This window comes from Bos taurus, chromosome 26 (genome assembly GCF_002263795.3).
Source record: "Bos taurus isolate L1 Dominette 01449 registration number 42190680 breed Hereford chromosome 26, ARS-UCD2.0, whole genome shotgun sequence".
Lineage (NCBI taxonomy): Eukaryota > Metazoa > Chordata > Mammalia > Artiodactyla > Bovidae > Bos > Bos taurus.
The window spans coordinates 1,368,644-1,440,732 of NC_037353.1; the positions used below are offsets into that span (position 1 = coordinate 1,368,644).

Sequence of the window (72,089 nt, forward strand, 5' to 3'; positions counted from 1 at the left end):
AAATAAAGAATGTAATTGTTTTGCTTACTAATGTAATTGTTTTAACATAAAATAATAATTCTGCACATTAGTGATTAAGCCTAAATGAAAAAATATTAATCTACCCCATCATATGGAGCTATAGTCCTGACATACTGAGGTACTTTCTATTTTCCAGTTGGGCTGTCACTACTTCTTATCTAAGCCCTGTAATTTGTCTGAAACCTCCACTCAGCCTGCTAACAACTAAGGCAGTGACTTTGTTGTCTCAAAAGAAGTAAAATGCACCCAAATAACATGTATGAATAGCTTAAAGTAAGCACTTAAATAAACCAGATACCAAAATATCATCATATGCATGTGATAGCAATCTTATTCATTTAGTTACTATTAAAATAAGGGGTATTTATTACTTTAAAAAGAATAATTGAACAGTTGAAATTTTCACTTGTTGATGTTCACAAATTATTAGTAAAGGCTAATGTGTGCATGTTTTAATTAGAGTTCTGTTCAGAAAATTAAGAACATGAGAAAGGATTTTCATGGGTATTTTCTATCATCTTATTATTCACTGTTATTTATTTAAAAATACTGTTTATTATGTGATGGATACTGATTACAAAAAATGCTTCAGAAAGGTATGTTTCCCCACTCTTGAGACACTTTCATTCTAGTGAGTAGGAAGGGAAAGATGGAGTCAACAGAAAGGTTGTCAAAGGAGCAAGTGATTTCAAATGGTGATATGTACTCTGAAATTAACAAAGCAAGGTCCTATCAGTTCAGTTAAGTTCAGTCGCTCAGTTGTATCTGACTCCTTGGGACACTATGGACTGCAGAATGCCAGGGCTCCCTATCCATCACCAACTCCCAGAATCTACTCAAACTCATGTCCATTGAGTCAGTGATGCCATTAAATCATCTCATCCTCTGTCATCCCCTTCTCCTCCTCCCATCAATCTTTTCCAGCCTCAGGGTCTTTTCCAAAGAGTCAGTTCTTCGCATCAGGTGGCCAAAGTATTGGAGTTTCAGTTTCAGCATCAATCCTTCCAAAGAATATTCAGGACTGATTTCCTTTAGGATGGACTGGTTGGATCTCCTTGCAGTCCAAGGGACTCTCAAGAGTCTCCTCCATCACTACAGTTCAAAAACATTGATTCTTTGGTGCTCAGCTTTCTTTATAGTCCAACTCTCACATTCACACATGACTACTGGAAAAATCATACCTTTGACTCGATGGACCTTTGTTGGCAAAATAATATCTCTGCTTTTAAATATGCTATCTAGTTTGGATATAACTTTTCTTCTGAGGAGCAAGCGTCTTTTAATTTAATGGCTGCAGTCACTATCTGCAGTGATTTTGGAGCCCAGAAAAATAAGGTCTGCCACTGTTTCCATCATTTCCCCATCTATTTGCCATGAACTGATGGGACTGAATGCCGTGATCTTAGTTTTCTGAATGTGGAGCTTTAAGCCAACTTTTTCACTCTCTCCTTTCACCTTCATCAAGAGGCTCTTTAGTTCTTATTCACTTTATGCCACAAAGGTGGTGTCATCTGCATATCTGTGGTTATTGACATTTCTCCTGGCAATCTTGATTCCAGCTTGTGCTTCATCCAGCCAGGCATTTCTCATGATGTACTTTGCATGTAAGTTAAATAAGCAGTGTGACACTATATGGCCTTGACGCACTCTTTTCCCAATCTGGAACCTATTGTTCCATGTCCAGTTCTAACTGTTGTTTCCTGACCTGCATACAGATTTCTCAGGAGGCAAGTCAGGTGATCTGGTATTCCCATCTCTTTAAATATTTTCCACAGTTTGTTGTGATCCACACAATCAAAAGTTTTGGTAGATGTTTTTCTGGAACTCTCTTGCTTTTTTGATGATCCAACAGATGTTGGCAATTTGATCTCTTGTTCCTCTGTCCTATGAATGGGAGTAAAAAGCAGATGAAGGTACTTTTTGTTGGTAAGTTAAGAAAAGTATGTCTGACAAAGTGGGTGACATTTATAATGATAAATAAATGACAGCAGGAAGCAGCCTGGGGGGTGTGGCCTTCCAGGCAGAGCTAAAAGACAAAATAAAGCCTCTAAGGCTGAAAGGCGGAGAAGGCGATGGCACCCCACTCCAGTACTCTTGCCTGGAGAATCCCACAGATGGAGGAGCCTGGTGGGCTGCAGTCCATGGGGTCGCGAAGTCGGACACGACTGAGCGACTTCCTTTTCACTTTTCACTTTCATGCATTGGAGAAGGAAATGGCAACCTACTCCGGTGTTCTTGCCTGGAGAATCCCAGGGATGGGGGAGCCTGGTGGGCTGCCGTCTATTGGGTCACACAGAGTCGGACACAACTGAAGTGACTTAGCAACAAAGGCTGAAAGGATCTTTGTGTATATGAGAAACAAAATTAAAGGCAATATGTCTGTATATAGTGTGGGCTTCCCTAGTGGTCTATATACAGTGACAAAGGACAGCAGAAAGTTTAGCAAGTGCTAGGTAAACATGAATTTGGATTTTAATCTAAATGACCGGAAATCATTGGAGGTCATTGATGTGTTGCATTTTTGCTATATTGGTGTTAGTTACTTTACACACTTGGACCTCAGTCACCAAGAATGGAGTCAGTCATATACTTCAGTAATCAGTGTGAAAAATCTCTCTTGATTGATTTATTAATCCTCATTCCTCTTAAACTTCCATTATTATTTTTCTCACCCTACTTCTCCACTCTTAATTCTCCAGTTAGATTGCTAAATAGTTGTTATTGTTTAATAAAAACAATGAAGATAACTCGATTTCCAAAGTTAAAACTTATCTGTGTAAGAGAATACAAAGGCAAGCCACAGAGTGGGAGAAAACATTTGCAAATTATTTGTCTTAAAAAGTATTTGTATCTAGAATATGTGAAGAATCTTTAAGACTCAACTGTAATAAAACAATCCCTTTTTAAAAATGGGCAAACAACTTGAATAGACACTCCACAACAAAAAGGTTTGAAATGACAGATAAGCATATGAAAAGATGCTCAATATCATTAATATTCAGACAAGCACAATTTAAAACCACCTAGAGATGCTATTACATAATGTCTATTACAAAAATGTCTAAAATGGAAAACAAAAGTGTTTGTGTGGAAAACTTGTGCGGATGGGGAACTTTTGGAACACTCAGATGTTGCAGTTAGGAATGTCAAATGGCATATTCTCTGAAAATGATTTGATAGTTTATTACTAAGTTAATCATACACATACCATATGATTCAACAATCCAACACTCCTAGAGATCTTTCCAAGAGAAATGGAAAGTTATATTCAGGCAGAAGTTGCTGTGCAAATGCTTATCGTAGCTTTAGGTATAATCACAAAAAATTGGAAACAAATCCAAATATCCTACAATAAGTGATGAGCCTATCAATGTCCTTAAGTCAAAGATCATCAGTAATATACCTATAGTTGAACAAATTGGGTTTATTATTTAATAAACACACCTAGACCTTAGGTCTTGGTTTCTACTTGACAATGAAAAAAACACAGGTGGTTGATTTCAGGACCATAGCATAGAAAATATAAGATGGTTCTGGAGTATTTTTTGGTAACAGAATGTAAGGAAATGTTTTTAAAAATGAAACTATTTTTAAAAGGGCTCCAGAACTAATTTTAAAAAGCTCTCATGGCCAAAGCTATGACTTGAGCAACAAAGATAGTAATGGATTATAAAGCAAAGAATAAAATAAACACACAAGAGTATTACCAAACTGAGTTTTGGCTGCTGGCCACTTGAAAGCCAATACTGAGAGACAAGTTTTGATGGGAAAGGAAAAATTGCTTTATTCACGAGGTCAGCAACATGGGGAGAAGGCAGACTCATGTCCAAAAACTAACTCCCCAGATTCTGCTCGAAGATAAAAGTTTTTTTAAAGGAAAAGGGGAACAAATCTCAGTTAATCATTGAGGCAAGAGGTCATATTCTTCATCATTTTCCATTGCATGTAGATTTGTTGACACTTTGTGATCTTTCCTTAGATAATATCTTGTTTACGCAGTTTGCTTGTGAGTTTACTGAAAGGGAAGCTGGGTGAAAAATCTAGTCAACCGTTAACTATTCATTGTTCATTCTTACTTCTTAAAGAAAAGAATCAACATGCTAAGCAAGGCATTGTGTGATCAAAATTTTTATAAGCTGTGCTAGGGCTGGAGGTTTGTGGAACATGGAAGCATCTTGAGTAAAAGTTAAGTTAAAATATATCTTCAGTTCAGTTCAGTCACTCAGTCGTGTCCGACTCTTGGTGACTCATGAACCGCAGCACGCCGGGCCTCCCTGTCCATCACCAACACGTGGAGTCCACCCAAACCCATGTCCATCGAGTCAGTGATGCCATCCAACCATCTCATCCTCTGTCGTCCCCTTCTCTTCTTGCCCTCAATCTTTCCCAACCACAGGGTCCTTTCCAATGAGTCAGCTCTTTGCATCAGGTGACCAAAGTATTGGAGTTTCAACTTTAGCATCAGTCCTACCAATGAACACCCAGGACTGATCTCATTTAGGATGGACTGGTTGGATCTTCTTGCAGTCCAAGGGACTCTCAAGAGTCTTCTCCAACACCACAGTTCAAAAGCATCGATTCCTCAGTGCTCACCTTTCTGTATAGTCCAACTCTCACATCCATACATGACCACTGGAAAAACCATAACTTTGACTAGATGGACCTTTGTTGGCAAAGTAATGTCTCTGCTTTTGAATATGGTGTCTAGGTTGGTCATAACTTTCCTTCCAAGGAGTAAGTTTCTTTTAATTTCATGGCTGCATTTACCATCTGCAGTGATTTTGGAGCCCAAAAAAACAAAGTGTGACACTGTTTCCACTGTTTCCTCATCTATTTGCCAGAAAGTGATGGGACTGGGTGCCATGATCTTAGTTTTCTGAATGCTGAGCTTTAAGTCAACATTTTCATTCTGCTCTTCAATTTTCATCAAGAGGCTCTTTAGTCCTTCACTTTCTGCCATAAGGGTGGTGTCATATGCATATCTGAGGTTATTGATATTTCTCCCGGCAAATCTTGATTCCAGCTTGTGCTTCCTCCAGCCCAGTTTCTCATGATGTACTCTGCATATAAGTTCAATAAGCAGGGTGACAATATACAGCCTTGATGTACTCCTTTTCCTATTTGGAACCAGTCTGCTGTTCCATGTCCAGCTCTAACTGTTGCTTCCTGACCCGCATATAGGTTTCTTAAGAGGCAGGTCAGGTGGTCTGGTATTCCCATCTCTTTCAGAGTTTTCCACAGTTTATTGTGATCCACACAGTCAAAGGTTTTGGCATAGTCAATAAAGCAGAAGTAGATGTTTTTCTGGAACTCTCTTGCTTTTTCCATGATCCCACAGATGTTGACAACTTGATCTCTGGTTCCTCTGCCTTTTCTAAAACCAGCTTGAACATCTGGAAGTTCAGGGTTCATGTATTGCTGAAGCCTGGCTTGGAGAATTTTAAGCATTACTTTAATAGCATGTGCGATAAGTGCACTTGTGTGGTAGTTTGCGCATTCTTTGGCATTGCCTTTCTTTGGGATTGGAATGAAAACTGACCTTTTCCAGTCCTGTGGCCACTGCTGAGTTTTCCAAATTTTGGTGAAGTCTATTACATGTTAACTTTTAGGGAGCACTTAAAAATATGCTTGGTTACACATCATTTGATTTCTATGGGATCATGCTGAGAAAAGGCATCAAGTTCTTTGAGTGGAAGATGTTGACATGTCTGTAGCATCTCTTTGCTGACAACATAAGTTGCCCACTTACATATATGGGCATAACAAGTTACATATATGGGCATAACAAGTTTCAATTACTTTGCTGGCCACAAAGATGCAGATTATTACAAGAAATAATGTTATTCTCATTCTCTTGAGGCCAGTTCTTGGAATTTTGCTAGCCATAGATTTATAACTGCTCAACATGAAGCACTTATATCATGGCTACAGTCTAGTCATCATGTGGTTAGCTTTATCTCTCTGGTGGCAGTTATAGTATCTGTAAAACAACTCAGGAATATGCACAAGACACTGTTATCTATATCCTTTAGAGAGGAATTGGAGACTCTGTGATTCTGTTGTCCTAATCAATAACTGCTTGAGCCTACTCCTTTGTGACTCAGGAGAGGCCTGGGTGACTTCAGCTTTTCTACAAAGAAGGAGAAGCGGACAAGGAGGGGCTTTTGTACTTGGGAGGGCCCCACAGGGTTCTGCTCCATTTTGTGAGTATATATAAGTAGCTGAATAAGTAATGGAGAATTGAAAAAAATTCCTGGAGAGAATTTCTAATTAATAAATATGTAATAAGTGAGAAAATTAAATAATCACTCTTATAACACCATAATAATCACCATCATAGGCAAGATCCTACTAAAAGAGCATGTAAAAATTAAAGCACAAACAGGATATGTGCATAGCTTGATTTTCTCCCTTGAAATATTTACCAATTAGAAATGGAACATGTATAGTATCATATGTGAAATGAATTGCCAGTCCAGGTCTGATGCATGATACGGGATTCTCGGGGCTGGTGCGCTGGGATGACCCAGAGGGATGGTATGGGGAGAGAGGTGGGAGGGGGTTCAGGATGGGGAACATGTGTACACCCGTGGTGGATTCATGTTGATGTATGGCAAAATCAATACAATATTGTAAAGTATAAAATACAATAAAATAAAAAGCCCAGGAAAAAAGAAAGAAAGAAAGAAATGGAATAATAGTAAATTTCCACAGGAGAATCCTGCCAGTCACCACCTTAGACAAATGATCAAGGTTAACATCCCCAATAATACATAATGACATCATGTATTATGTATGTCATAATACATGACATTATGTATTATGACATACATTTTAGGTATGTCATATGATGACCTAAAAATGGCACATTCCCACTGTATTATCCTTCCATTAATGCAAAATTTAATGAGAAATTATAAGAAAACATCAGACAAACACACTTAAATTGAGGGACATTCTACAAAGTCCAGTGCTCTTCAGAAGTGTAAAGGATATGAAAGGCTGAAAGAATGTCATGAGTTAGAAGAAATTAAGGAGACAGGTAAATGTGGTGGCATCTTGGAACAAGGGAAAGGATGTTAATGGAGAAGTGGTAAAAATTGGAATAAATTCTGTACTTTGGTTAGGAGTACTGTACAAAGGTTAATTTCTTGGTTTTGATAATTGTATTATGGTTTTGTAATTCTTCTCTATATCTGAAACTCTCTTTCTCTCTCCCTATATTATGTATATGTGTGTGTATGAGATACAAATATATTTATATAGGTATCTCCACATACCCATAGACACAGGGTCCCTATAACCAGGCTGATAAGAAGTGAGCATAATTGAATCCAGAGGGAAAGAGGAGAGGTTTCCAATGGTAGTTGTTAGTAGCTGATGGCAGCTAACATTTTGAAGCTCTTTACTATATGCCAGACACTTGTAATTACTTCATTTAGCCCACATAACAACACTGTGAGGTAAACATCTTTATTTGTCTGCTCTAACAATGGGTAACTAAGGAGAAGCAATTTTAAATTAGTTGTCTAAGATCACATAATTGTATTCAGATTCACTTCATATGATTCTGGAGTCAAATACTTAACTGCCAACACTAGTCACCTGAATTCACAGCGATTTGGTAGAAATACACAGACTTCCTTTTTCTAGAGTTCATAGAGACATCTTGGTCTGTGCATTCTTTCAGAGTTCACATTTCAGTAGATTATCCCTTCCAGCTCCTTTGGTTCCTGTTAACTACTATACCAATTCATAGCTTATATGTTGCATTAAAAGATGCTGAAATTTTTCATGAGATTTCATTAATTGTATTTGTTCAGTACAATAATTATCTTCCTATAATATTAGTGTAATCAGGTACAGACTCTACAATACTAGAATCAGCATGGCAAATCCTAGAAGACTTCTAAAATGCAAGACATTATAAAACAAAACATTGTAAACACTGCTAAAATTAACCTCTAAAGAATAGTTCTTGTTCAGCTGCCTTCTTCATGTACAATGAAATATAGAAGATATAACATTTCTGAAGTAAGTGCTCATTTTTATCTTCACAAGGCATAATTTTCCTTAAATAGCTTAGTTAAAATAGTATATTCCAATGTAAGTCTATTTGGGATCCTTTTCTGCATCTGCTCTTACAAGCTAATGTGGGCCAATACGTCTGTTTTTGCTTTGGGCCCTTATTACCAAACCTTAGTATTTGAGTGAATATTTGCTCAGAGTACTGATTTTAGTATTGATTATTTTACAATTGATTTCCCTTGAAGCTTTTGCTTCCCTGCATTAAATATGTCCCCTGGCACTCTTAACTCAAGATATTAATTTTAATCATTAAATATACTCAAATATAAATGGAATACCCAAGCTTTGCAAAATGTTTGTTCAACTTCTTGGAATAGATTTTTCTTTTCACTCTATTTATTATTTGGGCATTGGTAAATATCTTTAGTTTTTCTTGGCTTTGGTATGAAAAAAAAAACTGCTCGTTTGATAAAAAAGTGACTAATATCTGTTTTATTTCTCATACTACACTGGTAATCTGACCTCTGTCTAAATATTTCAGAACATACAATTTTGCTATTTAACTTGTCATACCTGTTGTTTATTTTATTTACTCTAGCATGGTCAGGAGCAGCAATAGCAAGTAAAATTCATCTATAGAAAGAGGGTTTGCTATTCGGGAGTGACAGTCTCATCCCAGTTCAAGTGACAGGAGTGGCAAGATCCACTGTGATGTGTATCATGATTGGGAGGCCAAAATGGCAACTTGCATGTATTAGCCATCTATGGAAGTGTCTAGAATGTTTATATTTTCATATTTAAAATCTCACTTCTGCATTATTTAAATAGGACTTAAATGTTATAGTCTAAACATGTCAATTTTGTATTATGAAGTATGAAATTTGAGATTTCTAATAACATTAAAAAATTCCACTGTGCTGGGGGAAATAGTCAAAGAAATGCTGTGTCCATGGTCTGAGTCAGTCTTTGAAGCCTGTTTGCTGCTACTGTTAATAAAGGGGGCCAAATGCAGTTATTATTTGAATGAGGGAAATGTCAGACTGTCAGGCACAGCATAGGGCACCACACAAGCCAAGTCCAGAAAAAGAATGGGGAAAAACTGCCCAAGTGGGCCATACCCTGGATATTCAGTACCAGAATCCAAAAAGGAGTGTCATTTATCTTTTCCTAATGATAATCTTTCTCCACCGGATCTTAGCTGACTCTGTTCTTCTTCTTGATGGAAGGTGATTCATTTATCTCTGTTTTCCTTCTCTCTGAACCTCCCCATCAGTACTGATGTTAGGTTTTCCTACCACAGACACTAGTTATTGTGTTGTTCAGTGAGTGAGGGACAGTGTGAATGTATACAACTGGAACCAAGATAGAACAGGCATCATTAACTCCTCCTCCTGTCTCCTCTGTCCTATTCTCATCCTTTCCTCCCTCCCTCTTTCTTTCCTTCTTTCTCCTTCTTCATAAAAAATGCCAGTGCTATTTTGGTTTGGGGCTTTAAAAGCTGCACATGAAGTTGAGATATACTGATCTATTTAATGCGTTTTATTTTTCATGTGCATAGCCATTATTTAAAGTATTTTGAAGATGAGAGTTATATTATTAGTCAAACATCTACGGTCATTCAAATGTCGGTGTGATGTACCTTCATCACCAGCATCCTCATCAATATTCACTTTCTTTTTCTGACTGCAGGTGTTAAAGCTAGGAGGAAACAGATTCTGTCAGAATTGTGGTGTAATATGAGCAACTTTTACTAGCAGTCCAGTTTTTTAAGGCCAGGTGGTTCAACCCCTGGGTTAGGAAGATCCACTGGAGAAGGGATAGGATACCCACTCCAGTATTTTTGGGCTTCCCTTGTGGCTCAGCTGGTAAAGAATCCACCTGCAATACTGGAGACCCGGGTGGGGAAGATCCCCTGCAGAAGGGAAAGGCTACCCACTCCAGTGTTCTGGTCTGGAGAATTCCAAGGACTCTATAGTCACGGTGTCACAGAGTTGGACACGACTGAACGAACGGCTTTCACTTTTCACTGGTATTTTATTAGGGATATATGCTCTCTGTTTTGTTCTGTAAAAAGGTAAACTCAAGGAATGGAAATGGGAACCATTTTTTTCTTCTTTTATTTATCTCGTCTGAGTCATTTCATTGAGAGATTGCAGAAACCTAAAAGGTCAGTTACTTCACTTCCTCCCAATGCAGTATTGAAGTGCTCACTAGTACTTGTGTTTTTGATCCAGTTGATATTATAGATTTTCAGGAAGTGTAGTATTTCTGCTTCTTTGAGAAAAATGTTGTATATTTAGTGTCTGAATCTGGACTTAATCTTTGAATTTTTCTCTCTAGGATTTGACAGTTTCATTACCAGCATATATTTATAAAACTTATATGTGTGTCCAGATTTGTGAGCATAGAAAAGAAGTACAAGATACAGACTCAAAGCAGACACAATGTGCATCATTAATGACAATTCACAATTATAAAAAATGAGATTTATAAAATAACACTTCCATATAAGAATAGGTGGACCCAGGATTCAAACATATGTTCACTGGCTTGTGGTTCTATATTCTTCTGTTATAATGTTGTCTCTTAGGAGGGAGATAACTGTTAAGACAAAAACCTTAATGTTACCTTAATTATAACTTTCATTCTGTTAACCCTGTGCCACTCTTGCAGAATCTATGTCTAGAGACCTTGGCTTGTTTAGGGTCAGTAAAACTATGAGCTGACTAGAATGATAGTTTTTCAAATACAATGATGATGATTTGATCTTTTTTGGTTATGATGTGGTTTTTTGCAACATTTATTCAATATGTGGCCAGATCAACAAATACTTAAAACTATTGAGAACTATTCTAATTTATGATTTTTAATTAATGATTTTCAGGATGAGATAAATCTAGAAAAATTTTACTCTTAAGGTTTAAATGAGTAGCAGCTGAAATTCTTCTTTATTGAATTTGTTTTTTATATTTATAAGGTGATATTGGCAGGATAGATCCTTATTAAATAAATATTGGTTTCAGAAATGGATAACACCTAAAATAATTTTGTGAAATAAAAATATTAAAAGGGTTTTTGATTAATGGGCACTAGGTTGAAATGGAAAGTGGAGGCGGGTCTCTAATGCTTGGATTTCCCAAGTTTGGACAGGAGGTGTACTGGGCCTGTGAACACGAGGGAACGAGTTTAGAAAAATGCAGAACTATATCTCATCTTTATGGATTAATCTAAACAAAATAATCTTGGGAAGCATATACTTTTTCTAATATTTGAAGACAGATCTTAAATAAAACAAGAACAGTGGATATATAGTATATAAAGAGTTACTTTTAAAAGAAATAATGCTTTTGGGGTGGATTGTAGAAAATAAATTTTGAAACTGCATAAATAAATCTCATACTTTTAAATTCGCAAATCTAATTTATGGTATTAGAAGTCAAGACAGTGATTACTCTTAAGGATGCGGTGACTGAAAAGACAAGAGGGAGACTTTTGATGCTGTCATGCTTTGTTCTTGGTCTGAATGCTATATTCACTTTGTGAAAATAATGATTTGTACATATTTGAGTACTTTTCTGCATATATGTTATACATCTCAATAAAAATTTTTATGTAAGTAAGCAAAAGTTAATATTCTTAGAAATGTATTTTGTTTTCCAACTAAAATTCCCAATTTTTCCCAGATTTAATGGATGCATTCATAATACATTAAAAGGAGCATAGATTTTGTTTTATTTGAATCTGGTAGGTGATCTAAACTTTTTTTTTTAATTTTATTTTAGTTTTAAACTTTACAGTATTGTGTTAGCTTTGCCAAATATCGAAATGAATCCGCCACAGGTATACATGTGTTCCCCATCCTGAACCCTCCTCCCTCCTCCCTCCCCATACCATCCCTCTGGGTTAAGAATGTTATTATATAGATTAGTACTCTGTTAGAAATTGCCTAATAGAGAATGAGAATCATATTATCTGAGTTCTTGTCCTATTTTTACTATAATATTAAATTACTATGAGCATCCATTTGCCTGTTGATTAGATGAGGATGGTAAATCTTGTCCTGCAACAAAGAGGATATTTTATGAAGCTCAACTGAGATACTGCAGTGAAAAATACTTCATAAACTAAAGGGAAACAAATGCAAAATGTTTTTATCAATCTGAAGTCAAAAATGAAGTCAGCAGTACTTTACATTTGTAAAAAATATGGATTTATGTTAGACTATTTTAAACTTTTATTGTTAGTGTCTTCTGTTATAAAAATATGCAATGCACCACATTTCTGTGGGTTCATATAATGTGTGAGACCTAGCTCTTGCTAATTTTGCACTTTTGGTGCTCTCCTACTTTATGATTCTGTGGTATTGGAAGATTAAGCTGACTGATGGAGGGGAAAAAAAAAAAGCGAAACACTGAGCATCTTTCCTTTTTTTAACTTTGTTGTTCTATTTATAGTCTCTACTTCCTGTGTGTATATTAAATAATACTATAATGAGTTGTGAGGCTTTTAAATAAATTGATGACTCATTCAACTTTGCCAAAGGGCCTGAATATTTTCTCTCACCCATGATATTACATTGGTGTCTTATGCTATTTTATCAACCTGTTCAAACTTCGTTGTTGACCTAATGAAGGAATGTTAATCCCTTTCCTCTTATTGCCATTTGGTAGAGGCATGCTTTGCTCAAACATAATATATTCCTTACTGAAGAATTTTATTCTAAATAAAGATGAAAACTTGTACGGAGGAAATAACAAATAAGCACAAAATCAAGGAATTTTGAAAAATATTTTGGAAAGACTAAGCAAATTTTATGCACTGGAAGTCAGTCTAATTTAGTTTTAGGCAAAAATGACTCTCTCTCTACCTCTTTCCCTAATGCATGGTCTAATTCTCTCCCATTTTTTAGAGCACCTAATATAGAAAGCTAAACCAAACCTTCTCTTCCTTTCCTTGCTCTATAAATTGCCTATTTTCTAACAACTAACAAAATGTCTGATGACATAGCTAAACTATGCTAAGATACAAAATGGGACATTGTGCCATGCCAAGCCAACAAAATGTACTTAGTAAAGTGTCTGCAATAGTGGGATAAGAATAATCAGAAACAAAATTACATAGTCCAAAAGAATTGTTTAATCTAGTTTAATCAGAGAAGAAGGCTCAGGGTAGAGTAGTTTATGGAAGTTTACCTTTTAATCTTGAAGGTAGTTTTAACTGACAGATATATGAAGTAAAATTTTAAAAGTTTATTTATTTAGTGGAAAATGTTTTTAGTTTACACTGTTTTGAGGAAACAGTGTAACAGTTAAGTAGTGTTAGGATACTAAAAGGGAACTAGTTCCACACTAGAAGGCAGTCAGTCCTAAAGCTAGGGATAATGGTGGATATCAGGAGTTTCAGGTGTGCTGCACAGTAATTCAATGTATTTATAGATTTACATATAAAGTTGTTATAAAACACTGGATATGTTCTCTGTGCTATATGTTGAATCCTTGTAACGTATCTGGTTTATATTGAGTAGCTTATCAGTTCAGTTCAGTTCAGTCAGTCCAGTCACTCAGACGTGTCTGACTCATTGCGACCCCATGAATTGCAGCACGCAAGGCATCCATGTCCATCACCAACTCCTGGAGTTCACTCAAACTCATGTCCATCAAGTAGGTGATACCATCCAGCCATCTCATCCTCTGCCGTCCCCTTCTCCTCTTGACCCCAATACCTACCAGCATCAGGGTGTTTTCTAATGAGTCAACACTTTGCATGAAGGGGCCAAAGTATTGGAGTTTCAGCTTTAGCATCAGTCTTTCCAAAGAACACCCAGGACTGATCTCCTTTAGAATGGACTGGTTGGATTTCCCTGCCATCCAAGGGACTCTCAAGAGTCTTCTTGAACACCACAGTTCAAAAGCAGCAATTCTTTGGTGCTCAGCTTTCTTCACAGTCCAACACTTACATCCATATATGACCACTGGAAAAACCATAGCCTTGACTAGAAGGACCTTTGTTGACAAAGTAATGTCTCTGCTTTTGAATATGGTGTCTAGGTTGGTCATAACTTTCCATCCAAGGAGTAAGTGTCTTTTAATTTCATGGCTGCACTTACCATCTGCAGTGATTTTGGAGCCCCCAAAAAACAAAGTGTGATACTGTTTCCACATCTATTTCCCAAGAATTGATGGGACCAGATGCCATGATCTTAGTTTTCTGAATGTTGAGATTTAAGCCAACTTTTTCCACTCTCCTCTTTCACTTTCATCAAGAGGCTTTTTAGTTCCTCTTCACTTTCTGTCATAAGGGTGGTTTCATCTGCATATCTGAGGTTATTGATATTTCTCCCAGCAATCTTGATTCCAGCTTGTGATTCCTCCAGCCCAGCGTTTCTCATGATGTACTCTGCATAGAAGTTAAATAAGCAGGATGACAATATACAGCCTTGACGTCCTCCTTTTCCTATTTGGAACCAGTCTGTTGTTCCACGTCCAGTTCTAACTGTTGCTTCCTGACCTGCACGTAGGTTTCTCAAGAGGTAGGTCAGGTGGTCTGGTATTCCCATCTCTTTCAGAATTTTCCACAGTCTATTGTGATCCACACAGTCAAAGGCTTTGGCATAGTCAATAAAGCAGAAATAGATGTTTTTCTGGAATTTCCTTGCTTTTTCCATGATCCCGCAGATGTTGGCAATTTGATCTCTGGTTCCTCTGCCTTTTCTAAAACCAGCTTGAACATCAGGAAGTTCACAGTTCACGTATTGCTGAAGCCTGGCTTGGAGAATTTTGAACATTACTGTACTAGCCTGTGAGATGAGTGCAATTGTGCGGTAGTTTGAGCATTCTTTGGCATTGCCTTTCTTTGGGATTGGAATGAAAACTGACCTTTTCCAGTCCTGTGGCCACTGCTGAATTTTCCACATTTGCTGGCATATTGAGTGCAGCACTTTCATAGCATCATCTTTCAGAATTTGAACTAGCTCAACTGGGGGGACGCCTGGGGCGGTGCGCGCAGGAGGAAGCGCGGCCGGCCGCGGCCTGGGAACAGCCCAGACGCCCGAGTCGGGAACGCCGGCCGCGTCTCTATCTGCCAGGTGCCCGGGGTTGGAGGCGCAGTCCTGGGCCGTGGCCGTCGCGCGCCGGCCGGCTTTTCCTCCCGCTCACCCCGTCCGCCCGGCCTCTCAGCGCCCGGGGCCCGTATTAAAAAAAAAAAAAAAATGAACTAGCTCAACTGGAATTCCATCACCTCCACTAGCTTTGTTCATAGTGATGCTTTCTACGGCCCACTTGACTTCACATTCCAGGATGTCTGGCTCTAGGTGAATGATCGCACCATTGTGATTATCTTGGTCGTGAAGATCTTTTTTGTATAATTCTTCTGTGTATTCTTGCCACCTCTCTTCTTAATATCTTCTGCTTCTGTTAGATCCATACCATTCTGTCCTTTATCGAACTCATCTTTGCATGAAATGTTCCCTTGGTATCTGTAATTTTCTTGAAGAGATCTCTAGTCTTTCCCATTCTGTTGTTTTCCTCTATTTCTTTGCATTGATCACCGAGGAAGGCTTTCTTATCTCTCCTTGCTATTCTTTGGAACTCTGAATTCAGATGCTTATATCTTTCCTTTTCTCCTTTGCTTTTCACTTCTCTTCTTTTCACAGCTTTTTGTAAGGCCTCCCCAGACAGTCATTTTGCTTTTTTGCATTTCTTTTCCATGGAGATGGTCTTGATCCCTGTCTCCTGTACAATGTCACGAACCTCAGTCCATAGTTCATCAGGCACTCTATCTATCAGATCTAGTCCCTTAAATCTATGTCTCACATCGACTGTATAGTCATAAGGGATTTGATTTAGGTCATACCTGAATGGTCTAGTGGTTTCCTCCACTTTCTTCAATTTAAGTTTGAATTTGGTAATAAGGAGTTCATGATCTGAGCCATAGTCAGCCCCCAGTCTTGTTTTTGCTGACTGCCTAGAGCTTCTCTATCTTTGGCTTCAAAGAATGTAATCATCCGATTTTGGTGTTGACCATCTGGTGATATCCATGTGTAGAGCCTTCTCTTGTGTTGTTGGAAGAGGGTGTTTGCTATGACCAGTGCATTCTCCTGGCAAGTCTGTTAGCCTTTGCCCTTCTTCATTCCATATTCCAAGGCCAAATTGGCTTGTTACCCAAGGTGTTGCTTGACTTCCTACTTTTGCATTTTAGTTTCCTATAATGAAAAGGACATCTTTTTGGGGTTTTAGTTCTGAAAGGTCTTGTAAGTCTTCATAGAACCATTCAACTTCAGCTTTTTCAGCATTACTGGTTGGGGCATAGACTTGGATTACTGTGATTTTATTGAATGATTTGCCTTGGAAATGAACAGAGATCATTCTGTCACTTTTGAGATTGTATCCAAGTACTGCATTTCGGACTCTTTTGTTGACCATGATGGCTATTCCATTTCTTCTAAGGGATTCCTGACCACAGTAATAGATATAATGGTCATCTGAGTTTAATTCACCCATTCCAGTCCATTTTAGTTTGCTGATTCCTAGAATGTTGACGTTCACTCTTGCCATCTCCTGTTTGACCACTTCCAATTTGCCTTAATTCATGGACCTGACATTCCAGGTTCATATGCAATATTGCTCTTTACAGCATCAGACCTTGCTTCTATCACCAGTTATATCCACAACTGGGTATTGTTTTTGCTTCGGCTCCATCCCTTCATTCTTTCTGGAGTTATTTCTCCACTGATCCCCAGTAGCATATTGGGCATCTACCGACCCGAGGAGTTCCCCTTTCAGTATCCTATCATTTTGCCTTTTCATACTGTTTGTGGGGTTCTCAAGCCAAGAATACTGAAGTGGTTTGCCATTCCCTTCTCCAGTGGACCACATTCTGTCAGACCTTTCTACCATGACCCTCCCATCTTGGGTGGCCCCACATGGCATGGCTTAGTTTCACTGAATTAGACAAGGCTATGGTCCGTGTGATCAGACTGACTAGTTTTCTGTGATTATGGTTTCAGTGTGTCTGCACTCTGATGCCCTCTTGCAACACCTACCATCTTACTTGGGTTTCTCTTACCTAATCGTGGGGTATCTTTTCACAGCTGCTCCAACAAAGCGCAGCCGCTGCTCCTTACCTTGGACGAGGGATATCTCCTCATGGCCTCCCCTCCTGATCTTGAACATGGAGTATCTCCTCTCGGCCCTCCTGTGCCTGCGCAGCCACCACTCCTTGGATGTGAGTAGCTTATAACTTTATTAAATAATACCCTGCCATAACTATTGGACTTCCCTTGTGGCTCAGCTGGTAAAGAATCTGCCTGCAATGTGGGTGATCTGAGTTGAGAAGGTCTTCTGAAGAAGGGAAAGGCTGCCCACTCCAGTGTTCTGGCCTGGAGAATTCCATGGACTGTACAGTCCTTGGGGTCACAAAGAGGTGGACACGACTGAGTGACTTTCACTTTAGGATTTCACTTTCCTAACTATTAGGGGAAACTTTCAAACACTTGTGGAATAATGTAAATATACTATATGGCATAAGACCTCATATAGAGTATATATTTAATGTATATCTGTGAAATGAATGAGTGAAATAAGATGTCATTTGCAATTTGGGGTCTACAATGCATCACTGTAGATATCCAATGATTTAAAAAAATAAGGCTAATTATTAGACTTATTTGTGTAACTATTAAAAGTATAGAGATACAGATTATTTAGTACCATACTCATAGTACTAATTCAGGAAGTCAGAGTTGGGCCCTAGTGTGATTCCATTGGTTTAGAAGATTTTATTTCATTGAATGATTGATTTAGCTACTTTCTTCCCATTTCCATTATAAGAACTAGTGTCAAATTCTGGTGATATGCCCATCAGAACCATATTTCAAACTGTCCTTTGCTGCTGCTACTGCTGCTAAAGTCACTTCAGTTGTGTCCAACACTGTGTGACCCCATAGACGGCAGCCCACCATGCTCCCCCATCCCTGGGCTTCTCCAGGCAAGAACACTGGAGTGGGTTGCCATTTCCTTTTCCAATGCATGGAAGTGAAAAGTGAAAGTGAAGTCACCCAGTAGTGTCCGACTCTTTGCCAACCCATGGACTGCAGTCTACCAGGCTCCTCTGTCCATGGAATTTTCCAGGCAAGAGTACTGGAGTAGGGTGCCATTGCCTTCTCTGAAATGGTCCTTTATTAGGTAGTTATTTTGTTTCCACTTTAGCCACTCCTTTGATGATTTAAGAGTTGATTCAAATATATGCTAAAGGATCTGTGAATAGTAAATTGAAATTTCTCTTAAGAGGCTTCCTTTTGAAATGTGAGGGAGGGTATGGTTTGCCCACCAATTTGACAGGAAATAAAAGTAATGAAGGGTTTCCCTGGTAGATCAGATGGTAAAGAATCTGCCTGCAATGGAGGAAACCGAGGTTTGATCCCTGGGTCAACAAGATACCCCGAAGAAGGGAATGGCAACCAACTCCAGTATTCTTGCCTGGAGATCCCCATGGACAGAGGAGCCTTGGTGGGCTATAGGCAATAGGATCACAAAAAGTCAGATGTGACTGAGCAATTGACACTTCAAAGGTAATGAATACAGCCATATTTTATTGTATTTAACATGAACTGAACTTGGGATGTCTGGATTAAAAGGTGTTGGGAATTGAGTATTATGAAGACCTAAGAATGAACAAGGAGATCAAAGCAGTCAATCTTAAAGGAAATCAACCTGAATATTCATTGAAAGGACTGATGCTGAAACTGAAGCTCCAATATTTTGGCTACCTAATATAAAGCTAACTCATTAGATGCTGGGAAAGCTTAAAGGCAGGAGGAGAAGGGGATGACAGAGGATGAGATGGTTGGCTGGCATCACTGACTCTATGGACATGAGTTTGAGCAAACTCTGGGAGATGGGAAGGACAGGGAAGTCTAGCATGCTGCAGTCCATGGTGTGGCAGAGTTGGACGTGAATGAGTGACTTAACAACAACAAGAATGAACAAACCAAAAGAAGCAAGATTTAAAGAGCGATCATCAGACTGGTTAATACTATCCCTAATAGAGAAATTTAGTGATAATTATTATACTACTTCAGAAATGAGGGAACTGAATCCTAGAGCAGTTGTGTGTTTTATTACTTTCTCTCTTCGATCACACAGTTAGTGCATGGTAGTGGTGAAATTCAGAGAGCAATTAACCCATTTTCTTTACCACTGACTATCTCCCCTGCTTATGATAATACTTTTTGCTTAATATAATGCTTTTACATTTTTAAAATACAGTGCTGGCAGTGATGATGTAAAATTTTAAAATATTTATTGAAGGCATAATGAGAATTTAGAAAATATTAAGATAGTGCTAAAGTAAACTTTGAAAATGCTAACATGGTGACTCATACCAGAAATGAACACGTGTCAAATTTTTATTTAAGTAGTAAGAACTCAATAAAATGTAGAAGTTGATTCCAAGAGCATTTGAGGAACTGGCTATTTAAAGGAATAAGTTAAAAAGAGTATTTTAGAGAAGAATTCCTGCTGGTTTAATTGGTAAAGAGTCTGCCTGCATTGCAGGCAGCCTTTGACTATGTGGATCACAATAAACTGTGGAAAATTCTTCAAGAGATGGGAATACCAGACCACTTGACCTGCCTCTTGAGAAACCTATATGCAGATCAGGAAGCAACAGTTAGAACTGGACATGGAACAACAGACGGGTTCCAAATAGGAAAAGGAGGACGTCAAGGCTGTATATTGTCATCCTGCTTATTTAACTTATATGCAGAGTACATCATGAGAAACGCTGGGCTGGAAGAAGCACAAGCTGGAATCAAGATTGCTGGAAGAAATATCAGTAACCTCAGATATGCAGATGACACCACCCTTATGGCAAAAAGTGAAAAGGAACTAAAAAGCCTCTTGATGAAACTGAAAGAGGAGAGTAAAAATGTTGGCTTAAAGCTCAACATTCAGAAAACTAAGATCATGGTATCTCGTCCCAACACTTCAGGGCAAATAGATGGGGAAACAGTGGAAACAGTGTCAGAATTTATTTTTTTGTGCTCCAAAATCACTGCAGATGGTAAGTGCAGCCATGAAATTAAAAGACGCTTACTCCTTGGAAGGAAAGTCATGACCAACCTAGACACCATATTTAAAAGCAGAGACATTACTTTGCCAACAAAGGTCCTTCTAGTCAAGGCTATGGTTTTTCCAGTGGTCATATATGGATGTGAGAGTTGGACTGTGAAGAAAGCTGAGCATCAAAGAATTGCTGCTTTTGAACTGTGGTGTTGAAGAAGATTCTTAAAAGTCCCTTGGACTGCAAGGAGATCTAACCAGTCCATTCTAAAGGAGATCAGTTCTCGGTGATCTTTGGAAGGAATGATGCTAAAGCTGAAACTCCAGTACTTTGGCTACCTCATGCGAAGAGTTGACTCATTGGAAAAGACTCTGATGCTGGGAAGGATTGGGGGCCAGAGGAGAAAGGGAGGACAGAGGATGAGATGGCTGGATGGCATCACTGACTTGATGGACGTGAGTTTGAGTGAACTCCGGGAGTTGGTGATAGACAAGAAGGCCTGGTGTGCTGCAATTCATGGGGTTGCAAAGAGTCGGACACGACTGAGCGACTGAACTGAACTGAACTGCCTGCATTGCAGGAGCCCTGGGTTTGATGCCTGGGTCTGGAAGGCCCCCTGGAGAATGGAATGGCAACCCACTCCAATATTCTTGCCTGGAGAATTCCGTGGACAGAGGAGCCTAGTGAGCTACAGTTGATCGGGTTACAAAGAGTCAGACACTACTGAGTGACAGTCACTATTCACTACCCAAGATGGCAAAGTAAAAGAACACAGAATTTATCTCTCCCCATGAACATATCAAAAATACATGTACATGTGGAGCAATTCTCACTGATAACTAACTGGAGGGTGGCAGAAAGACTCCTATACAATCAAGACTCTAAGAAAGATCCGCCTGGAATCAGAAAGGAAGAAAAGTAATCAGGTCAGGGCTTGTGCCCCTGGGAGTGACTCAGAGGAAAAGGGAGATTAAAGCCATGATTGTGGGAGGAGAGCATAAGGCAGAGACTTCCATGAGGAATGAACAGTTCAAGCTTCCTATTGACCCTGGAATTCAACAAAGGGAAGACAAGCCACCTTGGCTGGTTGGAGGGCCAGCAGGAGTAGGAAGAGGGTTATGGGAAGCCCAGACCCCGCTTGTGAGGAGTGCAGAAATGCCTGTTTGCTGCTGAATGCATAAGAACTAGTGTTAATCACTCAGTTGGTTCCCTGGTGCCTCAGATGGTAAAGAATCTGCTGAATGCTTACTTCCTCCCAGAGACGAGAGGAGAGGAAATTGAAATAGAAACTCCCCATGCCACGCTGTGTTTTAGTGGGGCATTTCAAACCATTCTATAAGGAAGATCAGGAGAACTGGTGTTTATGTATTGGAGATAAGTAAAATAAGGTTGCCTAGCAACCTGCAGAGGCAGAAAATCCTAGTATCCTGGTTGCTAACTTTAATTTCTTTCCACTTGGCTACAGGGATTAATCCAGTCTCTTTTTTCCCTTCTACTTGTCCCTGTCTTGAATATCTTAATTTAAAATGACATCATTAATATTAGTATTTCTTAAGTATTTTATATATTAAATTGTTCATTAAAGAGATTAGGACACAGTGATACAAAATATTCTTTTTTAAATCCAGATTTTTTTTTTGTATTTGGCCATTTAAATTACATTATTTTCTCTATTAGTGACTTCACATTTTTAATTAAATGCATTAATTCCTGAGTAGAGATTTAAATGGCCATTAATTCTTAGGATATCTTTTCAGCCTATTTAGTGTGATGTATGTCTCTGAGTCTCTAAGAGAAAAAAAAAAATCATTGCCTGATTTCCTACAATGTTTAAAATCACATTTATACACATTTAATACATATAATATCCATAAATCAACTTTAAATATTTTACACTGAAGGGGAAATATTTTGCAATGTTCAGCATGAGATTTCTGAGAATTTAATGCCATTTCAGAAGATGTTTTCCGGAGACTTTCTTCCCATTTTTGTTGTAGTTCAGTTGTGTCCAACTCCTTGCCACTCCATGCACTGCAGCACAGCAGGCTTTCCTGTCCTTCACTATTTCCCAGTGTTCACTCAAACTCATGTCCATTGAGTTGGTGATGCCATCCAACCATCTTATCCTCTGCCGCCTCCTTCTTCTTTTGCCTTCAATCTTTCCCAGGATCAAGGTCTTTTCCAATGAGTCAGCTCTTTATAGCAGGTGGCCAAAGTATTGGAGCTTCAGTTTCAACATGAGTCCTTCCAATTAATATTCAGGGTTGATTTCTTTTAGGATTGGCTCGTTTGGTCTCCTTGTAATCCAAGGAACTCTTAAGAGTCTTCTCCAGCACCAATTGAAAGCATCAATTCTTTGGCACTCAGCCTTTTTTGTGGTCCAACTCTCACATCTGTATATGACTACTGGAAAAAACCATAGCTTTGACTATATGGACCTTTGTCAGTTAAGTGATTTCTCTGCTTTTTTTGATACGTTGTCTCGGTTTATAATAACCTTCCTTCTAAGGAACAAGTGTCTTAATTTTGTGGCTACAGTCATTGTCCACAGTGATTTTGGAGCCCAAGAAAATAAAATTTGTCACTGCTTTCACTTTTTCCCCTTCTATTTGCCTTGAAGTGATGGAACCAGATGCCATGATCTTAGTTTTTGAATGTTTAGTTTTAAGCTAGCTTTTTCACTCTCTCTTTCACTCTCATCAGGAGTCTCTTTAGTTCTCTTTGCATTCTGCCATTAGCATAGTATCAACTGCATATCTGAGGTTGTCAGTATTTCTCCCAGTAGTTTTGTGTCCCTTTTGTGATTCATCTGGTCCTGCCTTTAGCATGATGTACTAAAACAGGGTGACAATATACAGCCTTGACATACTACTTTCCCAATTTTGAACCAGTCCATTTTTCTATGTCTTGTTCTAACTGTTGTTTCTTGACCTGCACAGGTTTCTCGGGAGACAGGTAAGACCGTCTCGTATTTCCTTCTCTTTAAGAATTGTCCATAGTTTGTTGTGATCCACACAGTTAAAGGCCTTTGCGTAGTCAATGAATCAGAAGTAGGTGCTTTTTTGAATTCCCTTACTTTCTCTATCATCCAACGAATGTTAGCAGTTTGGTCTTTCGTGCCTCTGCCTTTTCTAAATCCATCTTGTACATCTGGAAGTTCTCAGTTTGAGTACTGCGGAAGCCTAGCTCGATGATTTTGAGCATTACCTTGCTAGAATGTGAAATGAGTGCAATTGTACAGTAGTTTGAACATTTTTTGGCATTGCCCTTTGATAAGATTGGAATGACAACTGACCTTTTCCAGTCCTGTGGCCACTGCTAATCCCACTTCTCTGAAAAGTAATGTTTGTAAATAAGGTCATTACTTTTCAATTCCTAACAAAAGGAAAATCTATAGGAACTGAAATTAAGGCACCCTTTAACAGGGAGTTAAGATAAAGCTGCACTTGAGTCATGAAGCTTCATGAAAACTATTTCAGAACAGTCATTGCTTCATCTAAATACAATGAGAAACAAGGAATCCAAATGCAAATAGATTCCTAAGAATAGCTAATAATTTTTTTCTGTAGCCAAATGGACATTTTAGTAAGTTTATTTTTCAAATTTTTACTTCTAGATATGTTGTCAGTAATTTTGCACTATGAGTTATGTAGATTATAATTTACTTGCATATCAGTTCAGTTCAGTTGCTCAGTCATGTTCTACTCTTCGCAACCCCAAGAATTGCAGCACGCCAGGCCTCCCTGTCCATCACAAACTCCTGGAGTTCATTCAAACTCATGTCCATCAAGTCGGTGATGCCATCCAGACATAACAAACTCTGTTGTCCCCTTATCCTCCTGCCCCCAATCCCTCCCAGCATTAGAGTCTTTTCCAATGAGTCAGCTCTTCGCATGAGGTGACCAAAGTATTGGAGTTTCAGCTTTAGCATCAGTCCTTCCAAAGAACACCCAGGACTGATCTCTGTTAGATGGACTGGTTGGATCTCCTTAAAGTCCAAGGGACTCTCAAGAATCTTCTCCAACATCACAGTTCAAAAGCACCAGTTCTTCAGTGCTCAGCTTTGTTCACAGTCCAACTCTCACATCCATACATGACCACTGGAAAAACCATAGACTTGACTACAGGGACCTTTGTTGGGAAAATAATGTCTCTGCTTTTCAATATGCTATCTAGGTTGGTCATAACTTTCTTTCCAAGGAGTAAGCATCTTTTAATTTCATGGCTAAACTCACCATCTGCAGTGATTTTGGAGCCTCCGAAAACAATGTCTGACACTGTTTCCATTGTTTCGTCATCTATTTCCCATGAAGTGATGGGGCCAGATGTCATGATCTTCGTTTTCTGAATGTTGAGATTTAAGCCAACTTTTTCACTCTCTTCTTTCACTTTCATCAAGACGCTTTTTAGTTCCTCTTCATTTTCTGCCATAAGGGTGGTTTCATCTGCATATCTGAGGTTATTGATATTTCTCCCAGCAATCTTGATTCCAGCTTGTGCTTTTCCCAGTACAGCATTTGTCATGATGTACTCTGCATATAGTTAAATAAACACGGTGACAATATACAGCCTTGACATACTCCTTTTCCTATTTGGAACCAGTCTGTTGTTCCATGTCCAGTTCTAACTGTTGCTTCCTGACCTTCATATAGGTTTCTCAAGAGGCAGGTCAGGTGGTCTGGTAATCCCATCTCTTTCAGAATTTTCCGCAGTCTATTGTGATCCACACAGTCAAAGGCTTTGGCATAGTCAATAAAGCAGAAATAGATGTTTTTCTGGAACTCTCTTGGTTTTTCCATGATCCCGCAGATGTTGGCAATTTGATCTCTGGTTCCTCTGCCTTTTCTAAAACCAGCTTGGACATCTGGAAATTCATGGTTCACGTATTGCTGAGGCCTGGCTTGGAGAATTTTGAGCATTACTTTACTAGCGTATGAGATGAGTACAATTGTGTGGTAGTTTGAGCATTCTTGGGCATTGCCTTTCTCTGGGATTGGAGTAAAAACTAAATTTTCCAGTCCTATGGCCACTGCTGAGTTTTCCTCATTTGCTGGCATATTGAGTGCAGCACTTTCACAGCATCATCTTCCAGGATTTGAAATAGCTCAATTGGAATTCCATCACCTCCACTTGCTTTGTTCATAGTGATGCTTTCTAAGGCCCACTTGACTTCACATTCCAGGATGTCTGGCTCTAGGTGAGTGATCACACCATCATGATTATCTGGGTCATGAAGATCTTTTTTGTACAGTTCTTTTGTGTATTCTTATCACCTCTCCTTAATATATTCTGCTTCCGTTAGGTCCATACCATTTCTGTCCTTTATCGAGCCCATCTTTGCATGAAATGTTCCCTTGGTATCTCTAATTTTCTTGAAGAGATCTCTAGTCTTTCCCATTCTGTTGTTTTCCTCTATTTCTTTGCACTGATCACTGAAGAAGGCTTTCTTATCTCTCCTTGCTATTCTTTGGAACTCTGAATTCAGATGCTTATATCTTTCCTTTTCTCCTTTGCTTTTTGCTTCTCCTCTTTTCACAGCTATTTGTAAGGCCTCCTCAGACAGCCATTTTGCTTTTTTGCATTTCTTTTCCATGGGGATGACCTTGTTCGAGGTCAGGGGTGGTGGCCGAGAGGAGCTACCCCACGCCCGAGGTCACAGGGCTTGCTGAGAGGAGCTACCACACATCATAGGTCAGGGGAGGCGGCTGTGAGGAGATATCCCTCATCCAAGGTAAGGAGCAGCAGCTGCGCTTTTCTGGAGCAGCCTTGAAGAGATACCCCATGTCCAAGGTAATAGATAACCCACATCCAAGGTAACAGAAACCCAAGTAAGAGAGTAGGTGTTGCAAGAGGGCATCAGTGGGCAAACACACTGAAACCATAATCACAGAAAACTAGTCAATCTGATCACACGGACCACAGCCTTGTCTAACTCGATGAAACTAAGCCATGCCGTGTTGGGCCACCCAAGATGGGAGGGTCATGGTGGAAGGGTCTGACAGAATGTGGCCCACTAGAGAAGGAAATGGCAAACCATTTCAGTGTTCTTGGCTTGAGAACCCCATGAACAGTATGAAAAGGCAAAATGATAGGATACTGAAAGGGGAACTCCTCGGGTTGGTAGATGCCCAATATGCTACTGGGGATCAGTGGAGAAATAACTCCAGAAAGAATGAAGGGATGGAGCCAAAGCAAAAACAATACCCAGTTGTGGATATGGCTGGTGATAGAAGCAAGGTCCGATGCTGTAAAGAGCAATATTGCATACGATCCTGGAATGTCAAGTCCATGAATCAAGGCAAATTGGAAGTGGTCAAACAAGAGATGGCAAGAGTGAATGTCGACATTCTAGGAATCAGCAAACTAAAATGGACTGGAATGGGTGAATTTAACTCAGATGACCATTATATCTACTACTGTGGTCAGGAATCCCTTAGAAGAAATGGAATAGCCATCATGGTCAACAAAAGAGTCCGAAATGCAGTACTTGGATGCAATCTCAAAAGTGACAGAATGATCTCTGTTCATTTCCAAGGCAAACCATTCAGTATCATAGTAATCCAAGTCTATGCCCCAACCAGTAATGCTGAACAAGCTGAAGTTGAATGGTTCTGTGAAGACCTACAAGACCTTTTAGAACTAACACCCAAAAAAGATGTCCTTCTCATTATAGGGGACTGGAATGCAAAAGTAGGAAGTCAAGCAACACCTGGGGTAACAGGCCAATTTGGCCTTGGAGTATGGAATGAAGAAGGGCAAAGGCTAACAGACTTTTGTCAGGAGAACGCACTGGTCAAACACCCTCTTCCAATAACACAAGAGAAGACTCTACACATGGATCTCACCAGATGGTCAACACGGAAATCAGATTGATTATATTGTTTGCAGCCAAAGGTGGAGAAGCTCTATACAGTCAGCAAAAACAAGACTGGGAGCTGACTGTGGCTCAGATCATGAACTCCTTATTGCCAAATTCAGACTTAAATTGAAGAAAGTGGGGGAAACCATTAGATCATTCAGATCAGATCAGATCAGATCAGTCGCTCAGTCGTGTCCGACTCTTTCCGACCCCATGATTCGCAGCACACCAGGCCTCCCTGTCCACACCAACTCCCGGAATTCACTCAGGCTCACGTCCATTGAGTCAGTGATGCCATCCAGCCATCTCATCCTCTGTCATCCCCTTCTCCTCCTGCCCCCAATCCCTCCCAGCATCAGAGTCTTTTCCAATGAGTCAACTCTTAAATCAAATCCCTTGTTACTATACAGTGGAAGTGAGAAATAGATTTAAGGGACTAGATACGATAAACAGAGTGCCTGATGAAGTTGCATTTCAAAGCTATGCTAAATCGGGTAGGAGTAGCTAGCATGACAGAGTTTGATTCCCATAACAGAGTGGTTTGGTTAATCTGTCAGATGGCCCAAAGCACCATTGTACTGATTTAGAGATAGTAATTTATATAGTTTAAACTCTTCTCTATGTGTGCACACTATGTATGTCTGTGCATGCATGTGTTCCTATTACCTTCTGGTATTTGTTTTCTTCCAGATTTACAGATTGGTTTCTAACTGAGGTGAGAAAGGGAAAATGAATGATGTAAATGTTCATTGCCCTCAATACTTTTTATTCTTATTAAACAGTAATTATTCTTTCCTACTTCAAATATACCATCTGCTTAAATCACCTTTCAAAATCCCAATTAAGCTGATAATTACCCATCTAAACAAAATAAATATCTTACCCAAATTTCAAGAGACTGAAGGAAAAAGCGAGTAGTGTGAATATGCTAATTTACACTTTCCTTCATCAGATTTAGAAGCCTTCTTCGTAGGTGTAAGAAATAGTGATAGGTCATATATATGTTTGTAATACATCTAAGAACTAATATGCCCTATATGTTAAAACTCTCATATAGTCTTCATCACATATCAATGAGTAGCTAATTTTATTCTCATCCTATTTTATTGATAAGAAAATAGATGTTTTCAAGTTTTTTTAAGTATCTTTTATGGGGACATCTGGTGCTGTTGGACTGCAAAATAGGCACTGTGGCAAATAGTACTTTCCTAAAATGGCTGAAGTGGCATTTCTAATAGCCTATAACCTGAAAAACCTTGCTCTTCCTCACCAAGAAGTAGACTCTATACTAACTTCCACTCCTTCTAGAACACTTGGTAGGCTTTGATTATTCCATCCGATAAAGTATAACTGACAGAAATAATGCTTTTTTTTTTTTTTTTTTAACACATGAGACTGCTGCTGCTGCTGCTGCTAAGTCGCTTCCATCGTGTCCGACTCTGTGCGATCCCATAGACAGCAGCCCACTAGGCTCCTCTGTCCCTGGGATTATCCAGGCAAGAATACTGGAGTGGGTTGCCATTTCCTTCTCCAATGCATGAAAGTGAAAGTGAAGTCATTCAGTCGAGCCAGACTTTTAGCGACCCCATGGACTGCAGCCTACCAGGTTCCTCTGTCCATGGGATTTTCCAGGCAAGAGTACTGGAGTGGGGTGCCATTGCCTTCTCCGACACCTGAGACTAGATTATACAAAAGACAGTTTCCATTGTCTCATTTTGTGTCAGTACAGTCACCCTAGGAACCCAGCCTCCTTGGAAGAAATTCAGGAGAGATGGCCTAATAGGTGTTCTGGCTGAGAGTCACAGTAAAGGATTCATCTGACAGCCAACATCAACCTCAAGAGCGAGCAGGTTTATGCTGAGTGACCAAGTTTTCAAATGATTCCAGCCTCTTGCCATCAAGTCATCTCCTGTCTTTAAGTCATTTCATAGAAGGCCTCATGTTTCATGGAACAAAGAGAAGCATGCCCAATATATCGTGTTTAATTTTCTAATTTAAAGAACCCATGAAAATGATAAAGGGTTGATTAAGTTTTAGGTCAATTTGTTTGTGTGTGTTAGCTGCTCAATCATAACCAACTCTTTGATATCCCATGGACTGTAGCCCTCCAGGCTCCTCTGTCTGTTGGATTCTCCTGGCAAGAATACTGGCTGCTGCTGCTGCTAAGTCACTTCAGTCATGTCTGACTCTGTGCGACCCCATAGACAGCAGCCCACCAGGCTCCCCCGTCCCTGGGATTCTCCAGGCAAAAATACTGGAGTGGGTTGCCATTTCCTTCTCCAATGAATGAAAGTGAAAAGTGAAAGTGAAGTTGCTCAGTCGTGTCCGACTCTTGGCGACCCCATGGACTGTAGCCTACCAGGCTCCTCTGTCCATGGGATTTTCCAGGCAAGAGTACTGGAGTGGGGTGCCACTGCCTTGTCCAAGAATACCGGAGTGGGTTGCAATTCCCTTATTCAGGGGATCTTCCCAACCGACCCAGGAATCAAGCCAGGGTCTCCTGCATTGCAGGCAAATTCTTTACTGTCTGCACCACCAGGGAAGTCCTAGCAAATGGCTAGGCCATCTAATTTCAAACTAGCATTTTGAAATATGAGAAAATATGACTGTCTCTGTCAAGGAAAGTGAGGCATAAGCTATGTTATAGCTCCAATTTGTAAAGATTAAGAATATTCCTTCAATCATAAAAATTATATAAATACTTATAGGCTGCGTAACTTGCAATGTTTGGGAGTTCTGTCTTCTCCTATAGACATTGTATAACTTCTGATTCCTTCATGACTGGGAAATCGAAGAGAAGAAAGAAAATCAGGACCAAGGGAAAACCATTTAACATAGCTGAATCTTTTTATCATTATTTTTCGACTATCAAAACATCTAGCTAGGCATATTTCCAAACAATGACTCTCTTCTCATTGGAAGGTTTGATGGATTCTTTATAGATTTCCAACCTCCCCCACAAAGTGGAATCTGTTGCATTACATATTTATTTGCATAGATGGCACCATATCCCAGTGATTTCTTATAATCCCTTGAAATTTATTTCTGCCTGTTGGCATACCACAATCTCTCTCTGCTGGAGTCACCTCACCTTGCCACACAGACTTCTCAGACAAATTGGTTCAAGAGGGAATACCACTTGAGTTGTCTATGCTGACCCATTTAAGATGTTATGAATTTTTGTCTAATATCCCTCAAATTTTAGGATGCTTCAAATCTCTCTCTCTTTAACTGACAAAATTAGTATTAGCATTGAGTAGTCTTAGTCTATGTTTGATCTTCTACATGTCAACGGTCACTTAGTTTGAGAATAAGGTGCTGGTCTTCCTTCTTATAGACAAATTCTTTCAAGTGGTTTAAATAAAGCCCCCTTTTCTCTAAATTGGTAAAAAAGTACGCCCTCATCTCATGAGAAACACAGACATACTCAGTCATAAGAGGGAATGGGGCAAATGCCACACATCTTATTTGGCAATGACTGTATTTAAATTCCTGGAATATCTGAAGCTTTTCCTCATTTAGGCTGAGTCAATAATGAGCTAAATGTTGAGATGCTGGTTTTTTGCTGCATCTTAGCAAGTAGTTTATTTAGAGCAGAGGGATACTTTGGAATCTGTACTTTGGACCGTGGTTATTAGTCAAAACCAATAAGCAGGAAAACTCGCATTTTTAATGTATCAGTAATCTTACAGTACATGTTGTTAGCCAGACTTTTCTATACTTTGAACTTCTACAGTGTCAAAATAGAATTTGAATACTTTTTTGTTTATTGTATTCCTCCTCTTGCCCCAAAAAATTAACTTTTTTTTTTTTTTTTTCTTTTTTGTCTTGGAAACAGTTCAACCACTGCTACCTGAAAGAATATGAGGAAAGTAAGGTGTCAGGAGAGCATGAGCTTTCTCCTGGGTGTTGACGGACACCAGATATCTACAGATAACTTATCTACAGATAACTTACAGAAGTAACTGTTGACAAAAATGAAAAAGATAGTTTGGGACAATATTATTGATCGTCTTTAACATAAAACCCTAAATGTCTTTGAAATTTCTATTTGAAAATAATTTCAAACTTAAAGTTACTAGTACAGGAGCATATTTTACTCTTTGTTATTATCTTACTCATTTTGCTTTATTAATTTTGTTCTATTATTATTATCTATCAGTTATACTTTATCTATCATCTATCTGTCTCCAGCTGTGGTAGGCAGAATTCTGAAGATGTTCTCCTTCCAGACCCCAGATTACTGTTTCTTGGTCATTCACTTGAGCATTAATATAGATACTACTATAAGGAGATTTTGCAAGTGTAATTAAACTCCTAAGACAGTTAACCTTAAGATACAGATTTTATCCTGGTGGGTTTTATATAATCATATTTTGGGTCACAAAGAGTCAGACATGACTGAGTGACTGGACTGAACTGAACTGAACTGATGAACCTTTTAAAAGTCAGAAGACAGATGTGATAGAAGATGGGACAGAGTGATTCAAAATGTGAGGACTCCATATGCTGTTGTGGGTTTGAAGATGCACAAAGAAATGGGAGCGGCTTTTAAAGAATCGGAAGTTTTCTAGCATATACCTAGGGAGGAATGAACCTCAGACTTACAACCAGAAGAAACTTAATACACTCTCTCCATATAGTGTTCTTCTTTTTTTGAATCATGAGAAGAAATTATAAATATTAAATCCTTTAGATAATGTTGCTAGGTAGTTCTAAAGAGTAAGATTACTTTCTTAGGTAAGAATATAGTTACCAATTTAAGAAGACTTATCTTTGATACAATAATTTTATCAAATATGTTAGTTATAGTTTAGTTTTTGACCAAATAATGTCCTTGGTAGCAATTTTGTTACTCTAGTGAGAGTCGGACACAACTAATGACTTAGCATCAGCAGCAGCAGCAGCAGTGAGAATCCAGTTTCAGATCAAGTATTACATTTAGTTGTCACATCACTTTTAAGCTAGAGTGTTGGAGTGGGTTGCCATTTCCTTCTCCAATGCATGAAAATGAAAAGTGAAAGTGAAGTCGCTCAGTCATGTCCGACCCTCAGCGACCCCATGGACTGCAGCCTACCAGGCTCCTCCGTCCATGGGATTTTCCAGGCAAGAGTACTGGAGTGGGGTGCCATTGCCTTCTCCGATATTCAAAGGCTTTCCTTTTGCTTTATTAAATTGTTATTTTGAATAATGTAATCACCCTTTAAAATGAAGTACTCCTAATTTTGAATTTGTCCGATACTTCCTTATGATTATATTCATGTTTTACTTTCCTGGCTAGAACGTGATACAACATATAAATGATACTATATACTTTTTAGATTATGACAGCTGAATTTACACAATGTCAATCTGCCCCTCATTGGTGATATTAGTTTGATCATCTGATCAAGGTGTTGCCCTTGACAAAGAGTAGTTACTGATTTTTCCCTTGCAACTAATAAGCCATCTGTCAGGAGACTTTAGAAACATGCAAATATTCTGCTCACTTAGAACATTTGCTACTGAGTTTGGCATCTATTGATGATGCAAATGTGACATAATAGTTACTTTGGTGATAAAGTCATGATTTTCAACTTTAACACTCTTTCCATATTCACCAGTTAGTATTTGTACTGTAAGGAATATCAGTTTCTCTTCTACCCTAATTTACTTTATATCTATTACTAGTAGTACAGATGTATATTTTTCTATCTTTCTCCCTATAGCTTATAATTTATTATGCTTATTATTTTTGGAGAGGAAACTCAAATTGTCTGAGATGTGTTTAGTGGAAGCTTCTTTAAACTGGCTGCCATGTCTATGGGATATGAACCTATCACTTTTTTGGAGAATTTTTTATTTTCTGACATACTAAGATGACCAGATTAATTTTTGTACCCTGACTCAACCTAGAATTAGCCCTTATTCCAAAAATACAATGGAACCTTAAATAGTTTAACTTGAGGGATTACACCCCTGAAATTCTTCTGTAAGAATATTAATCTTTAAATAAAGTTTGAATTAGAGTGCATTGTAGACAAAATGGGAAGACAGATTATAAGACTAGAAAGTATTATTATTTTTTTTTTCTTTTCTGTAGATCTTGGTAAAATATTTCAGTGAATTTTACTTTGGAAGACATGATCAAACTATCTCTTCCTCCTCTCCCTTATTTTATCAAAGAAAGATTACTTCATGGCCTTACTCTGGTAGTTTCTTATAAAAATGCATGATATGTGAACATAACTCTGATATCTCTGCCTAGCTGTATACAAAATCAAAATAAAGATTTAAAGACAAATCTTTCTAAATAATTATGGAGTTAGTGGTCTTCAGAGAAGAGCTTTATGAAGGCAGTAAGTTCTTACTAAATCAGTGATGCAATATGAATCCTAAAATTAGTAAAGAGGTCAAACTGATGGATCCAGATTTATAACCTTTTGTATTGAAGCTGATATGATTTAATATGGAAGTCAGTGTTCAGTAGGCAATATTGAAAAATTTTGCTGCATGAATTTTTGAGGAATGTCAACAGGATTTGATAAATTGTTTATACTTAGAAACTGGAAGTTGAGGCTTAATTAGAGGCATAATCATACCATTTTAGGCCACCCTCTGCTTTTGTGGGTTCAATTGTTGGCTTTGGAAGAACACTGGAGGAGGAAGTAGCAACCCACTCCAATATTGTTGCCTGTAAAATTCTATGGATAGAAGAGCTTGGCAGGCTGCAGTTAATGGGGTCACAAAGAGTTGGACATGACTGACCACATGCACTGCTTTTGATGACAAATGTAAACTTCTTGACATTTATCTCATGGTCATACTTAGAGATATGTCTATTTCCTTACTGTTAGAACTTTTCCTACTGTTGGGTGGGAGACCAACACAAACTCTATCACTGATTTACATATATTGTGAAATAATTATCACAATAGGCTCAGCTAACACCTATTGTTTCATATACATACAAGAAAGAGATAAGAAAAATTTTATCCCTGTGATAAAAGCTCTTAGAATGTACTCTAACTTTCCTATATACCACAGAGCAATGTTAGCTATCATCATCATGTTGTGTATTACATCCCTAGTGCTTATTTATCTTATAACTGGATGCTGTACCTTTTGACTGCTTTCTTCTAGTTTGCACCCCCACACCTTAACTGCAAATCTAAATTTTCTCTATGAATTTAGTGGTTTTGTTCTGTTCTTTTTTTAAATTTTTGTTGGAGTATTGTTGGCTTACAGTATTGCTAGTTCCTACCATACAGTAAAGTGAATCAACTATTAGTGTTGATTCTGAAGTCTAGAGGGAACTGGAGAAGGATAAATCAAGGGTTATCTCATTGATCATGGGGAGAGTTATTATATAGAAAGACATTGAACCTTCTAAGCACCGTTTCTATAAAGCGTAGTACAATTGGATTAGGATTAGATACAAGAACAGACAAGAAGTTAATATATTCTCAAAAGACCCATGAGGATATAGAGACCTGATTTTAGCACCAAGATATTAGCTTTAGAAGCCTCATGTGAAAAATGGAATGTTAATAATAGTTATTACTAAATGGTTTAACTGTGTGCAGACACAGCATGAAACATTTTAATTTATATTAAATCATTTGATCCTTAACCTTAAGAGGCTAGCACTAGTATTATCCCTATCTTAGAGATGAGTAAAGAGATACAGAATGGTTAAATATGTTCCTCTAATAGCCACAGCTGTATGATTTGATTAGAACCCTGGAAGTCTTGACTTTGAACCAGTTCAACATTTTAACTTGTTAAAATCACATACATGTTTTAAACAGTTGTTCTCCAGTGATTCATACTAGGCCTCTAAATCAAGGTTTAAAAACTCAAAATTTAACATGGATACCATCTCTAAGAAAATGGAAAAAATATCTGATAGTTCCATGAAAAAAAAGTGACAACTTTGGACAGGTTGCTTGTCATTCAGTTATAGTTGGAACAAAAATAGACAACGTATTTAGGTGCAAAGCAGAAGAAAAATCAGAAGAAAATGGTGGCTTTTCCTGATTAGTGATTAGTCATTTGGTACAGAAAATGTAAAAATAGACCAAAATTAATAGTATTAGGAGGGTGCAATTCTTATGTGATTTAGTAGAATTATGGGTTCAGAATCTGAACTACATGGTATGATTAAAAACTAGAGTATGTGAATGATCAAAATACCAGAACATGCAGTATGCCCAGAAATAAAGAAAACAAGCATGAATCCTAGTGTCTGAACTTGGAAGATGACTTTCTCTTGAAAAACAAAAAGGTAGAGACCCCACAATGTAGACAACAAAAAACTTAGAAAATGATTTTTTCGTATCTTTGTTTAAAAAAATAACAAGCAAATAGAACTCAAAACTCTAAGTTGATAGGCAAATAAGAGTATGGATAGCAACTTAAAATGTCACAGACTTTGTTTGTATCCTTATTCAGAACTGTTAATTTGGTGTACATGGAACTATGATGTTTACTTCTGAATTGGAGCAAGCTCAGTAATGGGTTATCAGTGAATGTATTAATAATAGTAATATCATTTATCAAATGTTTTCTCATATCAATTTTCATACCAAACACTATGCTTAGCATTTGTGTACTTCATTTCCTGGGTCAGGTCCTCTTCTTGAGAATTACAGTTATTTAATGAAAGTTCAATATGGCCAAGCTATGAATGAGCTCATGGCCACATAGCTAGTAAATGAGAGACCCTACTCCTGACTTCAAAAATCATGTTTTTAAGCACTACATATTCTGGATTCCCTTTTCAAAGTAATTTTTCCTCCAGAAAAAAATTTATATGTGTATACTATATGTGTGTGTTTGTATAAATACAGGTAGAAAGATAGAGTGACTTTTGAAGTACATAGATTTTATACACTTGTAAGAAAAATGTAGCGCTTCCCAGGTGGCTCAGTGGTAAAGAATCTGCCTGTTAATGCCAGAGGCGCAGATTCCATCCCTAGGTCAGGAAGATGCCCTGGAGAAGGAAACCACAATCCACTTCAGTATTCTTGCCTGGGAAATCCCTTGGATAGAGGAGCTTGGGGTTGGGGCTACAGTCCATGGGGTCGCAAAAGTGTCTGACACGATTTAGCAATTAAACAAGAAATGTGTAAGTTAGTAAAGGATACTTGTCTTTAAGTATCCTTAAATATGTAAGCTTGTAAAGGATATACTTGTCAAGCTGGATTTAGAAAAGGCAGAGGAACCAGAGATCAAATTGCCAGCATCTGTTGAATCACTGAAAAAGCAAAAGTGTTCCAGAAAAATATCTAATTCTGCTTTATTGACTATGCCAAAGCCTTTGACTGTGTGGTTCACAACAAACTGTGGAACATTTTTAAAGAGATGGAAATACCAGACCACATGACCTGCCTCCTGAGAAATCTGTATGCAGGTCAAGAAGCAACAGTTAGAACCAGACATGGAACACAGACAGTTTCCAAATTGGAAAAGGAGTATGTCAAAGCTGTATATTGTCACTATGCTTATTTAACTTATATGCAGAGTACATCATGCAAAATGCCGGGTTGGATGAAGCATAAGCTGGAATCAAGACTGCGGGAGAAATATTGATAACCTCAGATATGCAGATGAAACCACACTTATGGCAGAAAGTGAAGAGGAACTAAAGAGCCTCTTGATGAAAGTGAAAGAGCAGAGTGAAAAAGTTGGCTTAAAGCTCAGCATTCAGAAAGCTAAGATCATGGCATCTGGACCCATGAGTTCATAGCACACAGATGGGGAAACAGTGAAAATTGTGAGAGACTTTATTTTGGGGGGCTCCAAAATCACTGCAGATGGTGACCGTAGTCATAAAATTAAAAGATGCTTGCTCCTTGGAAGAAAAGTTATAACCCACCTAGACATCATATTAAAAAACAGAGACATTACTTCACTGACAAAGATCCATCTAGTCAAAGCTGTGGTTTTCCCAGTAGTCATGTATGAGTGTGAGAGTTGGACTATAAAGAAAGCTGAGCACTGAAGAATTGATGCTTTTGAACTGTGGTCTTGGAGAAGACTCTTGAGAGTCCCTTGGGCAGCAAGGAGATCGAACCAGTCAATTCTAATGGAAATCAGTCCTGAATATTCATTGGAAGGACTGATGCTGAAGCTGAAGCTCCAGTACTTTGACCACTCTGATGCAAAGAACTGACTCATTTCAAAAGACGCTGATGTTGGGAAAGACTGAAGATGGAAGGAGAAGGGGACAACAGAGGAGGAGATGGTTGGATGGCATCACCCACTTGATGGACGTGAGTTTGAATAAACTCCAGGAGTTGGTGATAGACAGGGAGGCATGTTCACAGGGTTGCAAAGAGTCGGACACAACTGAGTGACTGAATTGAACTGATGCAAGAAAGAATGTCCAGAATTATCATGAGCAGTACTGCTGGAAATGTGATCATGGACTGCTACAAACTATGAAATGTTTGTCAATGGCCCTTAAAATGGGTTAAGAAAATGAGACCACATTTAAAGACTGTTATTGAAATTAGCGTTGCTATGATATACTGGCATGTAATCATTTTTATAGTAATTTATTTTATTACATTTTCCAAAGTCAGTCAAGCCAGTGGGCACACACACACACACACACAAGTAAATTCTTGATTGTAGAGTTTAAAAAGTAATAATCTAGAAAATAAAAAAAAAATTAAGTTTAAGCTAAGGGTTTTCCTGAAATATCTGGATTGAAGAATATTTTTAAAATTATATATGGTTCTTTGTCACTTAAATTTTCTGGATGAAAATTTTCTTATTTTCAATTTTTCTCTAATTATCTTTCTGTATATGAAAAATTGTTACTTACTATCTGCCAGATTTTTTTTGGCGTTTTCTCAACTCAGTTGTCTGAGAAAAAAAAATCAATTTTTATTTCAATATTAAAAAAAGGTCATTGTTACCCTTCAATGTTACCCTTCATTGCTTCTTCCAAATCTAATTCAAAGTCTGCATCATAGTGTCAGGAGATCAGAGAACTAGTTCTTGTCTAATTCACAAGCTCTTTTGCAATTTAGAACTTAAGAAACATCAAGGACATAGAGTTCACTGAGAAAATTAACCAATGTCTTGTGAATAAAGCATGGACATAAAACACACCACAGTATCAAATTGAGTTAGTTGGCAAGATGGGAAAATCAATAGCATCTTGGCATGTTAATCAAAAATACTGACTGATTTGTGGCATCATGCTGAGCTCTAGGCATCAGTTACTATGTTTTTTCATTTTTATTATATAATGCTTACTTTTTTTTAAAATAAAAAGTATCACTTGACCATAATACAAAATCTTAAAATTATAGAAAGCTGTGGTGGTTAAAATAAAAATCCTGTTCTTACAACTCTTCACAATATTGTATCCAGTCTTACTATGTAAGTATTTCTTCTTTGTCAGTTGGTGTTATTTTATTACATCAATTTTGATAGTGATTTTTAACCTGCTTACCATATAGTCATTTTTTCTCATGTTATCTAAAAATCTTCAAAAATGTAACTTTAAAGATAATTCATAGTGTTTCATAGTATTTTTAACAATTTCCTCATTGTTGATTGTTTAGTTTTCTATTTTTTGGAGCAAACAACACTACTGTATATACATATTTGTCTGCATTTCTGTCTGTTTATTCCTTATGATTGATTTCTAAAACAGTGCCATTTTATGGAATTGTATTTGTTTCCTAGTGGGACATTTCATTTTATATGTATTTTGAAAGTCATATTTTTCTGTTTTTTCAAGTATGTATAATACCTAGTTTGGTTCATTGCAGAATAGACATCAATTCTTTTAGTTCATTTCTTAAATTGGAAACTGTACATTCATATAATGATATAAAACATAATACAGAAATGCAACTTCAAAAATACTTGACCAATACTTCTGCCTACAATCAGTCCTCCCCAAATATGTAAAACTTTCAATTATTTCTATTTTTAGTTTTTGTGATTATCACCATAATAGTTAATGGTATTCTTTGCTATTCACTTGTTGATCTGAGAATGTGAGCATTTCCTATAGATTCTTGCTATGAGAGATGAGGATTTCTTTCTATATGGTCCTCCATCCCCACCTACTTATTCTGACAGTTGATGTTCTTGCTTTTTATTGTTTATCTCTAACTCTGTACAATGAAGTTAGGTAATTTTAAAAATTGTATCTTCTAATGTGGCTAGCTTCATGACTCCCTACCATGTAAGATGTGTATGTGTATGTGTGTGTTACTCAGTTATGTTCAACTCTTTGTCATCTCATGGACTGTAGCCCACCAAGCTCCTCTGACCTTGGCATTCTCCAGGCAAGAATACTGGAGTGGGTTGCCATTCCCTTCTCCAGGGGATCTTCCTGACTCAGGGATCAAATACAGGTCTACTGCATTGCTGGCAGGTTCTTCACCATCTGAGCTACCAGGGAAGCCCAAAGATACAGATATTTGCCCTAGTTTTCTATCCTCTGTTCTTTGTACTTTTAATTTTACAGTTTCAAGAAGAGGTTAGTATTCTGTATGCACAAAATTCAGTTTCCTGAGCCCTCTCTGTATGTTGATGCCAAAAGTTGTGAAATAAACATATTTTATTAATATGAAAGAGTTGGATGCATGTAAGATAATATAAAATATATTAAAGGAGATCTAACATATGTCACATGTGAGTTCCTGAAAGAGAAGGCTAAGAAGATGGGTCAGAGGAAAGGAGCAAAGAGGCAAGGAAGGGAAGTGTCAAGAGCTAAACATGACAGGAGTCTGCAGGTTTTATCAAACTTATTATGGTTTTCTAGGCCCTTTATATTTCTGTTAGAAATTAGGTATAATTTTTTCAACTTCTAGGGGGGAAAAAGCCTATTAGAATATTGATTGAGATTGCATTGAAGCTATAGATTGATTTGGAGAGAATTTTTTCTCAGTAAAATTGATTTTTTTAAAGTCTCATGAGCATAATATTTATTTCCACTTATTTAGATCATCTTAAATTCCTCTTCACAAAGTTTGAAGTTCTCAGTATACAGGTCTTTCCCATCATGTGGATGATCTACCCCTACATATCTGATAATATAGCTTCTATTATAAGTGATAGTTCTAAATTTCCACTTGTCTGTTACTAGTTATACTACTGATTTTAGAAAATAGATCTTTAATTCTGTAACCCTGTTAGACTCATCAGTTCTAGTGTTTAGTTCTTTGGTTTCATAGTAATGTAATGAAATGTAATATTTTCTACTTTGACAGTTGTGTCCTCTCTAAAGACAACTTTAAATCTTTCTGATTCTGATGCTTTTTATTTTTTTCCTTATTGCACTGGGAAGTACCTCCAGTACAATGTTGTATGGTGGTGGTTTAGTCACTAAGGTGGTGGTTTAGTCACTTGTGACCCCACTAGGCTCCTCTGACCATGGGATTTTCCAGGCAAGAATAGAAGTGATGGCAGATATCTTTGTCTTGTACATTATATTAGAGGCAAAAAAAAATCCCGTCTTATATCAGGAAGTACATTGTTAGCATTAGGATTTTTGTAGATGCCTTTATCAGGCCTAGGAAATTCTTTTATTACTAATTTTCTGAGTTTTTTTTTTTAAATCAGAAATGGACTTTATAGTTTTAAATGATTTTTTTTTAATTGTTGAGATTATTGTTTTTTTAAAAAAACTTTAACATTTTAGGTAATTTTTTTTCCACCAGAGAGAAATCTACAAGTTAATGTTTATCTTCGTGCCTGCTAAGTTGCTTCAGTTAGTTGTATCAGACTCTGCGATCCCATTGACTGTAGCCCAGCAGTCTCTTCTGTCCACTGGATTCTCCAAGCAAGGATACTGGAGTGGATTGCCATATCCCCATCCAGGGAAAGTTCCATCCCAAGGGATGGAACCTGCCTTTCCTGTGGCTTCTGCATTGCAGGCGGACTCTTTACCACTGAACCACTAGGGAACCCCCAGTGTTTATCTTCACTGTGTCTGAACTCTAACAAAATCTGTTAAAAATCAAAGATACATCCATTGTCCTGGAGAATGGCAAAGCAAAAATTTCACTAAAGTTTAAAAGGCAGGGAAAAGTTTATTCAAGGCTATTCCAGTAGTGTAAAAAACCAAAACTGAAGTCTGAACTTAGCTCCCCTGAAACAAAAGGCAGGAGACTTTTTCATCACTGAGGTGAATTGAGAGGAAAAATACTGGAGAATATTATCAGAGAGACTTATCAGTTGAATATGTCTAGCACATTTAATTATTTCTGATGTTTCAACTCTTCTGCTCTGTAATTAGGCCTTCTGATTTTGCTGATTGAGATTGATTGAAGGTAGGATCCTACCTTCCATGGAGACAGGGAGAAAGGGGATCTATCTTCTTTGATGATTACATTTCAAAGGAATGTCTCTCAGGTCCATGAGAAAGTCAGTTTTGGATCAGAAAACTAGTTCAGTCAGTTCAGTTCAGTCGCTCAGTCACGTCCAACTCTTTGCTACTCCATGAATCACAACACTCCAGGCCTCTCTGTCCATCACCAACTCCCGGAGTTCACTCAAACTCATGTCCATCGAGTTGGTGATGACATCCAGTCATCTCATCCTCTGTCGTCTCCTTCTCCTCCTGCCCCCAATCCTTCCCAGCATCAGGGTCTTTTCCAATGAGTCAACTCTTCGCATGAGGTGGCCAAAGTATTGGAGTTTTAGCTTCAGCATCAGTCCCACCAATGAATACCCAGGACTGATCTCCTTTAGGATGGACTGGTTAGAGGCTTTTAAAAAGTTTTTTATACATCACAAAAGGACAGAGAAAGAATTTACGATTATAAAGCTTTCTGAAATAAATGCTGTAAGAAAAGGAAGGTTGGGGGCCTATAGTTACAAAGAAGCCTGTGTATAGACAATTTAATTTTGTTTACTTTCTCAAAGAACCAGCTTTTAGTTTTATTAATCTTTACTGTTGGTTTCCTTCATTACTTTTTCATTCATTTCTGCTCTGATCTTTACAATTTAAGTTAAGCTGAGGGGAACATTAAGGCCATCTAGATTAAAACTAGATATTCCTTGAATAGGCTTGTTAACCTGTGTGACACTGGAAGTCATGCTATACTGTTTTATTATTATTATTATTATTATTTTGGATAAGTTTTAGATGATAAGTTTCCTTAGCCTCAGGGATTTCAATATCACATAAGGAGGGAGATGATTTCATTAGCCAGGGTAGTGGCAGTCGTGGTGGTGACAAGTAGTCAAATTTTTAAAAGTATTTTTAAAATTGAAACAAATTAAAATGTGAGCATATAAGACTTATTGATTATACAAATGATGGGATATTAGAGAAAGAAAGGAGTTAGTGATGACACCTTTTTTTTTTTTTTAAATCTGGGCAATGGAAAAGTAGAATTTTAATCAGTTTTGTTTTTATGGAGTTGGTCATCAGGTTAGCAGTCAAACTATGTCTTGTCTCTGTGACTTTTTTCCCTACAGTGTTTGGTCCCCTGGAATATTCCCTTCACAGTACTTCATATCTAATTCTTAGCCTTTCTTCAAGAACCTGCTCTTATGCTGTTTTTCAATGAAATCATTCCAGTTATCTCCAGCCTGATATGATGATGGCAGTACAGTAATTTATATTGTTAGTGTTGTTGCTAAATATTTTGGTGGTTATACTCTGTGTTTGGTCTGTACTAAGGCCTTTACATTGTCTAATGTTATCCTTATAACAATGCAATGAGGTGTTATCATTATTTATTTGTTTTTACAAATGAGAAAGCTACGGCTTGAAGATACTGTCACTCCTAGAGATGATAATGCAAAGCCAGAAGTGGTGGCACCAGCATGTTAATTCTGTTTTATAACTTCTAAGGACCAATCTCTTAAACTTCTGGAGTGGCTTATTAACTGCAGTTATTGATGAGTGACTATTTGTTCTGTAGCCCATGTTTGGTTTCCCTGAGGTGATTACATTTGTAATTTAATTAATCCTGTGCATTCATCCTTTTTTTCTCCTAGTTACCCTTGTGGTTACTGTTGCTGTATACTATTCAATTATTTTTGCTTGATGGTTCTCTACTGAATCATATTTGAAAGAAATTGTTTATTCCAAATAATGTAGCAAGATTTCCCCATCAAGTTGTTTATATAAAGCAAGTGGGTTCTAGTAAAGGTTTTATTTACCTGACAATTTTCCTATCCATACACATTGTTCATTACCTTATTATTTGTTTATTGACTTGTGCTAATACATTTTTATAAGGAGAATAATATACACTGTATTGGAGAATTAGAGGTTGGGAACCTGAACATCATTTGGTACATCCTTTTACCCAAAGGGAAATCCCCTGTATATCCTCCCTGACAAAGCACTGCTCTATTTCTGATTAATTATGGCAGTAAAGGGAAAAACAGAACCCCTTGATGCATTCAGTTTTATTATTGAATGAATATGTGTTCAGTGTTACCCGCTACAGTTAGTTGACATCTTCCTCTTTGTAACTTTTCAACCATTGCTTTTTATTTTATTAAATAAAAATAGATTTAAGGTACACTCTACACTACATGCTCAAATGTTTAAAGACACCCTTTGTCTTTCTCTCAGGGTGTCTTTCTTCAGGATGACTGCTCAGTTCCCTCACATACTCCGTGATACCCATCCTTCTCCTTCCCAATTGGCTTTAATTGTTTTTCCCCAGAAAGAGTCAGCAGAAATTTTCATTGCTGTCATATTAATAGCAAATAGGCCAATTAAAAAATGCCACCAGGATAATGACCTAGTTCCTAAATCATTGATCCTTCCATACTGATTCTAATCAGTAGATTATGGATTCATGAGCACTTGGTTTACTGACATTACTCACTTGTATAGACAATGTCCCTGAAATACTCAAGACGTTTGTGCACATCATAGACTACAGTTTCTCTGACAAGCCTCTGACCTTGATCTTTCTTTATCTTTTGCACAGCTGCTTTGAAATTTATCAATCTTTTCCTGAATTAGAGTTAGTAAAGACCTCTTCTATCCATCTTAAATATTCTTTGTTTCTCTTGATATGGTTTTCTAATTGATGGTATTAGCATGAGATGATCTTTAAAATCATCTTTAAAGGGAACTGTAAAGTTTAAACTGGAATTTCTGCTGTATATACAGTTAATTCTCATAATTTGCCATAGTTATATTCTAGGAAGTTACCATAGAGACTGAATTAGTGAATCAGTCAATTCATTTCAGTTACTCAGTTATGTCCAACTCTTTGCAACCCCATGGACTGCAGCATGCCATGCTCCCTGTCCATCACCAACTCCTGGAGTTTACTCAAACTCATGTCCATTAAGTCAGTGATACCATCCAACCATCTCATCCTCTATCGTCCCCTTCTCCTGCCTTCAGTCTTTCCCAGCATCAGGGTCTTTTCAAATGAGTCAGCTCTTTGTATTAGGTGGCCAAAGTATTGGAACTTCAGCTTCAGCACCAGTCCTTCCAATAACATTCAGGACTGATTTCCTTTAGGATTGACTGGTTGGATATCCTTGCAGTCCAATGGACTCTCAAGAGTCTTCTCCAACACCACAGTTCAAAAGCATCAATTTTTCAGTACTCAGCTTTCTTTATAATCCAACTCTCATATCCATACATGACTACTGGAAAAACTATAGCCTTGACTAGACGGACCTTACTGAGCTTTTAGTTCTAGGGGAAATATGGGGTTAGGTTATTGTAAGTCTCTGGTCATGACATTTTTAGCAACCAAAACACAAAATATGTAAAATAAGTTTGGTTGCCAGCAATGCTGCTGTAAAACAAGCTAGTCTCTTCATTGTTGAAAAATCTGTTCTTCCACAAAATCCTTTTCCTGAAGAACACTTAGCAGATATTTTAAGATTCTTCCACACTTTATTTACTTGCAGAATCTGCCACAACTGCTGTATTACCTTTGCAAATAGCCAAGCCAGCCAACACTAGCTGTAATGGGTTTAACATTTTTCTGATTCTGGGTAATGTGATTTGTAAATGTTTCTGGCTTTCAGCCTCACACTAGTACCATCCATTACATTTTGTATAAAAATAGGTCATCACCTCATGAATCCACAAGTTGAACTACTTGTATCTTCCATAGCCTCATTCTGTATTATAGATGTTGCTTTAGTACATTCTGAAGTGTTCTTATAGACAAACTGCTGCCTTTCCTCTTCATTTTTCTGGATGTATCTTCTTCTTGATTCATTAAGATTGAGCTCATAGCCAACAGCACTATAACTTACACATGAATGAAACTGATCTAATACACACATTTTCCCTATAAAGTATATCCCAGCCTTGAACTTAAGAACACTAAGCAACACTTCAGTACTATAATTTGGAGAATATTTAAATTCTTCAATTAATTTGAATTCTCAAATCACCAAGAAAAAGTAAAAAAATTAAAAAAATATATATGTGGTATTAATTGACTTTGAAAAGAATGCTTGTTTACAGCATGAGAGCAGAAATATTTCAGAGCTTTGCCTTGTTTGACTTCAGTTGGGAACGTGTGTGTCCAGCGACTTTTTTCCTTTGTGTACATGTCCACGAATAAACACATAAGTGCCCAAGTATTGATTTTGAGGTTACAAATAACTTTTGGTGAGTAGGCCAATCTGTAAATATGGCATCTACAAATAATGTTTAAAGAATATGAGCCTTTGGAATTTAAAAAATCCATCAGATGTCCAGCATAAAACCATATGCGTTGACAAATCAATGTGTATTTTCATAACATTAAGCTTAAGATTCCTGGATTATATTCTGTACCTTGTAAACTCAAAAGACAAGTTTTTCTCAGGCTCACTTTTCTGGTTACTATTATTGCACCCTTTAAAAATATATTATTCCATCTTTCATTTTTATTTGTTTAGAACTATAGTTTTCTTCTACTGATGGTTATATTTTCATGTTTTTCTTAATTAGAGGTTTATAACTTTATATACTTTTTATCATCATTTTATGGTAATTATAACAGAGAAGAAAAGTGCATATGTTCAGTCTTCCATTTTTTTTCACCAACAACTCAGAAACTGAGAAGCTAATGTGCTGTGCAAGCAGAAAGTAGACAAGTTTATGGAAGTTGGATGTGGGAAGGTAGTAAAAGCTGCTTGAAACACTTGAAATGTGTGTTCCAGGAAGAGCAGGTAAATCACCTGAGCTGGGGAAGAGACAACTGACATTAGTTATACTTCAGAATCTAGGTTTGGAAAAGGTAGCTGGAAGCTTGCAGAAGTGGAGAAAGTGGCTTTAACTTGTTATTTTTTGACACAGCCCCTAGGAGCCTGAAAATACTTTTCTTAATAGGGAGATGTGATATGAAATTTTAATCAACATTTTCCAGTCACATACATTGTTTTTTTGTAGAATGAAACCACATATCTGAACTGACATCTTGTATTTGAATAATGCTAAATTTTTTTTTTATTAACAAAACCTATACATCCCATAGACTCTAGATGAGAAAGACCTCCAAACCGTTAGAGCCCTCAGGTTCATGATTTAATGCTGGCTGAAATGAGGACATAAATTATCCATTGTATCATTATTTTCTCACCAAGAAAAACAAAACAGAATTAAAGCTTGGTACTTTGTCAACTTGTCACCTGGGTAATGGAAGAGGAGGCTGAGCCTGAATAAATGTGATGGGAGGAATACATTGATTCTGGTTTTTACTGAGATGTGGTTGTAAGAGAAATTTACACGTGTAATTAATATCCAGGAAAGTATGAGAGCCAAAAAAGGGCCTCAGATAAAAGTAACGGCTTTGAAAACTTGGACAGCAGAAAAGGCCATTAACCATTATGCTCGAAAAGAAAATAACCACCTGCTGCAAACTTTCTTATTTTGGCATGGTAGAACAAATGTGCCAGAAAGAGAAAAACCATAAGGAACCATTTTATTTTGACAGAAATCAAGTATAATTTGCTAAAGTCTTATAACACTTTTGGAAGGAAAGTTTCTTTGCAGAATTTGGAACTATATCCATCTGTATTTATATTATTAAGTATTTAACCAATGAGTTTTCCCTAAGATATTACTTTTATCCTAAATTTATGTTATCCTGTTGCTGCTGCTAAGTTGCTTCAGTTGTGTCCGACTCTTAGCGGCCCCAGGGACTGCAGCCCACCAGGCTCCTCCGTCCATGGGATTTTCCAGGCAAGAATACTGGAGTGGGTTGCCATTGCCTTCTCCACATGTTATCCTAGGTCACTTGATTACTTGCATATATATGGTCTCACATGTGATTTAGCATGTATAATAACTTGGCTTGAAATTTATGTGTAAACATACATAGATTAAAATATATAATAGATATATAACATACAATACAATAATATAAAGAAAATTCTTAATTCAAAGGAGGTGGGATTACATTATTCTGAAGAGGTGATTTTATTTTTCAGTAGGTTCAGGAAGGGGGAAAGTTACTAATTGAAATTAGTATTTAAGCAAAATTTCTAAGAAGACAAAATATGTACAAACCCAAGAGTCTTAAGATTACATTGAAAGAATTCTGGAGTGGGTTGCCATGCCCTCCTCCAGGGGATCTCCCCAATCCAGGTATCGAACCCAGGTCTGCTTCATTGCAGGTGGGTTCTTTACTGTCAGAACCACCAAGGAAGCCCAAGAATACTGGAGTGGGTACCCTATCCCTTCTTCAGAGGATCTTCCTGACCCAGGAATCAAACTGGGGTCTCCTGCATTTCAGGCGGATTCTTTACCAGGTGAGCTACCAGGGAAGCTCACATAAAAATATATATAAAGAGTTGAGGAAACAGCAAAAATAAATTATTTTATAGTTGAATAGGCCGTGCTACCTGTATGGAGTTTTGTAAAGAATTTATACACATTCAAAGATTTATTAAATAGTACATTTTGGCAAATTCTTAATTAACCAAACATATTATTTTGAAAAGGGACTATGGAATGAAGGTAAACACTTAAGGTAAATGTGAATAGAAAAAGCAGTGAAAGGGAGGGAAGGTGGGATGGACAGGGAAGGCAGAGACAGAGAAGCAGATGTCAGAGCCTCTAGCAACCAAAAGAGAAAGTTATTTATATTCCTGCCTTTTCCATTTTAGCATTGCCTTTAGTTCTTTAAGCCTTCAACTTTATGACATTTTTCTCTCTTCAGTAGTCTCATTTCCTTGATTACATTTTTTTCATTGAAAAAAGAGCTGTAGTACCAACTTCAAAATGTATTTTTAGGATTACATGAAGTATTTAATGTGGAAGCACATTAAACAGAAAAATGTAGAGTGTTAAATGATGTATTCATATAAACTCAGACATTTTTATTGCTTGAGAGTTTTTAATCAGTAAATCAAATTAGGCTTGCTGCTGCTGCTAAGTCGCTTCAGTCGTATGCGACCCCACAGACGGCAGCCCACCAGGCCCCCCCGTCCCTGGGATTCTCCAGGCAAGAACAGTGGAGTGGGTTGCCATTTCCTTCTCCAATGCATGAAAGCAAAAAGTGAAAGTGAAGTCGTTCAGTCGCGTCCAACTCTTGGCAACCCCATGGACTGCAGCCTACCAGGCTACTCCATCCACGGGATTTTCCAGGCAAGAGTACTGGAGTGGGTTGCCATTGCTGCTTATTTTCTTGTAAATAAGTTATTGTGAAAAATGGCTGATGTTGAAATTGTGTTCATCTCTGCCTCAACTTTGTCACCACATCCTCAGAATATATGACATGAAGCAGCGTTATTGCCATCAGGCGGACCTTGTGGGTCAAATTTCAGCCTTTAGAATTACTCATTTCCTTTACAGGCAATTATACCTCCCTTCAAAATCACTTGCTTGTCAACATTGACCTGTGTAAGTCATAATCAGCATTATAGATACTCATAAAGTGTGTTTGTTTACCAGGGAGAGACAAAGAGTTTTATTGAGAACATCAATACACACTTCTTTCTGACTTTCTCAATATATTTTGTTTTATTTATTTATTTTTTTACATAGCGCAGACTGCAAGGGGAAGGTAAAGAGCACTCTATGGGGCTGCAGAATGGTTCATTTAAAATCCACTCAACCATATGATGTGCAGTTATGCTCTAGTGAGCTAGGGAGATAAGAACCCTTATTCTAAGTGTTTTTGTAATTTGTTAGGGAGATAGACAGTAAATGAGGAAATAAATAGTACTGACCTCTAAGAAGAAAATAAATCACAATGATAATTAGCAATGGGTAGCCATCTGCTTTGGTTAGGATGGTCTGGGGATGTGTGTGGTGGCTTAGATACTTGTAGAAGGAGTTTCTGGGGTTGGCAGAGTTGGGGGCATTTGACCTGAGGGCAGAAGGATGAAAGATGCAGGGCAGGCATCTGGTAGAGAGTGCAACATCTAAAGGCAGAAGAAGATTGGCATATCTAAGTGAAAAAAAAAATCAATTTGGGGATACATATTTGATCTTCAGTGCATGTGGATGGGTAATGGGTTAAAATCCTGAAGGAAATATTAGGCTGTTGCCTAAACAGGATAAATTCAGTGGAAAATGTAGTAAAATTTATAGGTTAAAGATAGTCACTTTTGATTTTTTTCTGTGGAATACATTCTTTACATATATTTAAAGTTTTTCTTGATTGGTTTTACTTTTTTTTTTTTTTTCACAGTTATTGTGGGTATGTCTATTCTTGTAGAACTGTTTTAAAGGATATTTTAATTATCCTGCTCAACTATAAAAAATTCATTATATTCTTAACTGTTGTGGGTCCAAATCCATAGATGATATCTTCTGGCTAGAATAGTCATGAAATTGTTTTGAAAATTAGAAAGGAAGAACAAATATAAATCACAATGATGGTTTCCTGAATGACTATGTTAAGCCGGTGATTTTGTGTTTATGTAAATACAAGATTTTTATCTCAGAGGAAGCTGTGACCTTTATTGTTTTGACTTTGTCTTTTCTGGCCTTAGATTCTACAGCCCTCTTCCAATAGACTCACAGCACTAATATATTAATATATAGATACTGGCTTAGGTGGTAAAGAGTGTGCCTGCAATATCTGGGTTCTATCACTGGGTTGGGAAGATCCCCTGGAGAAGGGACTGGCTACCCACTCCAATATTCTTGCCTGGAGAACTTCATGGACAGAGGAACCTGATGGGTTACAGTCCATGGGGTAGCATGCAGTTGGACACCACTGAGCAACTAACACTTTCACATCCACTTTTTGTAGCCTGAAAGCACAAGTAATATGTAGAGGAATATATTTTCTATTGGTACAAGGCACAGGAAACCAAGGAGATGCATTGGAATATTTAAACAGAAACCTAAGATGGATGAATGAATCTTCTTGAAATATATACTGCTTTCCAAATTTTTCTTCTGTTGTGGTCAGCATAGCTTTTTTTTTTTTTTTTTACTTTGTAGTTAAAAAGGTCTCAGTTTCAGACACACACACACACACACACACCACCCACACAGGAATATTGGTATTTAGCATGTAAAATCACACATTAAAATTGTAGGTAGTTAAGTCAAAACAGATGGTTGCACAGCATTTGTATCTTTGATTAAATTTTATTTTTATTTATTAATGGAACTATAAAATTATTTAATGAAGCATATTCACAAAAAGCCAAAGCAGAGAAGATTATGAGCTGGACTTATATTACTAAGGCCATAAAATTAACAAGTAAACATAGAAAACATAACTGCCCATTATTTATGGGCTTCTCTTTAGTGTAAATATTTTTAAGGCTGTATATCCAGGTAGGTTTGGTAGCAGATGGAGTGAAGCAATCCAATTAGAAACTATAAAAACAGTTCCTCAAGGCTCATATTATTTAGTAAGCATGCCTTAGGGATTGCAGGTCAACAAGGATAAGTACAGAATGTCACTCATTGGGCATGGAGCTGGGAAGGAACATAAGGATATTGGAATTTAGGAACAAGTAAAGATTTGGAATAAGAGTTTGTAAGGCCAAGACTAAAGCTTATATAATTACCACTCTCTGGAAGAGAGAAAACTCCATGAGTTTGAGGTGTTCAAGCAAAAAAGAAATTATTAATTTTAAATATTTTGATGTACTGGAGTTAGGGTGGTGTTTACGGCCTGCTATAGAAGATGAATCAGCAGCTCAGGTGAGGAAAGGGAATTTTGACCTAGCATTTCCTCTGATACTTCTTGTAAGTAAAGGCTGGACCTACTGTCAGAGTGTAGACGCCTTGTGGGCCTGAAGGTGTTAATTACATGAAAGGTGAAGGCCATTTCCAAAAGCCAGAAGGCAGCAAAGTGCTAATTTTGATGAGAGAAAAGGTGAGAAAGAGGAAGCCTTGTGTTACATACAGCTGTGTCCTGACTAAGAGGCCCGTTTTCTCCCTTTCTAATAAAAGAGTGTCTCTCACTTCCTTCTTCCCTTCTGTTTTATAAAAGCAGCTGCTTTCCTTTCATTAGGTTAACTACCACAGAAAACACATTTAAAACACACATTTGGAATCTTCTATTCTGCTCTTAAAAAAAGAGGCACATTTCTCCCCTGTAAATTCTCTCATACATAGTTCATGGTTGTGTTTTTAAAAAAGTGTTTAAAATATGGGAGGAAAGGAACAATCTTTAACATAGTTTTGAAGAAACTCAATATGTCTGTTTCTGTGTGTACACACACACACACATCCTTCAACAACACAGGTTTGAACTGTGCAGGTACACTTATACATCCATTTTTTTCAATGGTAAATACTACTTCTTTTTGGAAAAAAAAATTTTTTTTTTATAACTTCAATCTCAATACATGCTCTAAGTTTTATTTTTTTTTATGTGATCTATTCCTTCTGGGTCTTATTTGCTGTGGCTATATCACCTTTCTAAAACTTAAACATATGAGATTCTCAGAGCTGAAATAGAAGAAAACAATAGAATGGGAAAGACTAGAGATCTCTTCAAGAAAATTAGAGATACCTAGGGAACATTTCATGCAAAGATGGGTTTGATAAAGGACAGAAATGGTATGGCCCTAACAGAAGCAGAAGATATTAAGAAGAGGTGGCAAGAATACACAGAACTGTACAAAAAAAAGATTTTCAAGACCCAGATAATCATGATAGTGTGATCACTCACCTAGAGCCAGACATTTGGGAATGTGAAGTCAAGTGGGCTTTAGAAAGCATCACTATGAACAAAGCTAGTGGAGGTGATAGAATTCCAGTTGAGCAACTTCAAATCCTGGAATATGATGCTGTGAAACTGCTGCACTCAATATGCCAGCAAATTTGGAAAACTCAGCAGTGGCCACAGGACAGGAAAAGGTCAGTTTTCATTCCAATCCCAAAGAAAGGCAATGCCAAAGAATACTCAAACTACTGCACAATTGCACTCATCTCACATGCTAGTAAAGTAATGCTCAAAATTCTCCAAGCCAGGCTTCAGCAATATGTGAACTATGAACTTCCAGATGTTCAAGCTGGTTTTAGAAAAGGCAGAGGAACCAGAGATCAAATTGCCAACATCTGTGGGATCATGGAAAAAGCAAGAGAGTTCCAGAAAAATATCTATTGCTGCTTTATTGACTATGCCAAAGTCTTTGACTGTGTGGATCACAATAAACTGTGGAAAATTCTGAAAGAGGTGGGAATACCAGACCACCTGACCTGCCTCTTGAGAAATCTGTATGCAGGTCAGGAAGCAACAGTTAGAACTGGACATGTTACAACAGACTGGTTCCAAATAGAAAAGGAGTACATCAAGGCTGTACATTGTTACCTTGCTTATTTAACTTCTATGAACAGTACATCATGAGAAACGCTGGGCTGGATGAAGCACAACAAGATTACTGGAAGAAATATCAATAACCTCAGATATGCAGATAACACCACCCTTATGGCAGAAAGTGAAGAAGAACTAAAAAGCCTCTTGATGAAAGTGAAAGTGGAGAGTGAAAAAGTTGGCTTAAAGCTCAACATTCGAAAAACGAAGATCATGGCATCTGGTCCTATCACTTCATGGGAAATAGATGGGGAAACAGTGGAAACAGTGGCTGACTTTATTTTTCTGGGTCCCAAAATCACTGCAGGTGGTGATTGCAGCCATGAATTTAAAAGATGCTTATCTCTTGGAAGGAAAGTTATGACCAACCTAGATAGCATATTAAAAAGCAGAGACATTGCTTTGGCAGAAAGGTCCCTCTAGTCAAGGCTATGGTTTTTCCAATGGTCATGTATGGATGTGAAAGTTGGACTATAAAGAAAGCTGAGCACCAAAGAATAGATGCTTTTGAACTGTGGTGTTGGAGAAGACTCTTGAGAGTCCCTTGGAATGCAAGGAAATCCAACCAGTCTATCTATCGTAAAGGACATCAGTCCTGGGTGTTCCTTGGTAGGACTGATGTTGAAGCTGAAACTCCAATACTTTGGCCACTTGATGTGAAGAGCTAACTTATTTGAAAGGACCCAGATGCTGGGAAAGATTGAGGACAGGAGGAAAAGAGGGCAACAGAGTTTGAGATGGTTGGAAGGCATTACCGACTCAATGGACATGGGTTTGGGTGAACTCCAAGAGCTGGTCATGGACAGGGAGTCCTGGCATGCTGTGGTTGATTGGGTCGCAGAGTCAGACACGACTGACAAATGAACTGAACTGAACCTGTCCTTACCTAGAGTGATCTCATTTAGCTTCATGTCTTTATATAATATGTACTGGTTCAGTTCAGTTCAGTCTCTCAGTTGTGTGACCACTGGAAAAACATAGCCTTGACTAGATGGACCATTGTTGGCAAAGTACTGGTAGCCTCCAAATTTATTTCCATTTAAGACAAATATATGCTCTCTAAATATGTATTTTCCTGTGTCTATTTTATATCTTTCTTAGAAAGCTAATTGGTATTTCAATAAGTTCAAAGGTAATTCTTTGTATTATGCCTCAAAAAGAAAATCTTTCCCTCTACTAGATGTCCCCACCTAAATTCACTGCACCTAATTCATTTATTGGCTCCTGTCAGTATCTTCGAGGCATGGCCTGTGAGGCCCCATGCCTTTTATGTTATATGTGGGCTGCCGAGCGCACTTTCCTCTCAGTCTGGGCTTCCAGGCTAAGTTCCCCCATCAGTATCTTGAGATTTGTCCTTAAACCTTTTCCCTTCATACACATCCAAGGTTGTGTGAAATTTAGTCACAGTGAGATTTAGTGAGGTTAATCACCAGTGAGGTTTAGTCATAGTCTTGTCATTACCTCTGTCACTGCACTAACCTCTAACTCTTCATCTGCTTTCAGTCTTGCTGTTGTTAAGCGGGTAGAATAGGGAAAAGGAGTCGAAAATGGCAGTGGCTAAAAGACAAAGAAGGGAAAAGCCAGCGAAAATAGAACAAAAGAAGGTCTGAGGACCAGAGTGAGGACCTCAGATAAAACAAACAACACTCCTGGCTGGCCCAATTTACATAGGACAGGCCCAGGGAGAGATAAACATATAAAAAGAGGAGCCAAAGCTAGCTCTCTCTCTCTCCTGTGTGCTGGGGCGCTCTTCTCCTCGCGTCTTTGGATTGATGTGCCCTCACACCTCGAAGATGGATTTTCCTGCTCTCTTTTAAATAAAATAGAGCTGTAACACTGAGCTGTAACACTGATTTGTCTAAGAGCTATAACATGGTCCATTCGAGACCTGAGAGCTATAACACAGTCTGTCCAAGACCCAATAGCTGTGACACACCAAGGGGGCTTTAATGTCCGTCACTCCAAATCTTTGTTGTGACAAGACAAAGAACTGAAGAACATACACTTGCATGACATTTATGGTGCTGTGACTCGGGTTTAACCTGGCTGAAACAACCTCTGCACAGAAGAGGCCAAGCACAGCAGGACCCCAAATCAGTGAGTGGTAGAAGCAGAACGCAAAGAAAATCCAGCACAAGGGAAGGCCCATCATGCTGGAAACCGGGACAGTGAAAAATGAAGTCAGCAGAAAGCTCACACGGCTCAGTCTCAGATTCCAGAAGACCTCCAGTAAAGGTAGGAAGTCCTCATTCCTATGGCTTGAGGGACATGCCTAACAAAATCTTAATTCCTTTACAATCTCTCATTTCTTGTTTCCTCGAATGTCCCAAGAACAGGAGGGTGGCAGGGGGCACAGTTGAGGGACTCTGGAGAGGCTACTCCTCAGCATGTAGGCACTATCTGCTGAGCCCCAGTAGCTGTTACACAAGCTGATGCAGGTTCTTCTGTCTTTTCTCTTCTCTGTTCCAAGGATCAGACCAATGAAACTGTGAGCACTGGTCAGATATTTAGCAGAATTTCCGGTAGGCTATGAAGGGGATTCCTTGGCACGTTTTTCCCACTGCTTTTTCCTCCTGTCCTTCAGCCCTCTCCCGGGACTTGAGCCCGACCAAAACCCAGAATGGCTTTGGGTACCTAATAAAGCTCAGGCTCTGAGTTCTCACTGCAAAAATTCATTGAGAATCAAAGAGATTAATAAGAGGTAGACTTTTTAAGATTCAGAGAGAAGCTCCCACTCTACAGGGTACTGGCCATGGAATGTGGCCTGGCCTGGTTTTGCAAGTGGGGTGAATTCATATGTTAATGAGTAAGAGGATCATCCTAGCCATGGGGGAACCACCCACTCCTCCATCTTTTGACAGTGCCTTGGAGCTGTCCTGCTACCTCTGGCTGTGTCTTTTGGCTTATAGATTGGGGATTAAGGTTTACTTGAATTTGACTTGTTATCTTGGACCCAATTGATTTTAATTGGTTTATGTTATACCCTTGTGCTATGTCATTCTTTCAAAGGTTGTGTTCTGTCCCCTTCCCTCCTGTTTAATGTTCTTTTCCTGAGCCCCATCCAGACCCACAAGGTTGCCTCTACAATCTTCCAGACAGACAACCAGAATATAGCTGGTCTTGGGAGGGAAATACTTTATAATATCCAACCCCTTAATTGTACCCTCGACCCAGATAATCACAATGGTGTGATCACTGACCTAGAGCCAGACATCCTGGAATGTGAAGTCAAGTGGGCCTTAGAAAGCATCACTACGAACAAAGCTAATGGAGGTGATGGAATTCCAGTTGAGCTATTTCAAATTATGAAAGATGATGCTGTTAATATTAAAGTGCTGCACTCAGTATGCCAGCACATTTGGAAAACTCAACAGTGGCCACAGGACAGGAAAAGGTCAGTTTTCATTCCAATCCTAAAGAAAGGCAGTGCCAAAGAACACTCAAACTACTGCACAATTGCACTCATCTCTCATGCTAGTAAAGTAATGCTCAAAATTCTCCAAGCCAGGCTTCAGCAATACGTGAACCGTGAACTTCCAGATGTTCAAGCTGGTTTTAGAAAAGGCAGAGGAACCAGAGATCAAATTGCCAACATCTGCGGGATCATGGAAAAAGCAAGAGAGTTCCAGAAAAATATCTATTGCTGCTTTATTGACTATGCCAAAGTCTGACTGTGTGGATCACAATAAACTGTGGAAAATTCTGAAAGAGATGGGAATACCAGACCACCTGACCTGCCTCTTGAGAAATCTGTATGCAGGTCAGGAAGCAACAGTTAGAACTGGACATGTTACAACAGACTGGTTCCAAATAGGAAAAGGAGTACATCAAGGCTGTACATTGTTACCCTGCTTATTTAACTTCTATGAACAGTACATCATGAGAAACGCTGGGCTGGATGAAGCACAACAAGATTACTGGAAGAAATATCAATAACCTCAGATATGCAGATAACACCACCCTTATCGCAGAAAGTGAAGAGGAACTAAAAAGCCTCTTGATGAAAGTGAAAGTGGAGAGTGAAAAAGTTGGCTTAAAGCTCAACATTCAGAAAACGAAGATCATGGCATCTGGTCCCATCACTTCATGAGAAATAGATGGGGAAACAATGGAAACAGTGTCAGACTTTATTTTTGGGGGCTCCAAAATTACTGCAGATGGTGACTGCAGCCATGAAATTAAAAGACACTCCTTGGAAGGAAAGTTATGACCAACCTAGATAGCATATTCAAAAGCAGAGACATTACTTTGCCAACAAAGGTCCATCTAGTCAAGGCTATGGTTTTTCCTGTGGTCATGTATGGATGTGAGGGTTGGACTGTGAAGAAGGCTGAGTGCTGAAGAATTGATGCTTTTGAACTGTGGTGTTGGAGAAGACTCTTGGGAGTCCCTTGGACTGCAAGGAGATCCAACCAGTACATTCTGAAGATCAACCCTGGGATTTCTTTGGAAGAAGTGATGCTAAAGCTGAAACTCCAGTACTTTGGCTACCTCATGTGAATAGTTGACTCATTGGAAAAGACTCTGATGCTGGGAGGTATTGGGGGTGGGAGGAGAAGGGGACGACAGAGGATGAGATGGCTGGATGGCATCACTGACTCAATGGAGGTGAGTCTGAGTAAACTCCGGGAGTTGGTGATGGATGCTTGGCGTGCTACGATTCATGGGGTCGCAAAGAGTAGGACAGGACTGAGGGACTGAACTAAATGGAACTAATCCTACCCAGTACTGGTCACACTGGAGATCTTGGGGACGCCCAACTCCAGTCTGGGGGTGCCAGGAGGTCATCACACCTTGACCTACCTGGGGATCTGGTCCTCGAAAGTTTGTCATGCCTCAACCTGCTCGGGAGTCCGCTGGTCCCAGGATTCGACCTGCCCAGGTATTCGATCTCTAGGAGGCTGTCACACCTCAGCCTGCCTGGGGATCTGCACCCTGACCAGGGGACGCCTGGCTCTCAGGTTGCAACAGTACTAGGTAGGATGAGCTTGCATCATATCTATTCCCGTCCATGGTGGGCAAACTAGCAATGAGTTATGAACCCCTTAATTCTACCCAGCACTAGTCACGCTGGAGTCCTTGGGAACACCCTAACTCCAGTCCGGGGGTCCCAGGAGGTCATCACGCCTTGACCTGCCTGGGCATCTGGTCCTGGACAGGTTGTCATGCCTCAACCTGCTCCGGGATCCACCAGTCCCAGGGGTCCCAGGAGGTCATCACGCCTCAATCTGCCCAGGGACCCAATTCTCGGGAGGCCATCACGCCTCGACCTGCCTGGGGATTCAATCTCTAGGAGTCTGTCACGCCTCAGCCTGTCTGGGGATCTGAACCCTGACCCGGGGACGCCTGGCTCCTAGGTTGCAACAGTTCTGGGTAGATAAGCTTCAGAAAGACTCACCCCTAAGGAAGTCCAACCATGAAAATCGAAAGAGGTCTTTTTCTTTCTCCCTGTCATGACTATCTTTCAGATGGGAAATAACCAATCCACTTCTCAGCAGACGCCCTTGAGATGCATCCTTGATAACTGGAAGCTGTTCGACCCTCTAGTTCTAAGGAGGAGTCACTTGAAATTCTTTTGTGCCACTGCATGGCCACAGTATCCACTGGGGGACGAGGAATACTGGCCTGAGGATGGGACTTTAAATTACAATGCCATCCTTCAATTAGAATTATTCTGCAAAAGACAAGGGAAACCCCTATATCCAAATTTTCTTCTGACTAAAAGATATGAAGTAACTCTGTCTTAAGTATGGGATTGTTGTGCGCCCTAAAAGTGAGCCCACTAGGCAAATGATGTTAGGCACAGGCAACTAAGAAAAGGAACCCCCGCCCTTAAAGGCTCACCTCCCACAGCTCTTGAGTTGCCTGGTGCTCCTTCCTTATATCCAAACGTGTCCCCATATCCGGGAGCACCCCTCCACAAAAGCCAGCTCGAGTATGTCCCTTAGTTGAAACTGGAGGCGAATTCAGACCAACTCGAGTCCATAAGCCCTTCTCCCTCTTAGAACTAAGACAGATCAAACAAGACCTGGGAAGCTATACAGATGACCCAGGCAAATATATAGATACATTCCAACATATTACCTTGGCCTTTGACTTGACATGGAAAGACATCATGGTCATATTTAGTCAAACTTTATCTGACCCTGAACATACTAGGTCTTAAAGGAAGCCTGGAGGTATGCAACAGGGCTTCACACATCCAGTGATAGATATCCAGTAGGGGAAACTGCAGTCCCCTCCTCCGATCCTAATTGGAATTATAATGACCCTGAGCACATCTGGGAAAAGGATCATTTTCTAATCTGTGTGAAGGCAGGACTGAAAACAGCCCAGCAAAAAGTAATTAGCTGTACCCAGATCTCAGCAATAACTCAGGAGCCCAATGAGAACCCCATTGCCTTTCTGGAAAGGCTAAAAGAGGCACTCCAAAAGTTTACCAATCTGGACTTAGACTCTTACGAGGGACAGGTGATTTTAAAGGACAAATTCCTGTCCCAATGTGCATCAGATATCAGAATTAAGTTACAACAGCTACAACAGCAGGACCCTACTGCCTCTTTAGATGAGATGGTCAGCCACCAATACCTTTTATAACAGAAAACAGGAGAAGGAGGCCAAGGCCCAGGAGTGGGAGAGAAAGAAAGAGACAAGGCATGCCCAGATGCTGGCCGCTCTCCAGAGAAGCTCTATGGCAAACCCCGAGTCCTTGAAGGACAAGGCACGAGACAAAAGCCTGATCTGTAGACAGGTGGGGCATTGGGCCAAAGAGTGTCCAAACCGTGACCAGTCTCCTAGAACGGCTTGCCACAAATGCCATCAACTGGGACATTGGGCGGCACTCTGCCCTTGGGACCCAAGAGCCTCAAGGTCAAGCGCCAAGCCTACCCTCACGATGGTTCAAGAAGACTGAAGTGGCCCGCTCCAGCCAGCCCGCCAGTCACAGATAACCATCACGGGGCTGGAGCCAAGGGTGCAACTGGATGTGGCAGGTAGGTCCGAGAATTTCTTGGTTGACACAGGGGCTACCTACTCCGTCTTGATCTCCTACTCCGGAGCCTTCTCCTCCCAAAGCTGTGCCATTTTGGGTGCTACAGGAAAATAAACTACTAAAAGATTCACCCGAGCACTTTTTTGTTGCTGGGATTAACAAATATTTTCCCACCAGTTTCTGGTGGTCCCTGAGTGTCCTAGTCCCTTATTGGGAAGAGATATACTCACTAAACTGGGGACCAACCTTGTGATGGGAAGTTTTTCAGCCCCTAGAGCTCTACAGCTCCTGGTTACTACTGAAGAACCCATTACACCTTCAATAGAGAGGGACCAAAAACTATGGGAAGACAAAATTAACCCCCAGATGTGGGACCAGGGGATTCCTGGACCAAGCTGAACTGGTCATCATTGTCCTCCGAGATCCCACTCAGTTTCCTAACCAGAAACAATATCCTCTCAAAAGAGAGGCTCAGGAGGGACTACAGCCTTTAATAAATAAATTCCTTGTTTGTGGGCTGTTGGTCTCCACCAATTTGCCATGTAACACCCCACTCCTTTCTGTAAAGAAAAATTACAGAACCTGGCGAATGGTTCAAGATCTCCAGATCATAAATGAAGCTGTAGACCCCTCCATCCCACAGTACCCAATCCCTATGTAATCTTGGGAGAAATCCCACCCAGTGTCAAATGGTTTACAGTCTTGGATCTCAAAGATGCTTTTTTTTTTTTTTTGCATACCACTGGCTAAAGAATCCCAATATCTTTTTGCCTTTGAGTGGGAGGCCCCAGGAGAAAAACACCAACAGATGACTTGGACAGTATCACCTCAGGGGTTCAGAGATAGCCCCCACCTGTTTGGACAGGCCCTTAGCCAGGATCTCCTAGATCTGGACCTGGGATCTAATGGGAAAATATTACAATATATAGATGACCTACTAATCTGCTCTCCAGATGAGAAAAGTGCCCAAAAACATGCAATTCAGGCTCTAAACTTCTTGGCAGAAAGGGGATATAAAGTCTCCCGTGCTAAGGCACAGATGCACATGGGTCCAGGAGGCTGTCCTCTGATCGGGTACAAGGAATCCTCCAGTTGCCTTCCCTCATGACTCAAAAACAATTGCGAGTTTTCCTGGGGCTAACGGGGTATTGTAGAATTGTGATACTCAACTATGGTCTAATTGCCCAGCCCTTATATGAAAGCTTAAAGGAACAAGATGATTCAATCCCATTGATGTGGGGAACTCTTCAAAAGAAGGCAGAGGCTACACTAAAACAGGCCTTAACTCAGGCACCTGCCTTGAGGTTGCCAGACCCAGAAAAAGCATTCCAACTTTATGTCCATGAGAGAGAGGGAATAGCCTTGAGAGTGTTAACTCAGAGGTTGGGATCTGAGCCCCAGCCTGTAGCCTACTTATCCAAGAGGCTCGATCCAACCACCCGAGGCTGCCCCCCCTGCCTTTGAAATCTTGCAGCTATTGCAATCATGATAGAACATGCTTTAAAACTCTCCTCTGGGGGCAAACTAACTATTTTTACCAGCCACCAAGTAAAACAACTCCTAAATGGGAGAGGCCATTTATGGATGTCTGATCAAAGAATCCTCAGATTATCAAGTAACGCTGATGGAAAATCCAGGCCTCACTATATCCCCTTGTGAGGTTCTTAACCCAGACACCCTCCTGCCTACCCCCAAGGGCTCTCTCCCCTTTCCCTCTTGTCTAGAAACCTTGGACCACTGGACAAAACCCCGAGAGGGATTGTCAGAAGATCCTCTGACCAATCCTGAGGAAATCTGGTACACTGATGGAAGCAGCTTTGTCTTGGATGGAAAAAGAAGAGCTGGGTATGCAGTAGTCTCCAATTTTGAGACCATAGAGGCGAAGCCTCTGCCACCAGGTACTTCAGCCCAATTAGCTGAGCTCATAGCCCTGACTCGAGCTTTAAAGCTGGGAAAAGGAAAAAGAAGAGCCATTTACACTGACTCCAAGTATGCCTTTCTGGTGCTACATGCACATGCGGCTATTTGGAAAGAAAGGGGCCACTTGACCACCCGAGGGTCCCCAATCAAATATGGTGATCAGATTCTTAGGCTCTTGGACGCAGTCCATCTGCCCACTGAGGTTTCAGTCTCCCACTATAAAGGACACCAAAAAGGGAGCACAAAAGTTGCACGATGGAACCAAGCAGCTGATCAGGCAGCTAGGAGAGCAGCATTACAGAACCATGACCTGATAGGGGTTGCCACCTTAGTTCCACAGACTAATTTGCCAGAAACTCCTTCATATACTGAAGGTGAGACTCTTAAAGCTAAGAGCAAGGGCTTTCAAGAAGATCATATTGGGTGGTTCCAAAAGGAGGGATTCCTTTTTCTGCCTGGGAACATCCAATGAAAGTTGGTTAACTCCTTACATGCCACCACTCATTCAGGATAAAAGTCCCTCCAAAGATTACTAGAAAGGTCCTTCAGAGGAACAGGCTTCCAAACAACTATAAGACAGGTGGTCTCCTCTTGTCCCACTTGCCAATTAAACAATCCCCAAGGAGCTCAAAGACCGAAGCTGGCCCAACCCGTCCAATGATGTGGGGCCTACACAGGAGAGGACTGACATATGGACTTCACCCAGATGCCAGTTTCTCAAGGGTATAAATACCTATTAGTCATGATAGAAACATTCACAGGATGGATTGAAGGCTTTCCCACCTGGACTGAGAAGGCTGAGGAGGTGGTTAAAAAAACTGCTCCATGAAATCATTCCAAGATTTGGTCTGCCCAGGTCATTACAAAGTGACAATGGGACATCATTTACTTCTAAGGTCACCCAAGGGGTCTCGAGAGCATTGGGCATTACTTATTATCTCCATTGTGCCTGGAGGCCTCAATCTTCAGGAAAAGTAGAAAGAGCCAATCAGTTCTTAAAATCAGCAATAAAAAAGATAACACAGGAGACCCCCCTGGGATGGAAGGAGGCTTTACCAATAGTTCTCCTCCGCACCCGTATTGCCCCTAAGGAAAAGGTTGGTCATAGTCCTTATGAGATGCTATATGGGAGACCTTTTGTTTATGTCAATGACCTCTTCCTAGATCCAGAGGTTCAGACCCTCCAGTCTTATACCATGGCCATTGTGCAATTCCAACAGGATATACACTTGTGGGGTATGAACCAGGACCCAAAAGCTTCTAAGGAGTCACCACTATATGCTCCAGGGACTCAAGTCCTAGTTAAAGTCAGGAAAGATGGGTCCCCAAAGGCTAAACTCCAGCCCACATGGAAGGGCCCCTACCCTGTAATACTTTCTACCCCCACAGCACTCAAGGTACCAGGACATGACTCCTGGATTCACTACTCATGAGTCAAGCCATGGAAGAAAATAGAAGAGAACACTCAATACACCTGTGAGCCCCTGGGAGATCTCAGATTCCTATTCAGGACTACCAATGAGTGCCATTCTAATGAACACCCCCAAAACCTGGTTTCTGGGGATAAGATTTCTCAAGATAGCTTTAAAGAGTCAACACAGCTTGACAGAGATTGTACTCCAAAACAGACAGGAGATAGATCTTCTGATTCCTGAACAAGGAGGGACTTGAGCCATCCTGGAGATGCAAATTTAAAATTGGCTAATGCCCTTACTAGTTCTTACTATGCTATATTGATGATGCTTATGATTATTTCATGTACTGTCAATTGTCTAAACTGTTTTGTCTCTGCCCAGGTCAACAAGCTACAACATGCAGTGCCAGTTCAACAGAGATATAAAACTATAGTCGACCACAGAAAATATCACACACCCTTAGATGGACACTGCTATAAGGACTCTGAGGCTTGAGACTAGCAAGAGGGAGAGGACCAATATCCCTCGCCATCCAAGTTCAGCAGGAAGTAGCCAGAAAGACCTTGACGCCCCAATTCCCAAAGAATTGGGCCTCCCATCTCTTGAAGGGGGAATGTTAGGTAGGTAGAATAGGGAAAAGGAGTCCAAAATGGCGGTGGCTAAAAGACAAAGAAGGGAAAAGCCCATAAAAATAGAACAAAAGAAGGTCCAAGGACGGGAGTGAGGACCTCAGGTAAAACAAACAGCACTCCTGGCTGTCCCAATTTACATAGGATAGGCCCAGGGAGAGATAAACATATAAAGTGAAAGTGAAGTCGCTCAGTCATGTCCGATTTTTAAACATATAAAAAGGAGCCAAAGGTAGCTCTCTCTCTCTCTTCTGTGCACTGGGGCACTCTTCTCCTCACGTCTTTGGATCGACATGTCCTCATGCCTCGAAGGTGGATTTTGCTGCTATCTTCTAAATAAAATAGAGCTGTAACACTGAGCTGTAATACTAATTTGTCTAAGAGCTATAACATGGTCCCTTCGAGACCTGAGAGCTATAACACCATCTGTCCAAGACCCAAGAGCTGTGATATGCCGAGGAGGCTTTAATGTCCGTCACTCCAAATCTTTGTTGTGACAAGACAAAGAGCCGAGGAACTTACATTCGCGTGACACTGTTAACAGCCTTTTCTACACACAGCAACACAAGTTCTTTTCAGATGCACATCACATCCCATTATTTTCCTGCTCAAAACATTTCAGTGACTTCTTCTCACACTTAGTACACTGTCTAAACTTCTTTTCCAGCCTTACAGGACCTTATGTGAACTGTGTCTTATCTTCCATGGTAACCTGCTCTCTGCTCCTCTTTTCCTCTTTCATTATCCCTATTGCTTTAGGCATTTGCTATTCCTCCAGGCATCATGGCCAGCTCCTCTGTATCTTTCCAAGTTCTACTCAAACTTCCCAAAGGACTTTTCCAAACATTCTTTCCAAAGATTATTCCAAAGACTTTTCCTCAACAACCTGTTCGAAACAGAACAGTTCTGTTCCAATTTCTTTCACTCTGTCTCTAATTCTGCTTTACAATTTACATAACACTCACTCTCTGAAATCACTTTGTTTTGTTTCTCTTCTCATCCAGTGAAAACTCCATGAAACAGGGTTCTTGTTGCAGGATTGTATCCTAAATGCATGCAGGAGTGTTTACAACAGATTAACAATTCAGTGCCTACCTGGTTAATAATAAAGTGAATTTGTCAGGGTAATGATGCCAGTTTTTGGTTATTTAGATTCCTATTGAAAAGTTGTTTATGATGGACCAACCCAGGATCATTTAGCTTCAGGAAAGTTCCTTTTTCCTTCTTCATGTTTCTTTCACAATTTGCAACCAAAGCTAAAGATGAGGTCCGAGGAAATTGCTTAATTTACTGCCGTATAAGAATGACTCTGCTTACTTATCAGAAGAGAATTGACTACTTCTATGAATACTTTTATTTAGTTTGTATTTATATTGGTGTAACTTATTAGTTCTTATTCTCAATCAAAGGGTACTTTCAGGTTTAGCAACAGTTTTAGCTGCTGCTGAAAGAGTCAGGGCAGTTTGGGTCCACAGTAGTGAAGAAATCAGCAACAGTGCTTTTTGATTTATTTCTAATGATAACTTCCTCTCTGCCCAGCCCATGTTCAGTGTTATCACATAACTGGAGAAAATATTAAAACCTTGAAATTTAGAAATTTAGTCAGCTTCACTAGGTGACATAGTTATTTCTTTTTATACTAAAAACTTTCTCTGTGTCAGGTAGAAATTAGCTTTTTTTTTTCTTTTTTTTTTGGGGGGGGGGTACCTATGAGGAGACTGAGACTTAATGAAGTTTTAAAGTGTACTATTGTCTGTTGCTACTGATAGCAGAGCCATGAATATAACTAAGAACTGTTTGATTCCAAACTCAGGATATTTCCCAAAGGGGATATTCCCTTGTCTGCAAGAGAAGTCCTTATATAACTAATCAAATAATATCAATATGCTCAATTGTTTATATCTGATCCATTCCTTATAGACCAAGGGCCAGAACTGAATTGAGTTAGCTTCTTTTTCAGGCATCATGTCAAGAAGTATACAGAAAGGGAAGGTTTGATTTGATACAGTGATCAAAAGAGGATTCTTAAAAAGAGTTACATACTAGGAAAAAGAGAGAACAATTTGGGCTTCCATATGTGAAATAATTCAAAACCAAGACAATGGCAGTGTCAAATACTTTCTAAAGAGTTTCCTCCTTGGGAAGTAGAGAATTAAAAAATCAGAACTTACTGGTTTATAATTAAGTATACCAAATTCTTTTTTTAGATGATTATATTGATACATTGCTTGAGTTTTTATATAATTATCCAATCTTGAACCATTTTGAAAATGAAAGCAACAAGGGCAAATATGAAGTCACATGAGATGCTCAGGATGTGAATTGATAATTGTTGAAACTACATTAAGCAATTTTTCTTTTATCTTCTGAAGCTGTCCATAGTAAAAAGATTTTGATTATGTTTTCAAGTGTTGGAATGAAGTGATATAGCACAGAAATATGCCTAGTACCCTTTTAAGTATTAAAGTAGGCTTTTATTATTTAAGCACTATATTCAAACAACACATGTGTTTTAGAGATAGCTTAAGATAATAAATTCAAATAACACACAAGGCAATGCCACCCCACTCCAGTACTCTTGCCTGGAAAATCCCATGGATGGAGGAGCCTGGTAGGCTGCAGTACTTGGGGTTGCTAAGAGTCGGACACGACTGAGCGACTTCACTTTCTCTTTTCACTTTCATGCATTGGAGAAGGAAATGGCAACCCACTCCAGTGTTCTTGCCTGGAGAATCCCAGGGATGGGGAAGCCTGGTGGGCTGCCATCTATGGGGTCACACAGAGTCGGACACGACTGAAGTGACTTAACATAGCAAAGCATAGCATAGATGACAATACTCATACCTTCAAAATATTCAAACTGCCAGATATATTACTTAATGCCAATGTCATTGGGCATAATCCTGATGTGACCTATAAAATGGAGTGGTCTGTCTGTTTCTCAAAGTGATTTAAATAGGCAATTGATTGAAAAACTGGGTATTTTGGTGTACTCAATATTTAAGCCAAAGTGAAAGTTTCAAAGAGTAAGCAGTAAAGGACAGATTAGGAATTAGCACCAAACGTTATTACAATTATACTATCATGAGAAGTATTAGAGTAGATGCATTTTTTCTTGGAGTAATAAAAGAGTATCAACCGCCATAGAAAACCTTGATATTTTATTATTTGAGTTTTGGGTACTTCTATAAGTATACTTTTCTAAGCTGAATGACTAAATTTACAAAGTGAAAATCAGCTGGAGACTTTCATAGTTTATTCCTCGATCTACTCAAAGATCTCTGATTAGGTACCTTATTTAGCCATTTCACTTAGGGGCCCCTTGGCTTGGATGTAATATTGTTCATCATTTTATTTTGTTCAAATACCTTATACAGTGTTTAGAATGGAGTAATTCCTCAGCATTTATTTACTGAATATCTGGTGAGCATTTTTCTTACCCTTAGGATTCACTTTTCTACTACAGCTGTCCTGTTGGCTCAGAGGTTAAAGCGTCTTCCCACAATGTGGGAGACCTGGGTTCAATCCCTGGGTCTGGGAGATCCCCTGGAGAAGGAAATGGAAACCCACTCCAGTATTCTTGCTTGGAGAATCCCATGGACGGAGGAGCCTGGTGGGCTACAGTCCACAGGGTCTCAAAGAGTTGGACACGACTAAGCGACTTCACTTCTTGATGAGAAGTGATTGGATAAATTAAGGTACTGCTGCTAAGTCACTTCAGTCGTGTCCGACTCTATGCGACCCCACAGACGGCAGCCCACCAGGCTCCCCCGTCCCTGGGATTCTCCAGGCAAGAACACTGGAGTGGGTTGCCATTTCCTTCTCCAATGCCTGAAAGTGGAAAGTGAAAGTAAAGTCGCTCAGTCGTGTCCAACTTTCTGCGACCCCATGGACTTCGGCCTACCAGGCTCCCCCATCCATGGGATTTTCCAGACAAGAGTACTGGAGTGGGGTGCCAATTAAGGTACTACTAGTTGATAATTTCAGGCATCAAACTTTTTTAGTGTGACTAATCTCATTCTGGGCTCCCCTGGTGGCTCAGATGGTAAAGAATCTGCCTGCCATGCAGGGGATGCAGGTTCGATCCCTGGGTCAGGAAGATCCCCTGGAGAAGGGAATGACAACACACTCCAGTATTCTTTGGACCTCGCTAGTGGCTCAGCTGGTAAATAATCCGCCTGCAATTTGGGAGACCTGGATTCGATCCTTGGGTTGCGAAGATCCCCTGGAGAAGGGAAAGGCTACCCAACTCCAGTATTCTGGCCTGGAGAATTCCATGGACTATAAAAAGTGAGCTAGTTGAGATATGTTTTTTGAATGTTTTTCTCTTAGTGGGGTGAATAATTGTTTTATTGAAAATAGCATATTCTGTACTTATACAGTGATTGAAGTATACATTGCCTTTGGTTTTATTAAGAATTAAATGGGAAAGACAGTTTTAGTTTGATTCATGAAAAATTGTTTCAGAAACATTAATCAAAGATACTGCATTTCTTTATTTTTATCCCCCTAGGCAATGAATTTATTGGCAGCACAATGTAAGATGAATGACAAAGCCATAGAATATAGCTGAGGTAAGAATTACATAATTGCAGTTCACACAGATAACATTTTCCTGAACTGCTATTACCTCCCACCATTTCTGAAGTTATCCTCCAGTTTTATCTACCAATGGGCTATGATCAAGTTCAGAAAAAAATGTATGGTTGAAAGCTGAGAGGATATTAAAAAAAAAAGAACCAGTCTTGCTTTGATTTTCAATTCTATATATGGAATATATAAAGTCCATAATTCAACAGATTCTCTTTTCCTGTATTTTCTGCCACTCCATAGACAAATAAAGGTTGGTTTTGATTAAACTGTTTTAATTACACAAAATTCTTTTAAGGTGTGTGACTAATATCAAGGCTTGGGAGTCATGAGGCCTGGGATAAGATACTGGCCGTCACTTCTTTTGAGCAGGTTTAAACTTCCCTGAACCATAGTTCATGGGAATTATAAGGACAGCTGAGATTTTTGACCACCTACTGTGTTGTGGAAAGTGAAGTCGCTCAGTTGTGTCCGACTCTGTGACCCATGGACTGTAGTCAGCCAGGCTCCTCCATCCATAGGATTTTCCAGGCAAGAATACTGGACTGGGTTGCCATTTCCTTCTCCAGGGGATCTTCCTGACTCAGGGATCAAACCCGGGTCTCCTGAATTACAGGCAGACTCTTTACTGTCTGAGCCACCAGGGAATCCTGGTGGAGTGATAGGAAAACCACAGAAGAAAGGCTTGGGAGGAGGATAAAATTCACTAATTTTAACAAGCAAACTCCCACATAAAGCACAAATCAGAGGAAGAGATTCTGAGGCACTGAAGCTTCTTTTTCCGCAGTTTGGGTCTATGTAGTGTTCTCAAGGTCATTTTCTTTAATTTAGTAAATGTAACCTGATTAGAGAAATGAGCATTTTGTCACTCTTAGGATTAACTTCTCTGCTATATTTTTTGATGGGAAGTGTATTTCTTATTTTCTTTGGGGTTTAGGTGTTCCCAGAGTTAACTCTCATGTAACATTTTGAGAAAAGCAGGGAAGTTATTGTTTCCTGTATTACATATATGAGGAATCTGAAGCTCAGAGATATAAATAGTTTTTCCAGTAGTTGAGACCTAAAAATAGCAAAGAATGTCTTCTGACACTTTTATTTCACTTATTTACTTATGCATTCATTAAATCCCTAAATATGTATGTAACACATTCTTTGTCCAAAGCAAAGAATATACTTATGAAACATTGTGTATATAATTATGGACAAGGTAGGGGATGCAGACAACAAATCTAATCAGAGAAATAAATAAATAATTATAACATGATAGATGTGATGAATGATAGAATAATAGAAGAATTTTCTAAATAAGTGACTTTTAGGCACAAAGTAGAAATATACAAGAGAGGATGGAACATTTATTTCAGACACATAGAACATTTGTAAAGGCTTCTGACCTAATCCTCTTTATTGCAGCTCAGTGCCTATATTAAAATGCTGTGTGTGAGAATGTTTGTGGGTGGATATATGCCTCTGTTGCAGGTCATGCTTTCTTAAAACTCCACTGTCACATGGTGTCTTTGGTACAGTTTATCTGTGAATATCAAATAGAATGAATAAGAAAGGGAGATAATATAAATATAAGTTGGTGCCATTTCTATCCATAGAGAATTTAGTCATCAAGTATTTCCACTCCACTCTGCTAGCCCTGTGACTTTGATAAGGCCTAGTCACATAGTGTGATTGGAAAGGGTTAAATCAGCAAAAGTCTACACATACAGGAGCTCATATGATTCCTTGCAAAATGAAATGTTCAGTAAGTACTCTTAAAGGATGATAGCATGGTGATATCCTGGGGTTTTTCCCAAAGATAAAGAGCTAGAATTACACTTGATTTTCTCAAGGCTTGTATTCTACCATCAAGGACACTAGTAAGAATTTCTTTAAATCACTGAAAGCATGCATAAATTCTTTGAAAATCAATGTCTTAACTGCTTGTTTCATTAACATTTAAGTCTGAGGGGAGATAGAGTATTTTAAAGCAAAAAATGGAAGAAATGGATACATTAAAAACAATAACAAAAAAAAGCCTACTGAAAAAGAGAGTACCTCAGTCTTATGACATTCAAATACTTGAATATTTCCCCAAGTGGTATTCCTCTAATTTTAACAAAATACATGTGTGAGAAGGCAAAGTGAAAATATTCATACCCTTATGGGGATACTAGCTATATAATTCACAATTTATACATTTATCAAATATATAACCATCAGTACCATCCCATTTTAGAACATTTCCTTCACCCCTTGAAATATTCTAATTCCCCTTCCAGTTAACCCACACTCTTAGCCTCAGCACTAGACAGTGACGCATCTCCTCTCTATCTTTACATTTTTTCCTGGAAAGGGGAAACTTACTAGAATAGTTCTCTGTGTCCTGTGCCTAGTCTCCAACTGTGGCTAAATGACACTGGCCAAGGTTCTGAGTGTAAAAGCATTATAGAGCTTGTTTCTCCTTGTCACTCAGAGTTATTTGAGTTTTTAAAACTGTAGTGGGTGTTGTAGGCAAAATAATGCCCCCTCATCCAAAGATGTTCACAGCCTAGTCTCTAGAACCTGTAAATACTTTACATTACCTGGCACGGGGGAATTAAGGTTATTTATCAGTTGACTTTGAGATCAGAAAATAATTCTGTATTATTTGGATGTGTCCAATGTAATCATAAGGGTTCTCAAAGATAAAAGAGAGAAGAGAGTTAATGACAATGAGGTATAACCAAAAAGGGATCTACAGGCCATTGCTGGCTTTGCAGATGGAAGGGTTTCCCCTAAAATATGGGAAAAATCAAGGAAATAGATTCCCACTAGAATTTCTAGTGAAGAAGGAAATGGCAACCCACTCCAGTGTTCTTGCCTGGAGAATCCCATGAACAGAGGAGCCTGGCAGGCTATAGTCCATGGGGGTCACAAGAGTCGGACGTGACTTAGAGGATACAGAGAGAGAGAGAAAGAATTTCTAGATGGGACACAGCCCTGCTAACATCTTGGTTTTAACTAAGTGAACTCATCTCCAATTTCTAATTTTGAAAACTTTAAGAGAACACATTCATGTTGTTTTAAAGCCACCAAGGTTTTTTTTTTTTTCTCAGTAATTTGTTAGAAATTACAAACCTATAAATTACATAGTGTTAGAAGATAGGACAAAAGCCTTTTTTTGGTAGAACTGTTGTGGGTCAGGTACTCAGTTATGTCTGCAGTCAGTCCACATGGACTGCAGCATGCCAGGTCTCCCTGTCCCTCAGCATCTCCCAAAGTTTTCCCAAGTTCATGTCCATCCCATCAGTGATGCCACCCAGCCATCTCATCCTCTGATGCCCTCTTGTGCTTCTGCCCCTAGTTTTTCCCAGCATCAAGGACTTTTCCAATGAATCAGCTGAACATCAGGTGATCAAAATACTGGAGCTTCAGCTTCAGCATTAGTCCTTCCAATGAGTATTCAGGGTTGATTTCCCTTAAGATTGTCTGGTTTGACCTCCTTGCTGTCCAGAGGACTCTGAGGAGTCTTCTCCAGCACCACAGTTTGGAGGCATGGATTCTGGCACTCTGACTTTACTGGTTTCAAAACAGTCCATTACATCTAGTGACTGAAAAAATTACCTGGCTAATTCTAGGGAAAAGGCATGGTATTTTCTTGGGGTGATTTTTAAGGAAAAATAGCAAAGAGTAATGTGTGCTAGTGGGTTATTGCTAACCACAAGAACCTTGAACTGGAGTTGGTCCCTCAGTAGGAATTTTCTGTCTCTCTCTGTTTCCCCTGTCCTTCAGTATATATACATGCCATGTCTGCCCCATAACCATTTACTAATCTTCAAAGCTCAAAGTTCCAGGAGACTTTCACAGTGAATGTTAGAGGCAGGTAGGAAACTGAACTTCAGGGGTTGTCTGGAAAGGTTTCCCTCT

The 72,089-nt window shown here is 39.0% G+C and overlaps 1 long non-coding RNA gene across 1 annotated transcript; it reads left to right on the forward strand.

The window, feature by feature from the left end:
- The first annotated feature begins 6,882 nt into the window (after positions 1–6,882).
- LOC132343996 (uncharacterized) lies at positions 6,883–31,016 on the forward strand. The gene is made up of 3 exons (XR_009493059.1): positions 6,883–7,063; positions 17,138–17,271; positions 30,807–31,016. It is a non-coding gene; the product is annotated as an uncharacterized lncRNA (long non-coding RNA).
- Positions 31,017–72,089: the final 41,073 nt, after the last annotated feature.